The sequence below is a fragment of the Camelus dromedarius genome, chromosome 27, assembly GCF_036321535.1.
Source record: "Camelus dromedarius isolate mCamDro1 chromosome 27, mCamDro1.pat, whole genome shotgun sequence".
NCBI classification, from domain to species: Eukaryota; Metazoa; Chordata; class Mammalia; order Artiodactyla; family Camelidae; genus Camelus; species Camelus dromedarius.
The window spans coordinates 13,790,070-13,862,158 of NC_087462.1; positions in this window are offsets into that span (position 1 = coordinate 13,790,070).

A 72,089-nucleotide genomic window follows, 5' to 3' on the forward strand; every position below is an offset into this window, starting at 1 on the left:
GCTTAACTAGGTAACAATCTAAAATCTATTTCCTTGCAGCTGCAGAGTTCATGGTAACTTGTTTCTTCAAAGCCAGCAATGGAAACAATCTCTGCTTCTTAAGAGTCTCTAGCTGCGGCCTTTTTAAAAACAACAACAACAAAAAAAAACAAATCTCACCTGCTTAGTTCAGGTTCATTCATGATCATCTCCATTTTGGCTACCTTGCTATCAACTGATGCAGGAATTTAATTACACTGGCAGAATCCCTTTATCTTTACCCATATATAACGTAACATACTAGCAGGAAGAATATCTCATCACCTTTGCCATGTTCTGTGGGGTAGAAACATATCCCAGGTCTTCCTGCACTAAGGGAAGGGGTTACACAGGGGCACAGTCACCCCTGGTGTGCGACCACTGGTGGTCAGCGAAGGTCTCTGAGAACATAATGTTTGAGCTAATACTTGGAAAAGATGAGGGACAGAGGCATGTGGGTATCTGAAGGAGGGAGATTACAGACGCTAGGAACAGTCTGGGTAAAGTTCTCGAGGCTGAAGCTTCCCTGTACATTCAAAACGCCAAGAGAGCAAGGTGGCTGGCTCAGAGAGAGTGAAAGGATAGACAGGAGGGATGGACTCAAAGTGATAATGGAGGGAAAATCATGCAGGGCTTTGGTAAGGCTTTTGGCTTTCACTCTATGAGAGACAGGAATCCATCAGAGTTTCTTAGTTCAAGGGTGACAAGATCTGTCTTACATTTACATGCACCCCAATGTTCATAGCAGCGTTATTTACAACAGTCAAGATATAGAAGCAACCTAAGTGTTCATCAGCAGATGACTGGATATAGACGTCACACACACACACACACAGAGTGGAATACTACTCCACCATATAAAAAAGAATGAAATTTTGCCATTTTCAACAACGTGGATGGACTTGAAGTGTATCATGCTAAGTGAAATAAGTCAGACAGAGAAAGAGAAATATTGTATGATATCACTTACATGTGGAGTCTAAAAATTACAACAGACAAGCAAATGTAACAAAAAGAAACAGACTCCCATGTAGAGAACCAACCAGTGGTTACCAGTGAGGAGTGGGAAGTGGGAAGGGTCAACATAGGAGTAGAGGACTAAGAGGTACAAACTATTGTATATAAAACAAACTGCACGGATATATTGTACAATACGAGGAGTACAGCCAATATTTAATAACTATAAATGGAGTATAACCTTTAAAATTGTAAATCCCTATATTGTGCACCTGTAACTTATTACAAAAAACACATCTGAAACTCCATGGCTAGCAGGTGCTTAGTATCACTGAACAGATGTCTGTCTGATGCACTCAAAGTCATGTGTACACTGGAAAGCACCTATGTGCCAGTTCCCTGCTACTGTCATGCAGAAAACATTTCAGACATGCATCAAGGGGCTCTGTGCCTTTCCTTCCTGACCTCTCCCCTGCAGAATATGAAGCCGATGTTGGTGGCTACTCAGAGCCCTCTGTTCACTGGCATTTGGAAGGGTCTTAACTGACTCCCTCTATTTGGTCACCTCTGAGCAAGACTGAACCCAGCTAACCAGGGATCTCTGTGTGGCTTCTGGTGTTGCCGCCAAGTCTCACAAGCCTTCTGTTCCCTGGTGTTGATCCTGCATCCTGGATGCCCTGCTCACCAGATTCCCTCTCACAGGTTTTGGGGCCGTTACCTGCTGCCTCTCCCTGTCTACCAGCCTCCCCCCCATAGTGATGAGATCCTTACATTCACTCTCAAGCTGACTCCCACCCACTCCCCTTTCCCTGTGACAGGTGGATGACACCTCTCCCTCCAGGGGAAAAGGAAGAGAAAGGACAGGTGCACATTCCTGCTTTGCACAGGGTGGTACACAGAGCAGCCCAGTGCCCTAGGAGGCTGGGAATCAGGAAAACATGGGGTTCTAATGGCAGCTCTTTCTCTCCTCATTTAGAGGATCCTGTGCAGGTCACAATTCCTCTGAACCCTGTTTCTTCCGCCGAAAATGAGGGCAAACCCTCCCTTAAATAAGACAATCCTTTCCAAGGTTCCAGTCATGGAGGACACAAGGCAAACACTCAACAAATGTAGTTGCCTTCTGTGGGACACTGTCTATACACAGTGATCCTAGCAAAGGGCATCACTGACTATTTCGTATAGTAAAAATTTATTTGGGGGGGAGATGACACAAATCCCTCAAAATCATGCAGGAGAAAGGCCATAGTTTGCACCCAGGCCTGCTTGGCTCCAAACCACCCTCCTTCTGCTCTGCCCCACCTTCCCCCAAGACCCTTACCCTTCTCATCTTCTGTCTTTCTTTACTGTTTTGTTTTCTTCTGCCTATAATGTCCTCAGGGATGTGCCACTATTAGAAATAAAACCCCACAGTCTTAAAAACGAAGGACACATGCTACAACATAAATGAAATGAGGACGTTATGCCAAGTGAAAAAAGACAGTCACTAAAGGACAAATGCTGTGTGATTCCCCCTTACATGAGGTTCCTAGAGTAGCCAAATTCAGAGACAGATGAATGGAGAGTGCCAGGAGTTTCACAGAGGGGGCAGTGGTGAGTTAGTATTAATGGGTACAGAGTTTCAGTTTGGGAAGATGAAGAGCTCTGTAGATGGTGATGACAGTTACACGACACTGAATGCACTTAGTGACATAGAACTTTTCATTTTTAAAATGTGTAAAATGGTAAATTTTATGTAATATACATTTAATTACAATAAGGAATGAAATGAAAACAAATACAGTAAAAAAAAAAACAAACCTCTTTTACCATTTTAGGAATGTCATTCTGCTAGTAGACAATACATGGTAGGGGTCATGGGTGAAAGCAAAGGCTGTTATAACACAGGCATGTACCACAATAGCGGTGGTGGAGGTGGGGATAATTCTCAGTTTCTGATATATTTTGAAGGAGAATACAATAGTATTTCTTAAATTGTTGGATGTAGGAGATGAAAGAAAGAAAGAAATCAGAGATGATGTATCAAGATTTTTGCCTAAACCCTCTGCTGTTGCTATTTTGCTTAATAAATTCTGAGTACATCATAGTACATGCTATCAGTGTGGAATCACTTATGATGTTAACTCTGATTACCTAGCCAAGTTAGCGCCTGCCAGGTTTCTCTACTAGGAAACTACTCTCTTTCCCTCCTTTCCATACTCCGCTCTTTGGAAGCGTATTACTAAGTGCAGCTCACAATCAAGAAGTGGAGAATTAAGGTCTGCCACGATTGGGAGCCAAGGGCGGGGGTTCCTTCTCTGCAAGAGATTTGCCTCCATCCTCCGTTTATTCAGTCTGTTATTTATGTTTGTATGGGTTCAGAGAGATTTATTTCATGCTTTGTATACCTTGTACACTTTGCATATAAAGCATATTTTATGCTTTATGATCCAATACTATTGTATTGTATTTTGTTGCTCAGACTGTCCCAGCTTTAGCAATTGAGAGAGATTTCAGGTTGACTCCTGTAAGACTCTAATCATTTTGGGTTTTGAGCACTTTCTTACTTTGGGGACATTACAAGATGCTTTAGGCTTATTTTATATATTCCTTGTCTGAGCTCTAGAATCAGCTATGTCTCTAGGGAATCCTAGTTCTTTTTATTGGAGAAGGGTGTTAGAAGTGAAGATGCCTAGCACTGTGTGCTGCATGTGCTCACTGCTACATAGCACTGTTTTTAATATGAAAATATTTTAAACCAGTATACATGTCTACTTACAGTGAAATATTTTAGGTCAGTATACATATCCACTTGCAGTGGATTAATTCAATATAAATTCATATACAGTGGAATACTATGCAGTCATAAAAATAAGAAAGCACTATGTTGATATGAAATAAACTTAAGGACATATCACTACACAAAAAGAAAAGAAAGCAGTGTGTGCAAAACATGTCACGTGCATGTGGACTAGTACTTGCATAGGAATAAAGTGAAGAGGAATTAGGTATATGTTCATACACATATATTGTCTCTAGGAAAGTACACATGAAATTGCTACCGTGGTTTCCATGGAAAAGTAAATGTGGCAACTATGGGCTGAGAGGAAAGGGAGAATTTTCACTATATATAAACTTTTATACGTTTTGAATTTTAAAACCTTGTACCCATTCAAGAACATCTTGACTGTTCCGCAAACATGGAATACATTTTAGACATGACTGTGTACTCTCTATCATACCAAAATAGGTAAATAAGAGGGGACAAAATTATGGTCTACCATCAGACATCCTTCTTGGTTATTGTTATTACCTCTCCAACTCAGTTATACATCATTTTATGGTGTGGGCTGCCTTAGTTTTCTAAAGCACACCTCAGCTCCCTCCTTCCATATCACATCTTCTGTGAAAATAAGCCAACTTAACTGTCTCATCTACCACAGGCAGTAAACATTTTAAATTTTAGTTACCACTAAAAGTGTGATGATTCCTTGTAGAAAATTATGTCTTTCCGTTGGTATAAACTGCCATTTTAACTGCCCAGAAGGATCTTGTCTTGAACAGAAATAACAGAGAAAGTTATAAACACAGATTTGAGGGCACCTGAGACACGCAAACGAGTGTCAGGGAGAGCCGTATTGGATGCAGGAAGACAGATGATCCACAAGGGAAGTGCGGCTTGTAATAACGTTTGGGGATGGCAGCCAAATATCTGCTAGGAAGGATCTCAGACCCAGGAAAACTTTGCAGTGTTTTAGTTACAGAAGCAAGTAGGCCTCCAAAATATATTACAGTGAATGAGAGCCAAGAGAATAATTTTAAAAGCTGAAAGCATCCAAGCCCTCTTCCTAGAAAGCTCCTCCTCAGGTCTTCAGAATGTAAGTGCACTGTCACCTGCCTTAAGTGTTGCCAATTCCACTGACAGGTGTCTGTGTGTTTATCTCCTTGAGCTTTGATCACAATGAATTGTGATTTGTCCATATAACCATGTCCTTGTCAAATCTGAACTCATAAATGTCAGGGGTGGGGGGCGATACTAGGTCTCCTGCTATAGAAATTAGTGCTTAGCAGGTGACTCTGAACATTCTCTAAAAACATGAAGAGTGAAGAAATTTAAAAAGGAGAGAAGAAAACCCAATATGCAATTTTAAACACAAACATCAGCTTTGGGAAGAAAAATCTATGGAGTATATAGATTAATGGGTTAAAACCATATATGCTAAGGCCTATAAAAGATAAGAGACAAGAGGAAAAAGCCAAAGTATTGAAAAGGAAGGAACATTTAAGAGAACACAATGTAGAAATGTAAGTAGGAAAGAGGAAAATTAAAGAGATAATTGTGTGGGAAATGGTAAGAGGTTACTGCCAATTATTTTGCAATTCACTTCCTTATTTAAGAAAAATCAAAGAAGATAGTAAGTATAAAAATAATGGCTAACTTTGTTTAGTATCTTTATAATGTCAGAGCTCTGCCTGAAATAAAATAATTTAATTTTTACAACAACCTTTTCTGGGAGTAAATATTAATATTTTATTTGACACATGAAGGAATAGTAGTCAAGAGGAAGCAGAGCTAGTCACCCTCTCTTCCAATCTAATACCCTTCTTTTTATACTCTTCTGGGATGAAAAGAGTATTTGATATTCTAATATGGAATCAGCACTTACACAGCTTCTCTGTTCTAATTTCAAGTCATCATTACCTTTTCTGTCTATAGTTAGTAATAGTTTCTTCATGCTGAATGTATACACCTGGGCAATGAACCTACCATTTAGTTTCAGACTTTTATACCTAAATATTGCATCAAAATGCCTCAACTGGACCTTCACATTTCCTGAAATGGTTTAGGGCTGATTTCTCCATGGTTGCATTGGTATAACCAGAGTCTACGCTGAGGAACTGCCGACTTAACTATACTTGTCATTGCATCTTGCATGACCCTGGATCTGGCCTAACACAGTCTCCTCTTCCTTACATTCCATCACTTGGAATGCAGTCCTTTTACCTCCTAACCTGCCTCTCATGCCCTGTTAACTTACCCCGTCCTTTTGCTGATGGCCCTCTCTGATCTAGAATATTATTCTCTTCTTTCCCCATTTATAACTTTCCAGGAGTCTCTTACCATCCATCTATAATCCCCAAACTTGGATGTTAAATCCCACTCTCAAATCCCTTAGGGCATGACTTTGAAAATAGGGTCATCGCAGACAGGATTAGTTGAGATGAGGTCATACAAAAGTGGCCCCCTCATCTAATATGACTGATGTTCTTATGAAAAGAACTCGCACAGAGACAACATCATGGAAAGACTGGAGTCATGCTGCCACAGGCTAAGGAACTACCAGAAGCTGAAAAAGAGACCTAGAACCGCTCCTTCTCCAGCACCTCCAGAGGGAGCAAGGCCCTACCAACACCTTGACTTCAGAGTTCTGGTCTCCATAACTGTGGGACAATAAACTTCTGTTCTAAGCTATCTATGTGTGGTACTTTGTTTCAACAGCTTTAGGAAGCTAATACACCATCCATGAAGCCATATTTTTACCTCTCTCCTTCCTCACTAACCTCACTTGTTGTCCAGTGTTAGTATTACTTAACTTATTAGCAAAATCAAACCAAAAATGTAACAAGTTTTACTGAATGCCAAACACTATGTCAAGAGCTTGATATACACATTATTTCATTCTTATATAGACCTGTAAGATAGGTACTATAATTGTGCAGATTTTAGTTATAAGATAAGCCCCAGAAAGTTTAAGGAACTTGCCTATGTTCCTACCAGTGGGAAGTCAGAGTCAAATCGACTCTCTCTGATCTTACTTTCTGAAATCTATTGTCTGATTTTTTTCTAATCATGCCACATAACTTAATTATATAATGCTCTGTATTGTTCTCAGGGTATCTCCACATCTCACACCAAAGGCAGTAACAGCAAAAGCTCACTGACTGCTTCTTGTGAGCTATGTGACCTGTATTTATTCTTGCTACATGCACCTCTTACAACAACTCAGTGTCTATGTAGTCTCAATTTACAGATGAAAAAAATTTAAGCATGATATTTTAAGCAGCTAGCCTGAAGTCAGACAACTGTGGAATGCCAAGGCCAGAGTCAAACGTAGCAGTTTGACCCCAGAGTGTCAACTCCTAACTGCTACCCTGTACCAGCTCCCTGGTGGCATCTTTGAGAACAAGGGTCTTGTTTTAGTTGTTTCCTTCTGGACCTTCCATAAAGGTGGAAAGGTAGTAAGTTCTAAATAAATTTTCTCAGGAAGAACAGAAGAGAACTCCAGGGAGAATGTGACTGGAACTTCTCCCACTGTCTCTGGAAACCAGTCTGGGTTACTCACTACAAATAGGCACAGATTGCTTTTTCTCTCATTTGAGACTCTTTTCCAAAACTGGTGTAATACTCAGCATGCAATGCCATTTAATCAATATTTATGGTTGGTAGCCTCTGCAAAAGTGTTCCTTTTATCAGGAGAATCTTTTCAAACAAAAGGGAAATTATCTCCAAAATAGATTTAATAAAACCAACAAATTAATCTTTAAAGAAGTTTTTTTCTATGATACCACCTGGATAAATAAGCAGATACAGTAGATAGTTTAGAAAGAGAAGCACCTATTGCAAATTTCGACGTTTACACAACAAATGGACACTCAAAACTGTGTGGATAATTGTGAATTTCCCCTACTAAAGTACATACAAGTATTTTTAAAAATTGATCTCTGTAAGTATGCTAGCCCAAGGAGCAGGAAGTGCTGTAAATAAATATTACACAAAGAAACTGAAGGTGCATTTCTTTTATCCAACTTTTCTTCTAGAAAACTTTTTTAATTACTATAGATGTTACTCTCGTGTACTCCCTAATTTCATTTTTAAGCCAACGGGAAATATATTTCCTACTGTTGTTATGAAACCTCCAAAGTTAATTACTGAAGATAGTTGGATTATTTTTTTGCTTATCTTTATTCTACTGAGACCATACACCATTTGCATGTAGCAATGTGGGGTGAGTTCACTTCTGACACAGTCAATTATATAAGTCTATCAACAGCTATTTTATGATGGGAACAACAGAGACAGACGGCTCGGACTCTGTGATGAATGTAGATTAGAGAGAGGTCACCCTGACATACATAATTAGTTTTAGAATGTTAAATTAATAGGTAGAATGCCCCTAAGGCAACCATACATTAAGGCTGAAGCTGCAGGATCTGGAGTCCGGCTCCTGTCTGCTGTCATCAGCACTGACATGGCTCAATGCACTGCTTGTGAAAAGGCATAAGGTATTATGGCAAAACTAAATGGCTGTAAAAACAAAATTTGCATAATACTATGGTCATACTACATATATTTCCCTTCAGAAACATTTGTGCAGCTAAATTATTATGTAAATTTCTAATGGGGGTTGGTTCAAACAGATAAATCTTTGGGTGCCTTATGAGAACTAAATAGATGTTTAGACAAGGGTTCAATAAGCAATCAATGGTAATATTCAGGACAATACTAAATTTCTAGTCTGTGCTTGCTGTGGATATTAGCTTAAAACATGAAGGTGAAACAGAAGACATTTTCCCAGTTATAAATTATTTATTTGCTTTTCCACCCGTGTGTGGGTGAAAAATAATAAGATCTACAGCAGAGTTCATCTACAAAAGAGGGATGAAAGATAATACCCAAACTTTGCTTTCATTTTAATCAATGGCTGATAACAGTGAGAGTGATTATTACTGTTATTAACCTGTCTGAATGAAGAGAAGGATGATTTTTGTAGAGAACAAATAACACTTTCTAGACACTTCTAGGATAAACTTGAAGCAATCTAAAGGCATATCTGCAGTATAATTTGTGCCACACATTATACTATTTTATGTCAATAGTATTATTATTTGTTCACATTTTAGTATTTACTATGTGGCAGGCACTTAGGTAGATGATCTATTATGCTATCTACTTTTTAATATGCAGACCATACCTGAAAGGTAGATATTATTATCCACATTTTACTCATGAGGTCCATGAGATACTTATTGGTTGAGAGATCCTCATCACATAACCAAATGATAAGAGGTCAAGGACTACCTGAATCTAATGACTTTATATGATTTTTTTTCTTTATATTGTTCAGATCCCAAATGGCTGAGCTGGGACATACAAATTGAGGTTTAGATTAAACAAAAAAATTAGTAAGCATATTATTTATCTCCAGCACCAAGTTAGATATTTTTTCAATAACCTGGGAGATACTTTCTGAATCCAAAGCCCAGAGAAGTTAAATGACTTCCTTAAGGTCATATGGTCAGAGTGCAAGGATCATATTTAATTTGGAAATAAATGTTCATTTCAATTTTATCACAACCTCTGAGAATTCAGCAGATACTCACCGAGTGAAAGCTTCAGTGTTTGTAAGGTTGTCATTGAAATATCAGGTTTGTGTTTGTAGAATTCAGTTTGCTTTGGGGTACAGGTAACAGACCACCTGATAGGAGTGAGTGAGTTAAATGATCAGAGCATGTATACCACACTTGTCAAGAAGGCCAGAGACAGAATTTCCAGGTTGCTTCAGCAGCTCGGTGATGAACACAGAGCTCAGATGATTTTCATCTATCTGCTCTACCACTCACAGCATGTTGACAGTGTCCCACTCAAACACAGCAACTACACCTCAGGATGCCTTAGGCAGACACTATCAAATCTGGTGGTCATTCAATTCCTTGGTAAGATAATAAAATGTGAAACATTTTATGAAAATAAAAGTGCCCCACAGACTTCCCCTTTGATGTTCTTGGCTATGACTGGATTGCTTGAATAAGTATCTCCTAGTTTCTGGGAAAGCTAGGAAAGTGAGTAACAGGCATTCTCAACACCTTAGGGTTAAAGGCTGTGCCAACAAAAAAAAGAATGGAGACATGGTAGACAATGGTGAAGGGCCATTTGGTAAAGAACCATTAATGTCTGCTCCAGCATCGTTCTTGATACTTAATTCCACAGATACGCAATAGGCTGATCTTTCAATGAAACAGACACCTACCTAGTAAGACACTGAAGGGAAAGGCTATATGAAATCCCAGCCAAATGAAGGATGTCATTTCTAAATGTTCATTTCAAATTTATTATAACCTCTAGGAATTCACTGGTTACTCAGTAAAAGCTTCAGTATTTCTAAGGTATCCATAAAAATACCAGGTTTGTAGTGGTATAATTTAGGTTTGTTTCTGGTACAAATTACAGATCACCTAATATAGTTAGCGGTTCAATAGACTGTTCTAACCAATTATGAAAAAATTTTTTAAATCTGGTCATTATTTTCTCAGAGATAATGATAATAAAATAAAATGTCACAAGATTACCTGTACCCTGCTGTTAGATAAATGCCAAGGTAAAACCAATTATTTATTTGATAATCATTATTTTATGAAAAATAAATATTGGAAAATTATCTTCCAAAGCTGAAGACTGATTATACAGTGAATGAATACCAAAATGGAACATTTCATCTTGTACCAACTGACTGATCAGCTTTAATTCTTCTATAATATATATGTATCTCAACATTTACACTATTCTAGTATTATTTTCATTCTTTCCCGTTTACAAAGTCTTTAACTCCTAATTTGTCAAAGTCTTGCTGACCTCACAGAATCTAATGGTCGCTATCAACCATATTTTTCTTAGCAGAGATCAACTTTCCAAGGAGACATATGCAAGAGGATTTATGTCTGCATTCAGTGTACAGAAAATTAAGCAGCACTTCTGATACCCCAAGTTCTGTACCTAGCCCACTGGGTAACCTTCCACCAAGAGCTATCAGCTTTCACAAAAACATTAATGACAAGGTCTGTGTTGTTTCCATATACAGGTGTGATACGTAAAGCATCTGAAGTGTTACCATGCAGGAGATGACACTGTTACCTGATTTCCAAATATACACATGTACAAATACATAACTTTTTGGTGAAAAAGGTACAGCTGTCCCTGATTTTCTACTAAGCAAATTTCTGAACTCCCTGTTTGACAGAGTCCTCCAATGACAGATCCATGTTGGACTTCTAGATTTCAGAGTTTAGCCTAAGGACAAGATAGTACTGACCTGTAAGTTGCAGAGCATGAAGTAGTATTTTAGCAATAGTTCCAAAGGTTAGATTGATGTTGAAACTAAAGACTTAGGATCTAGGGGAGAGGCTTCAAGATGGTGGAACAGAAGGACGTGGAGCTCACCCTCTCCCATGAATACATCAAAAACACATCTACATGTGGAACCGTTCTCACAGAACACCTACTGAACGCTGGCAGGAGATCTTGCACAACTGGAACTACAAGGGAAACCTTCACAAAACCAGATAAACAACAAGCTCCCACTGTATAGCACAGGGAACTATATTCAGTATCTTATAATAGCCTATAATTAAAAAGAATATGAAAAGGAATATATATATGTATGTATGTGTAACTGAATCACTATGCTGTACATCAGAAATTAACACAACATTGTAAACTGACTATACATATATATACACACATAATTTTTTTAAAAGACAGGATCTAGAACAAGGCTAGAGAGAGAAAATACGTGTATGTGAACGCACACATACTTTGCATGTGCACACCCACATATACCAACAACGGGATATGAGTCTTAAGTTTCCAATGTACAATCAAAGGTAATACCTAGAGCCGTAGTTTAAGGTATAGCCCATACCCATTTCACGGAGTTCCAGTTACCACACATTCTAGGTGGAGCAGACAACAGTGATAACTCAGGCGTCACTGAAGAAAATAAGGTTGCCATCACCTCACAGAAAATATCTCCTTTTCTAGTAACCAATAAAGAGGGTTTGTGTCTAATTTGCTTACTAGTTTCTCACTTATTGCAGAAATGAGTTGGGAATTATCTAAGAACTCTACCAATAGAGAACAAAGTTCAGGAGCATGGTCCCATGATAATTCAGATTAAGAGATGATGTCGATGTTCTGTCCCTCTCTGTCCCTCTCTCTATCATATTTTTGGGGACCAAGAATTTACAGGAGTAATGTCATGACACACAAGGGATTTTCCAAGACAAGTGTATTCCTAGACCTGTTAGAAAATCACTGATGGGTAGAGAGAACCTCTTGCTATTGGAGACCTTTGGCAATGCCTTAATTAAGAGGATGCATTTTATAAGAAAATCATTTTAAGATTAGAGTTTGTACAAGATAGACACAATCTAGTAGCCACTGGGCTAAATTTGGCCAACAGATGCCTTATGTTTATCCAGTGCCATGTTTAATCAAGCTATAATTTGAGTGTCTCTGGTCAGGGAGCAATTGTCACAGTTCATGAAAGGTGCTACCTGCCTCTTCCCATGTTTAAATCAACAGTCTAACCGCTAAAGGCATTTGAAGACCCCCTCCTATTGTAGGTACAGCAGTGCTTCTGTTCTAGGAGTCAGGGTTCACGGTTTAATGAGTGGAGACAGAATGGATTTCATCCCTAACTTACCCACTTTCATGCAGTTTATTATCCTCAAAACCATATATAGTTTCATCTTTTCTTCCCAAACCATGAATCTTCTGCTAAAAGATTCTGTCAAACCATTTTCTACAGTTATGAAAACGATATATTTTCCTCATTTTCTCCATATAAAATTATGACACTGAATAAATCTTTTCAAACAACACAACACTCTCTATCCTCCATGAAATTCGGATATGGCCAACCCCCACCACCATGACCCCATTAAGAATCACTAATGTAGAAAAATGCATTAGGAAGATAACTCTAAATATACTGAATCCTCTTTTCTCAATTCCCACAGAAAAAAAAATTTTTTTGCCTTAATGTAGCTTTTACCATTAGGTGCCATCCTTTAATTATGATATGTTTGGAGAACATCTGACCCTGTTAATCTTGTTGACAGACCCAAAGGAGCAGACAATAACCACTCACTGCCTCTTTTGGAAAGCCTTCCCTTTCTCCATTAGAACATCATGTGTTACTATAACATTTGGCAATATCTAATAAATTTAACACCCTTTACAACATGCAGCTGTGTTTCATTTCTAACAGCAAAAGTAATTGTGAACAAGTTCAAACTACAAAGAAATTCTTATGATTACTAATAAAATCCACCTATCGTTCAATAGGAAATAACCCAATTGAGAGTTTTTTTTTAAAATATTGATCTCATTTTCTATTTGATAGTTACAAGAAACTAATGGAAAGACAGAGCTGTTTTTTTTCTCTAAAATATAGACGTTGCTAAGATTCTCATCAAACACAGTAGGTTGATGACAGGTACAAGGAAATGGCAGACATTTAAATGATCCAAATTATAATTGGTAATTAGCTCCCAAATTATTTCTGTCTTTTTCAGTTGGAAAGAAGACACTTTCTACAGTTATGTAATTACCACAAAGAAATATAAATATCCTGTTCCGACCCAATATTCATCTGGAATAGAAGTAGCTGAAAGTGTGTATTTGCTCATATACAATAGAAATACATATACATAAACAGTATTTTAACAACCTTGAAGGGAAATTTCTTTTTACAAATTATACCTTTATAAATAAGGGTCCTTAAAAATCTGAATCATAAACTGTCATTATAAACTGTTAGTTTTATCTAGAACATCTCTGTACTAGGAAAATTTCTTTTTTTCTTCATGATTTCAGCTACTCTATGTATTTTTCATTTTAGTCACGATGTTCTCCTAATCAAAATTAGTGATATAATCTAGAGAGATCTGGGGAATTAATTACATACATCTCATTTCTACTCTGCTAATCTTCTTTATGGCTTCAGTTTAGGGAAAAGAAGCCTATCATTGACTGATAAGCCAAGGAGATTCTATTTGCTTCATAGAAGGATCTACTAAAAGGCTAGCTATGATTTATAAATCTTTTTGACCTATTCTAACCATAGCAACACTTGAATGCTAACCTTGAAATGGAAAGCATGGCACTGTGTGTGGAAATCAAGTAGATGTATTACCATATTAGCTGATTTTATTTATGTATTTTGTCTATTTTAACCAGAGACAGGGAGGAAGGGAAGGAAGGATGGGGAAAGAGGTGGATGGGGGAGAGAAAGAGAGAGAGAAAGAGATTAAAGCTACAAGGAAGAGAATGTTCTCCTAGGGCAGTCTACCCAGACAATAGAAATAAAAGCAAAAACAAATGGGACCTAATTAAACTTACAAGCTTTTGTACAACAAAGGAAACCTGAAGCAAAACAAAACGACAATCTACAGAATGGGAGAATATATTTCCAAAAGATAAGATTGACAAAGGTTTAATTTCCAGAATATATAAACAGCTCATAAAACTTAACAACAACAACAAAAAAAAAACCCAATCCAAAAATGGGCACAAGATCTAAACAAGCAATTCTTCAGTGAAGACATACAAATGGCCGATAGGCACATGAAAAAATGCACAATATCATTGTCAGAGAAATGCAAATCAAAACTACAATGAGGTATTACCTCACACCAGTCAGAATGGCCTTCATCCAAAAGTCCACAAACAATAAACGCTGGACAGGGTGTGGAGAAAAGGGAACCCTCCTCACTGCTGGTGGGAATGTAGTTTGGTGCAGCCATTGTGGAAAACAGTATACATATTCCTCAAAAAGCTACAGTAGACTTACAATATGACCCAGCAATCCAGAGAGAACATTAACTCAAAAAGATACATGCACCCCAATGTTCATAGCAGTTACAATAGTTACAATAGCCAAGACATGGAAGCAACCTAACTGTCCATCGACAGATGACTGGATAAAGAAGTTGTGGTATATTTATACAATTGAATACTACTCAGCCATAAAAAAGAATAAAACAACGCAATTTGCAGCAACATGGATGGACACAGAGATCATCATTCTACGTGAAGTAAGCCAGAAAGAGAAAGAAAAATACCATATATCACTCATATGTGGAATCTAAAAAAAAAAAAAAAAAAGAAAAAAAAGGACACCATGAACTTATCTACAAAACAGAAACGGACTCTCAGACATAGTAAACAATCTTATGGTCGCTGGAGAAAGGGGGTAGGAAGGGATAAATTAGGGAGTTTGAGATTTGCAAATGTTAGCTACTATATATAAAATAAAAATTTCTTCTGTATAGCACTGGGAACCATACTGAATATCTTATAATAACTTTAAATGAAAAAGAATATGAAAATGAATATATGCCTGACTGGGACATTGTGCTATATACCAGAAATTGACACATTGTAGCTGACAATACATCAATTATAAAAAAGAAAGCTACATGGAAGAGGTGGCACAGTGCCTCAAAGTAAGCTTCATGAACATTGCACTCTTAATTGCAAACAATTTGAATGTTGGCAAATCTATCTGCTAACTTCAATAAAATGAATCTAATCTATAGAAAAGTTTAAAACACAAATTCAGGCAATGGTAACTTTTCATCTGAAGAGGAATATTTGAAAAAGGAAAAGGACGTTCCTTTTTTTTTCCCCAAGTGATCAGAAATATCCTGCTAGTCAAAGACATTGCTCCTTCTAAGCCAGATTAGAAAACTGAGAAGTCCTGTTTTATTAAATAGAAAGATAACACAGCTACATCATGGATTCTTGAGATGACAATAACAATTGACTGTAATAATTCTCTGGAAGTTTGGATAATTGGATTTAGCCATCTGGAGTCTGATTATACTGCACTGGCTATATGCATCCCTGATAAATAAGCTAACTTATTTCTTGATTATTAAATGCTGAGTGACTGGTATTTGTATCCTACTTGTGTGCTTTTTGTCCTTAACCAAAATACACGTTAAATATAATTTGTCTTGGGACTATTTACTTCAAGAAATTATACCATAAGTATTTGCAGTGTAAATGAATTACAGCTCTAGAAATAAAAAAAAAGATACCAATTTTGGAAAAACAGTCTATTTCAAGAAATCAGGACATAGGTCTTATATCTAATAAAAATGAATAACATACTCCTGTTAACTATGCTATAATGCAGTTTACTGTCTTTAAAGTGGTTCTCACATACTTCCCTTTCAAACAATTATTAGGAAAACAATGATTCAATCATTGTGAGTCCAATATGATGTAGATATATTTCATAATTTATGGTGAAAGAAGTGGTACATGCTAATGAACAGGATACTTAAAAAATGCTTTTAAAATGATAAAGTTTGTTATGTGTATTTTATCAAAATAAAAAACTATTATTTAAAAAGAAGTGGTGTGATAGATACTGAAGGTGAAATAGTTTAATAAGTTACTATAATCAGCTGTTTGTAATGCCTGATTTCTAGGAACTGTCCAACCTGTAATTTTTTTTTTTTTTTTAGTTATATGGAGGTCTGTAGAATCCCTGTATACTGAAATAAAAATGATTATTATTCAAAATTTATTTTCAAATTTCACCACCTACAGCAGGTTTTAAAGAACTGGCTTTCACACCCTTTTGTTTTTGTTGTTTCTTTCTACCCTGCCAATAGCTATTACATGGTAGCGGTAAATTGAACACAGAGATTTTAAAGCTCTGACAAGTTCATTTCATGTTTTTTTTCCTACCGTGGTAGCTTCTTAAATCGAATTTCCTACAGAATATAATAAAATTGTGGGTCTCACGTCCCCTTCTGAAATTGGGAGTAACTTTGTTACTGGCCCTGAGAAGTTTGTTCTCCATCTAGTAATGGATCAGGCTCACCACCTGAGTGTGGATGCGAACAATACCCCAACATTTAGTCTGATTTTCCTAGAGGCTAGTTCTGCTTTGCCAGAATAGAAGTGGCCCCAGAGCAGAGAATTTATGCCTCCATAATGAATACGGTTAGTCCACAATCTCATGCCAAGTGCATGTTCATATCATCTTTATGACCCTCATAATATATCACAGAGCTACAGGCTGAAAGGAAACTAATTAACCTTTAATGAGATGAGGACACTGCAGGACAGTTGGCACTACGCAAGGGCTGTAATTCCCAGGCTGAGATGTTCACCTGGGCTCCCTGCCACTGTAGATCTACAACCTATGTTTGGCACCAGCGTTCTTCATGGTGTCTACCAAGTCTGTCCACAAAAATAAAGCAAAGTAAGTCAAAATGTTACCCAAGGGAAGCCTGCCCAGCTGAGATGATACAGAGAACATGGAAATAAGTTAAATTTCTAATACAGCTGTCTTCGAAGTCTTCTCTAGTTAAAGGAAATTATATACTCTGTAAGCTCATCACAGATCATTCTGCTTTAAAGGACTTTAACCATGCAGGTATGAAATTAAAGGAACATTCTCAGACCAAACTGTGGCATTAATATGCTCACTCTCATCACAATGGAACATGACACATTTTTCAATACTGTTTGATTCATTAAATTTCAATTGAAGATAAAGGTTCAGTGAGTTGATCTATATCTAGTTTCCAGGATTCACGTAATTTCTGAAATTACAGATACACGATTGGTTGTCTGACAAATGTGCAAAAGAATAGTGCTCACAAAGTGTTTATTAATGTTCTGAAAGTTGAGAGAGAAACCTCTTTAGAATTGTCTGACCTTCATTCTTATCATATGAGTTGACAGTTATTCTAGAAAGGAAATACAGAGCCTGTAAAACATCTTTCTCTTCATATTGATCTTTCCATTGAATCCGGACAAACATTTTTATCCGGTGGCACATTAATGTGGCAAACACTTAGGCATTTATCTGGGAAAGACTAATGATGTCATCCCAGCTTCTCTACAATCACCTGTTTGATTTTCCACATGTGAAAGGGGGTGAACTCCAGTTTCTTTTCACTCAAATCAGGCTGAAGTGATAGTGAATTAATCCCCTTCCTTTTATTTACTACACTTAAATAAGACCGATTCTCAACTGTCTTTGTTTGTAAACTGCTTGCATGTTACATAGTAGCATTAAGATAAAGTCTTAAATTCTGTGGACTGTTTAATCTATAAAATAATGGTATCACCTCATTACTAGTGACTCATTTTTATAACCAATTTCTTTCTGTTTTTCTGAAGTTATTTGGAATGGAGTGAATGGAAAAGCACGACAGGACTTTTTGATTAATAGTAGAACAAAACATGCTAACAGTTTTAAACCATTTTCGTCATATCTTTAGTGCTAAGTGACTTATGTGTAGGGAGGAATTATGATCCCAGGATGAAATAATTTGTAGGTTCAATGAACTCGTAGAAGCATCCAGAATCTTTCCACCTTCCATCACATCACACACACACCTACATACTGAGAGAAAGAATAATGCTTTTTATTGTTTAACAAAAAAGTATCTACTAAAAGGGAGGGGGAAATTTACTGACTATATACTGTATCATAGTATGTATTAATTATTAGAGTTGCATGTAAATGGTTCGAAGCAATCAACTGTTTCAGCTGTTCTCCAACTTTAGACGTAAGAATCGCAGAGCTGACTGAAAGTGAAGAAATGCTAGGACCCAGCTCAAGAAACCATGATAGAGTGGACCTGGGATGAGATTCAAGAATCTGCTGTTTAAATAAGCACCCCAGGTACTTCTGATGCAGGTGTTTCACGGGTCACTGAGAACAGTAGTTTAACCCCTCATTAAAGAATGTGGGTTCTGAATGCTGAAGTGAACGTGGCAGGAGCAAGTTCTTGCAGTCTTGGAGTTAGGCTGTGTCAGAACTCTTTGTTCTGAGGCTGCCGTTAATGATAACTGCTGAGGGGCAAGGAGGAGCAATACAATTTGCATAACCCAAAAGAGGTATTACGAGAAAAAGGATGAAATTCAAACTTGGAGAAACTTCTCTGTATGCAAATGGTCTGACCTCACCAAGGATTTGTACCAGGCAAGGACAGAGAGACCCCTAAGTAAAAAATACCTATGACGAGGAAAAGGGTTTGGTAATCTGGGCATACAGCAAGAATCTCAGAATCTGTAGCTGAGAGTGGCTGATGTTGGATTCCCCTCAGGACTCACATCAGTAGTAAAATGATTACTTTTCTTGTCCTCTCACTCTGAAGCATGTCTATCCCTTCTCTCCTTTGGGCGGGGGTGAATTCTCAGGATTTCTGGATAGTTAGGGAAGTGAAATGAGGTCTAAACAGAGAAAGCTAATGTTCTCCTTGCTAATTAGGACAGATCAAGAATCAAACTATTATTAAAAAAAAATAAATTTACACCTAGTTTATGAAGTAGGTCAGACGAAGTACAAAAGATTAAAGGAAGAGAGGAATGTATACAGAACAGAATAGCCTGGGTCCTCCATAAAAATAAAGAAAGAAAGAAAGAAAGAAAGCTGGTGTGCGCTGGAGGGAGGGGCGCAGCACAGCTGGGTTGTAGCCTTTGTCTCCGAAGACCCGCACCATTGCTGGCCCATTCTCAGGAGAAGAGAGGCAGGGCTGGCCCTAGCCAACGTATCCACTGCTGCAGAGTTTGGCTCTGGCAAAGAGAGCTTCAATGTATTTTTTTTTACAAACCCCTTCCTTGAGAGTAACTTTGATGCCAGAGAACTAGAAGCCTGGATACTATTTCACTGTGTCCTCCTAAAGTTCCCAACTTTCTCTACTACCATAGCACTCAGCACATCTCCTATTAGAAAAACCAGCTGCACATTTGGGGCTTCTCTAGATTTCAATCTGTCATACCAGACAATACGTCCCCAAAGCTCTTCTGGTTTCCCTTTTCCTATTAGAGTCCTTCTGCCTCTTAACTGGGGATCTTCAGCCTCGGCATATTCCTCCAGGGGAAAAAAATTCAGTTGATAACCTCAACTCACCAAGGAAAGCTTCTCTCTCTCTAGAATTTAATTCATATAGTCTTATTTGGTTCCACAACTCTACAGTGTTTTAAGAAGTGTAATTTTTTATAATTCATCCACTTCTTTCTGTTGAAATGACTGCTTCAACCTATTACATCTTACTTGGAAATGGAAACCCCACATTAAATGTAATCCTAACTGCTATACTTAAGAGCTTGAACAATATCATCTCCAACTCACCTTTCTGCCTTTTTCTATTAGTGCTCCCCAGCTCACATGCTATGCTACAGCAAAATTGGATTTTTTAGTGTTTTTTAATAACACACCAAATTTTCTTGCCTCTGAGTTCCTGCTCTCGCTGATCTAAGCATCCTGTGCTCACTAGAATTCTGTATGTTCTCCGTCTCACTTCAAATACCACTCTTCTATACAGTCTTTTCTTAAATCTTCAATTGCAAATGATATCTCCCTGCTTTAAAACACTTTCCAGCTATATCTCCCTTAATATATAATATTTTGAATTATCTTCTCAAGTTTTATTTAAAAAAAAATCATCTTATGCCCTTTAATAGGCAGATTATAAATGCTTTACAAGTAAGATGTAGGCAAGTCCTTACAAGTAAGAACTGTGCTTTAACTCACTTTATTGGTCCTTAAATATCCTGCACATAAAAGGTTGAGGGACAACTGAACACTTAACAAGTCCTTATTCTGTCATTACTGTCTCTGCCTCGGAGATAGGCAAAGAATAGCCATTTTTGAAATAGCTTTATTAAAGTATACTTGACTTACAATAAACTGTATATACTTGATGTGTACTACTTGACAAGTTATGACATAAGAATACACCAATGAAACCATAACCACAATCAAGATAGTAAGATAATAAACTGTAATGTTTCCTCATTGCCCTCTGTAATCTCTCCCTCCCACCTCTCAACTCACAAAATCACTGATCTATTTTCTGTTGCTATAAATTAATCTGTATTTTCTTGAATTTTACGTGAACAGAATTATACAGTGAGTACTCTTGGTTTAGCTTGTTTTCCTCAGTGTGATTATTTTGACATTCATGTATGTTGCTTCCTGTTGATGGATATTTGGATTGCTTTCATACAGTGATTCTTCCAAATGAATCTATTATGAACATTCATGGACAAGTCTTTATGTGGACATATGTTTTCATTTTAGGGGGTGAATACCTGGAAGTAGAATGGCTGGATCATATGGTAAGGGTATTTCTAACTATTTAGGAAGCCATGAAACTGTTCTTCAAAGTGATTTTAGCCTTTTAAATCCCACCAACAGTTTATGAGGGTTCCAGTTTCTCCTTATCCTTACCAATACTTGGTATAGTTAATCTTTTTAAACTATCCTAATAGGTATGTAGTCATATCTCATTGTAGTTTTCTGTTTCTCTAGTGACAAAGGACAGTCTGCATTTTTTGTGGGATTATTTGCCATTTTTTAACAAAGTAGACACACACATACATGACACATACAACCATCGTTAAACCCTAATTAGTTCCCTGACCCAATATTGGCCAGATTCCTTAATTTAGGAACATGTATTTGGAATTTAGAAAGAGAAACCATCTCTTTGAGTGACTGAATATGAGAAATGATACCAAAGGCACTGTGATGAGCCTTATTTCTTCATAAGTCTTTGAAACAAAGGAAACTAATTTGCGGAGGGAGAGGACAAGATACATATTTAGAGAGAGGGAGAGATGGGAGAGAGATACAGAGAACTGTTTGGATTCCACATATCTTTCTAAATTCCATTTCCCCTCATTTCTGAACTCAACTGCTTTCTGACCTCAGGTCTTAGAAAGTACAACTTTCTTCTGGTTGACTTAACCTAGATCCATCTGTCTTCTGTAATTTGCAACTGAAGTTACTCAAGAAGTGCTTATTTAATTCATTAAACATTTGTATAGTGTTGACAGTAAGTTCTAAAGGTTGAATGATTATTTTGGAGCAATCCAAACATTTATCCTTTATTAAGGTGCTATATTTAGCAAGTATAATTCCATTGCATGTAAATATACCATACTTCATTGTTTTCATTTCTAGTTTATAATAATAATCTCCGTACATAGTGTTTTCACAGGATTAATGGCTGGTTGGGGTTAATGGCTCTCAGCTATGCCATGGGCCATCAACTCTTCTCAGTTGGTCATTAATCCCCAGGAAGTGCCTTGTACCTCAATCATTATGGTTTAATTAGGTCATTAAGAAGCTGCTGGTTAATTGCCACATTACAAGCATTAAGAGATGGGCAGGTGGCTGCAAAGACCAGAAGAATCACAGTGTTCACAAAAACAGAGAGAGAGAGAATAAGAGAGAGAGACAGAAGGCAATAATTAGAAAATGTTTCTATGTTTTTACCTAAGTTTCAAGTAAGGAGGTATTTATATGATTACAAAATATTTTTGAACAAGAAATATAATTGCATTAATAACCCCTGAGGAATATATCAAATTTCTAATTTAACAAAGCATACTTGGCTAAAAATTTCCTAAGTGTGATTTAATATTAGGACATAGAATTGGGATAGTTTCAAATATAGATTTATGTACCTTGACTTGTTTAAGCCCTTTGTTCTGCATCTCAGCCCTCTCATTCATAAATTGGGAAATCTGTACTAAAATTTGGGGTGCTTTGAGATTTTGTTAAAATTTTCATTATTGAAAAACACATTTAAGCTAAGAAAAGTTTTAGCCTTGCACAAGAATTATGAATTATTTTAGACTTTCACTGAATTGTTTATCTTGCAACCTCAAATTTAGAATATAGATTAGTTTTCACAAATAACCAACATTAAGAGTGTTTTCACTATTCATACTACATATATTAAAAAGATAATAAGATAATACTATGAACAATTTTATGTAAATTTTAGCAATTTGCATAAAATAAATTCCCTCGAAGATATAAACTACCAAAGTTCTCTTAGGAAAAAACAGGTAAGTCTATATCTATTCAAGAAATTAAATTTGTGATAAAAATTTTTCTCCAAAAGAAAACTCCACAACCAGATGGCTTTACTAAACATTTAACAAATAAATTATATTAAGTCTACACACGCTTTTCCAAAGCATGTAGACACACGCTCTTGTAATCCCCTTCTTCCGGAAGAGAACGCATATAGGAGAGTCATCAATCTGAATTTGGTAAATAAGATACTTCAATTTTGACACTAAGACTCTGAACTTGATGGGAGAATAGTTTATGGTTCCTTTCAGAATAAAAGTATTATGAAATAAAGAAAAATACCCAATATCAATATTAATTAAGAAAAACTGCATGAATTTCAGGATGCAAACTACTAACACCATACAATATATAAGGGGTGCAGGGAAGGAATACTTCATATTGTATTAATACAATCAATTTACTTTCTTATAATAGGACATTACAGGAAAATTCTATGTAGAGTGTTTTCCCATGTAGCATAAAATAAATGTAAGGCCCAAATAAGTAAATGAGCTAATAATGTTTAAGGATAGTTTATTTTTTAAATGTAGAAACTAACATATCTTAAAGTTAATTCAATTAAAACATTTATTAAAATCTGCTAGGCACTGAGACTTAATGCTGGGAAAACAAGATGTAACCCAATGAATTTTTAAAACCTAGACTGCTTTCTCTGTCCACGTTTTCTGAATGGCACAGTTCATCACATTCTTATTCATTAAACAGCACTGCTTTTTGGTTGTGTACATTATACCTGGAAACATTTTGTGCCCGTGAGACCACTACTCTACACACATCTGCAATGCAGATAATAATAATTGACAGTCTCAGGACCAGAGAGAGGGCAAATACACTGGAAGGTTTCTGTTAGTTAATGTGGCCATTAGGACAAAAGTGTATCTGAACTATAAGTTGTTTAAAACTCAAAGGAGTAAGAGTTATACATATTTTTTTTTCCTAGAGAACAGTTCAGTTTAGAACACAGATCAGCCTAGTTGGAAATCTGTTCTACAACACCAGAAATCTCTCCATAGCAGACTGTTCTCAATACTAAGATTTTCAAGACCAAAAGAAGGCTGGTATTCAAGGGCAAGGAGAGGGAGGGAGATGCCATACCCTCTGACTAACTTCCAGTCCTTAATGATGCTGATTTGGTTTTGGACGCCCCTACAGTAGAATGTACTCATTCATTCAGCCAATATATGATGACACATTATGTGAAGGGATCTGTTCTAAGTCCTAAAATCATAGTGGGGAATAAGACAGAGTAGATCCCAGCTCTAATGCTGCCTGTATCATAATAGGGAAGGAGCACAAAATAAACAAATACTTTTAAAGAGGTTTAAGCATTATTTAGTGGAATGAAATAAGAAAGTTAGATAATTTCAATTGAGTCATCAGAGAAGACCTCTTTGAGGCAGTGCCATCTGAGCTGGGATTTGAATGGATAGAAGCCTGTGAAGATCAGTGGAGAACATTCTGAAGGCAGAAGGAATGGCTGGTCCTCAAGTAGTGAAGAGGGAATGAGAAGGTGCATCTGGCTAGAAGGTAGTAGATGAGAAAGAAGCATGATGAGGTAAGATCAGGGAAAGCTTGCAAGCAGCTGAGAAGTTGGGGCTAAGTGCACTTGTAGGCCATGTCAAAATGCTGAACCACTGGAAGTAAGAGTATGAAATCTCAGGATGAGGTCAATGCACATGATACACATTTGGGAGTCATTAGCATATAGATCACATTTAGGATCATCAGATGGAATGACAATTTATAAATAGAGAACAGAAGTGGACCCACGATAGGGAAGTAGGCTATTCCTAAAATGTTCTGAAGCTCTATAAAGCAGTGGCTGCTTTTATATTTCCATTTTAGGGAGGGGAGTTCAGAGATGAGGCAGATAAGGAAGGTAGTTACTAGAGGTTACCTTTCAAAGGTAGGATCTGGTTTAGAATTTCTGAGAATAGGGTTGAATTCTGTACTCAGGACAGAGATTTGTCTTCTGTTTTTCTTAGTTCTTCCACCTTGGAAACATAATAAGTATCATTCACTTGGAAATTGCACACTACTGTCATGAGGCAGCCAACTTCCTGGCCAAGATATGAACCTGAGGACTCTTTAACCTGTAATCTCAGATTGCCTTCTCCACCTCGTGGAGGACAGTTTTTGAAGGGATGTTTGCCCTCCTCTCCCCTGATGCATAGGGCATTAGCGGCTTTTAGCAATTTACATTAAGATAATTGCACTTAATCCTTTGCAGATTTTTTTTTTTCCTGTAATTCTAGTAGATACCACAATAGAATTTTAACTTTTTGGGGGAAAGTTTATTTACATTTGTCGTCATAAACGGTTCTTCACTATCAATCTTTTTTCTCTCATTAGAAGCAAAAAAACCCAAAAAACAAAAACAAAACTTAAGGCAGACAAAGCAGAGGTCACTATTTAGGGAGCATACATGTTCTTCCTAAGTATCATAGATTTTCTTCCAATTTTGCAGCATCTTCTCTTCTAATTCCAGATAGTCCTTCTTCCTTTAACACTGGCCCTCAAGCTAATATTGACCTGGACACATCTAGACATTGCTAATTCTGTCAGCTCAGAAAAGTTGCTGGCTAAAAAGCTTCTGAAACACATCGTTACCCTGTTCTCTTCCCAAAGGAAACCAAAGCAATGAAAATCACTATCAGTCGAGGTCCAAACTAGAAGTCACTGTCAGTTTTCAGAAGAGACGGAATTTAATGGAAAGACTGTTATAGATGTGTGGAGTGGCCGAGAGGCTCAACGGGGAGTGGCTGGATAATCACACATGTTCTTCAACATTGAGGGCATCACTACCCCAGGGCTGCAGGGATAGAGGGATGGGACTGTGTGACTAAAACCTAGAAGTGGCCTGCCCAGTGGCTGCTGAGGCTGCCCAGTGCAGAGAGAGGCGGTTGGTTGCACACTCAGGTTTCCCCCTTTTCTCCATCTTTCCAATCTGCCATCAGTGTCTCCCACTGGCCATACCCAGATGGAAGCAGTTGTCAGAGGAGCCTGGAAAGCACATGCTGCAAGGATCAGCTCCCCTGCCAATGAGGAGGATAGCAGAGAAAAGGCAAGGAATGGGTCTGAGGGCAAATAGGCCTGGGGCTGCCACAGAGTGTTCTGGACTATAGTTCAAGAATGATAAAAGAGAAAGAAAGATACCGTATGAAATCGCTCATATGCGGAATCTAAAAAAAAAACCAACAACAACAAACATAAATACAAAACAGAAACAGACTCATAGACATAGAATACAAACTTGTGGTTGCCAGGGGGACGGTGGGTGGGAAGGGGCAGACTGGGATTTCAAAATGTAGAATAGATAAACAAGATTGTACTGTGTAGCACAGGGAAATATATACAGGATCTTGTGGTGGCTCACAGCGAAAGAGAATGTGACAATGAATGTATGTATGTTCATGGATAACTGAAAAATTGTGCTCTATACTGGAATTTGATACAACATTTTAAAATGACTATAACTCAATAAAGTAAGTTAAAAAAAAAAAAAGACTTGAGCTACCTCTACTTAATTAGACAGATTCCATTCAGACAAAACAGTTTTTGGGTAAAGTGCATCTTTTGGACCCGTCTTAAATAAAGCATGTGTGTTTTCCAATTACCTAAGAAAAACTTACTAATAATTTGATGGTACTTAAATCTGTACACGTCAGAGTACTGCATACGCATCCAAGTAAGATAGAGAAGGAAAAAAAAAATCACATTTTGTGCACAGAGTAGTTCTCTGTAAGGTTTTCTGGAACTCTTCAAGTCAGATTTTGGTACACATCTGTTGTCTTGGCAGAGACATACCAAGTATAGCCAGTCTGTTCTTTCCTCTAATTTTTCAATGATACATTAAAAAAAAGGATAAAACATCTAAACATCTTTGAAAGTCAACTAGTTGACTTTTAACTCCTATGGGAAGTGCGAAATTTAATTTCACAGCGGACAAAGAATCCAATCTAAAAAAACCAAGTTCACAGTCATGAAGTTCTTCACATATTAAGTTGGTCTGAGTGGATTAAAGTGATCCTGCTTATTTATTTGTAAAATGCAGTTAAACAAAACCTACTTTGGCTACCTCAGAGGATTACTGTGAGGGTAAAAGGAAAGTTAGAAAGTGCCTTGAATGTGTACAATCAGGTACAAGTGTGAGAATATTATCTATGTTAATTTCTTGTCAGCTGAGAAGTATTTAATAATCGACATTTTCCATAGCACAGTTGCTTACAAAAAGTAGGGCTTGGTAAGTAATACTACTGTTTCCCCACCATGACCCATAAAATACAATAGTTTAAAAAGAATAGCTCAGAATTTATCAGCAGAAGAAACTGAGGCTGTGAATGTCCCCAGATGTGCCAATAGCCATTATAGAGGACTGCAGTCCATGTGCTAAACAAATGAACGAGTAAGTGACCTTCTGCTCAGCTAGAAGTTTGTAGCCAAGTAACAGCTGCAATTTTAAAGAAATAGACTTTTAAGGAAAGAGCCAAACAAGATATGCTTTATCTTAATTTTCTCTGGCTCAGAAGGGAGTTTTACTCCAACACATAATGAATGAGAGTATTTCCTGGGTCAGATTGATCCCATCACTGAAGTTACAACTCAGGTTATATAGAAATTCATTTACATCCTGGGTCTTTAAACAAATTCAGTTAACTACATTTCCTTAACTACATTTCTCAAGATTTCCTAATCCTCTGTGGGTGGCAAGAATCAAAGTTTTAAACAGACAAGTTCAACTAAGAGTAAAGCTAAAATGAAGAAACAGAATCTTCATTTTATAAGATAGAAGTAGGAGATTATCAATCTTATTTTATGGGGAGACAGGATGCAGCTAAGGGACAGAAGTAAAGAATATGTCTTATATCTAAGGTCACTCTGTAGGACTTTGGTTCTCAGTGCAGGCTTTGTTTGGTAGTGAAGTGGTGATAATTTGCTAATTATTCCTGCAACAATTATTGACTGCCTACTGTGTGCTAGCCCTGTGACTCTCATCAGAGCCAATTTTGTGCCTGCTCTCAGGGACATCTGGCAGTGTTAGAGACAATTTTTGTTTTTATATTCTACTCATTACAACTCAGGGATGCTGAAGGACAGTTCCCCATCTTACCCCTCAACAAAGAACTAGCAAGAAATTGTGGTTTGACATTGATATTTGAGGTAATATCAAAGCTGAAATGTCAATAGTGCTGAGGGTTAAGACGCTCTGTGATAATCACAGTGTTCAGTGTTAGGTGCTAAGTTACAATGATGAGAAAAACTAGACATAAAAGCATCCTGCTTTCGTGATACTTACAATTCATCTGGGGGAAAAAACCTTATTCAAATAATAGTCTAATACATGTTCTTAAAATATAAATTATGATGATAGCTTTGAAGTGACAGATCACCTCATGAAAGCACACACAACAGGATTTGACCTACTCGGGAAAAGCAGTTACAGTTTTTTCCTAAAGAAATGACTGATGATAACTAAAGTATCAGCATTTTTTTAGTAATATACACTTTCCCCCCTGAATCTATAGATTCATGATTTTAATCACGTCATTCTTGTTTAACTGGCTTTTGAAATATTTTCTTTGGGTGGTAAGGTAATAAGACTGTATATAACCCAAACCTTGTTTTTTCTCTGTTATGGCCTGTAGTTCCATATCTCAAATTTAACATGTAGCAGTAGGAAAAAAGTTGAAATTATTCTTTACAGATAGGCTGCCTTATTTTTGTTTTGTTTTGTTTTCTATACAGAGGACTTGTCAAAATAAAACAAAAATTTTAATTTATGCACTGATTTACCCTAGCACTTTTCAGGATCTTGTCTTTTTGTCCTTTTATCATATAGGAGACCAGACCAAAAGATACGGTCTTCTGAAGAAGTTAATAGTTTGGCTTTTTTTTTAAACAGAAAGAAACTACCATTCCTTGAGATTATCCATTGAATTTTCTCATCTTCCACTCATTTATTAAACCCACCTATCTGTTTTTCAGCATTCTTATTTCTCTAAGTATTTCAATGCAAAATCTTAAAAATCCAGGTCATATTTAGATGTCCTTCTTTCTTTTTCTTTTTCTTTTTTTTGAAGTATACTTAGTTGCAACCTGTCAATTTCTGGTGTACAGCATGAAGTTTGAGTCATACATATGGTCATTTTCATATTCTGTTTCATTATAGGTTACTACAAGACACTGAATATAGTTTCCTGTGCTATACAGAAGAAATCTTATCTATTTTTATATATAGTAGTTAGTATTTGCAAATCTTAAACTCCCAATTTATCACTTCCCACTCTTCCCCCCCTCCGGGTAACCTTAAGACTGTTTACTATCTATGAGTCTGTTTCTGTTTTGTAGTGAGTTCATTAGTGTCCTCTTGTTTTTAGATTCCACACGAGTGATATCATATTGTATTTTTCTTTCTCTTTCTGGCTTACTTCACTTAGAATCATGATCTCCAGGTCCATACATTTGGCTACAAATGGCATTATTTTATTATTTTTTATGGCTGAGTAGTAAGTATTCCATTGTATGAATATATCACAGTTACTTTATCCAGTCACCTGTCGGTGGATATTTAGGGTGCTCTCATGTCTTGGTTGTTGTAAACAGTGCTGCCATGAACACTGCTGTATATGTATCTTTTCAAATTAGAGTTCCCTCTGGATATACACCCAGGAGTGGGATTGCTGGATTGTATGGTAAGTCTATTTCCAGTTTTTTGAGGAATCTCCATACTGTTTTCCATAATGGCTGCACCAAACTATATTCCCACCAACAATATAGGAGGGTTCCCTTTTCTCCACATCCTCTTCAGCATTTATGGTTTATGGTAGATGTCCTTCCTCTTAATTGTGGACAAATTTTTTTGTGACGCTGCCTTGACTCTTAGCTTTTATTGTACCACAATTACTTCTTCTACTCCCTAGCCATTCCTTCCCTGTCTCCCTTCCTCATGTTTTCTCTTCCTGATCTGATACATGTTCAATCTATGTACAAAGTTCAGTTGTCAACAACTTTATTCTTCAGTCTATACAGAGCATTTACCTGCCTCTGTGGTTCATACCACCTCCTTCTTGGGGTACTGGAACCACATAGGCAGTGACAGATTCTGTTTAAATATCTAAATATCTATCATGTAAATATTTAAATATTTACTATTCAAATCTAGTAATATACAAATAACCTTGGTTACTGAGGCATTTCAACTTGAACCTATTCACACATTCCTAGCTCATCATCATCAAAATCTATGTCTCCATCCTTACCACCTTCAAGATCTTTATGGTGTCTCAGCATTTCTATCAAAGTCTCAAATCCGACTTTTACAAAGAAAAAAGGAAAAGCTTTCCCCTTACTTCTCAAGGGGAGTTATCTCCATCAGTTAGATTCTCAGGTCTGTCAAGCCCACTCATTCTTATTCCCATCTCCACTTCTCCAGTGGTGGCCTCATTATTTCACATTTGACCAATGCAACACTCTCCCAGCTGGTGACCTCTGCCTATGCACATCACTACATCCTCCTCCCTGTAATTTCATGTACTGTTAACAAAGTGATCCAATATTCCACAAACACCAAACACAAAAATTTCTTCCTCAAAAGTTCTTCAGTGAATTCTCTTTGCTTACATAACAAGGTTCACATTTTTTATTCTTTGCTCTACATATGCCCTTATACAGATCTTCCCCTTGAAGCCTACTTGAAACATCCTTTGTAAAACTTCCTTGCAATATTCCTTCTGAGAGACTCCTAAAAGACTTTTCTGAATAGTTCCTTACGACCACTCCTTTCTCAGTATTTATTACATGTATATCATGTAATACAGTATTTGAGACTTCATTAAACTACCTTATATTGTTAACTGTCTTTGTTTCGTTCAGCACTTTTCTTTCAAATTATATTTTAAGATCCTACAGATGGGATGTAGGCCTTACTTCTTTAAGCTTTTTTTTTTTTTAAACATTTTCTCTTCAACATCTAACCAATGTTTCAAGTCTAGTGAACACAGAGACTATTTGGTAATTATGTATGTTACTGATATTTACAGTTTGTTACAAGAAGAAAAAACTATTGCTCACTATCATGAAATAATACTTAGAGAGGATAAAACAATACTTATATTAAAAATATTTTTCATTTCTAAGTTAATACTGAATATAAAGTATCAACAGTACACAATCTTTACTTAAGTCTTTCAGGATAATTTCAGTTTGACATTGTCTGTTAGATCTCCTTTGTTCTTCAGGGAAACAGACTTCAGGATGAAGCAGTTTTCTATATAAGTACAGGCCTATTTCATTTCCTCATAGAAAACAACTCTATAAAAATGCTTAAATAAAAAAATAAGAAGTTTTCAGTAAGTGCATATTTTTTCCTACGTACTTTCCTCTCCCATCATATTCCCAACCACAGTAGGACTAAGGTATTCATAATTTTGTCACAGCCACTTGGCCTATAATTTTGTCAACAGAACTTCCATCCATTCACCATAAAGCCCTGAATATCTAGGATTAGGAAATTAAATTTATTGATCTAAATGCAGGGATATAAACCCCTTACAAGTGCCCAAGCACTCACTGTGCAACTAGCTCTTCCATTTCCTCTCTAAGGATGTAGAGGTGTGTTCTACATCCTGAAAATAACAGACTGAATTTACATGACATGCCTACAAGTAATAGTTACAGGACAAGTGATCAGGACACAAAACCACCTGAGCTGGTTGCTCACGTGTGTTTTAAGGAAAGGAGCTGATGGCTGGTTTTCTCTTTCCTTCTAACTCTTCTCTTTGGCAGTCAATAGCATGTGGACATTATTTATTACACAGTTTCACCCATGCAGTTTTCCACTTTGATTCAAAGAAATGAAAACTGACATTGTTCTCCCTAACACTGACTGGAATAAATCAATACGATCGTGAAAATATTGCTGATTCTAGGTATTTGGAACATCAAAGTAATCCTTATTATGAGGTCTGAACTTATCATTTTTTTTAAAAAGTAAATTATTGAGAACTTATTGGAAGAAATTTAAATAGATGACGCTCAAGCACCCTTATGAAATTATAAATAAATCAACAATGATAAGGTCTGTATATCATTATCATTATATTATACATCGAGTTGAATATATGGCAAAAGAAAAATTAAGCATAGTCCAAAATGACTCTGTAATTGTGATATTTATGTCACCAGCTATGAATGTATCATTATGGTTTTTTAGATCTATCAAATACCAAAACATAGAAGGGAATTCAAATAAATAGAAAAAATTTAAAATACATATACTGGCTTATACTTTAAGAGTTTCATCATTATTTGATGGTTCAATAATAGTAAAATATGCTTTTACTTTATAACAAAGTTTTTGGTAAATCAAATCTCTATTCATTATATTTCATTACGTCTTTATCAAGAATCCCAATATACACTACAAAGCATTTACTGCTATTTAACTTAAGAGGTTAGACAGTAAGCTTCATAAAGACGCTGGTGTTTAGCAATAGCAACAATCATTGATAGCTTATACAGATATCATATCTAAATAAATTTTAGCGCATATTATGAGCTTAGTCTTTTCTTGATCTATTATTTTATTATCATTTAGGATTGCTTCATTTCTTCACTATTAATTTTTTATGCATATTTGCAGGGACCGCTGCAAAGTTAAACCTTATCTTTGCTCTGTATCTGCAAGATTACCTCATTTCTGTAAGTCTATTCCCATGAAACTATGAGCAGTTTAAGCATGGGAACTTTGTGATCTTAATCTTATTCCTAAAGCAGGACCTAGCACCTGATAGGCAATGGGTTAGTGTTTGAGGAATAATCAAATATGTATGCTAGAAATTTGAAAAAGTTGGCAACCAAGATGATGCAGTGGAAAAATTAATTTACAAAATTAAATTTGTCACTCCAGTGTGATTTTTTAAGTAAATGTTTCTCCCATTTATAACCATGAACTGCTGTTTCAAAATAAAAATGCAATAATTACTGTAGATGCATATTTTAAGGATTTTTATGAATCATCAGTGATTGTGACAAACACATGTGTTTGAGCATATTTATTAAAATATTTTGTCAGTGAAGAGTATGCACAAAGATCTAGCTACAAAGATGTTCATCATTAAATTATTTATGAAAGAAGACAATTCCAAAAATATATAAATGTCAAATAATGGAACACTGTTTTGAGAAAATAATCCTTAAATATTATGACATAAAGATATTGATAAAAGGAACACTTAATAGCATGAAAAATGAATACTTTATTAGATAAGACAGCCATGACAAGATTATATGCATGATATGACCCCTTATTTATGAAAAGAAAATTTAAATAGATATCAAATAGGATAGAAGTAAGGAAACTCAATGGTATGTGGGAGTTTTCTATGGGTAAGGAAATTGTTAACCTTTTATTGTTAACGTTTTGCTCTTTAGTATTTTCTGTAGTAATCTTATAATAAACATGTTTTACATTTTAAGTGTTACTTTTTAATTGAGAAAAATGATCATTGGTATAATGAAAAAGGTTTATTTCATATGATTATATAAATTCACCAGAAAGTGTTTTGTACACAAATTTTGTATAATTTGGGGCAAAAGTTACTTTCCAATTTTCTTGCTTTTTCTATCCTTTATCACCTTTAAACCAAACTAAATTTGAAGCTGGGTATTAGATTTTCTAACACTGAGTTCTTCTCACAAACAATGTAAAATTCAATCTGAAAATCAATTAAGCTCAGTAAAATTTCTCACTTTGGGCCCACTGTATACACAAAGACAACCAGATGAGTAAGGCTCAGCCTCCTTCTTTAAAGGCTCATAATTCAGAAGGAATGAGACAAGTTCACTTAAAAGTATGCCAGAAAAACAAGAAGAGAGTCATTGGAAAGATAGTTTTAGATGTGACAGTCAAAGGAACTTCTATAGGTTTGCCAAGAAAATTCTAAAACGCAAAGCAAATCAAGGGAATTCACAAAGCATCAGGAGCCTAATACTATAAAAGATTATATTATAATGACACCTCCAACTTATTTCTTTCAGGATAGTTATAAATAAATAAAATGAATCACATTGTTTGTTAGTTTAATGCTTTCCGCAGCTCCACTTCCCTTAAAACCACACTCGTGGCTATTAATGGATTATTCTCATCCAGTACTGTATCAATTAGAGGAACAAACTGGAAAAAGGCAGGACGTAAATCAATCCTTCAAACACAGAGGGCAAGTAGAAGAACCAATATTCATCCCTTAAAGTCTTAGCAGCAAAATAATTTCTGCCTCTAGGAAGAATATTTGAAAAAAACAAAACAAAACAGCATAGTATCTTCTGTTTGCTTTAGTTTTCATTTGTTTTTGATAAGATACTGATGTATTTGATTAGTGTAATTTTAATAACAAAAATTTTTAGACTGTAACAGTCATTTCTGAATGGTTATCCACAAAACTAACAATAATTATTCCTATAAATTAAGCTCAAGTAATTCATCAAACTTAGAATGATTTTGCTACACTACCTTCAGAATATATTATTCTTAGTAACTCCAAAATAAATGTTTAAGTGCAAGTAGCTGAGAAGACCAATTATAGCTGGAAAATATTAAATCTTTTCCTTAGAAAATTAACTACTTTTTTTTAGGATACAATGAGAGCTCATTGGTAATTTGCCATAGGTTGATGAATATTAATGACTATTTGTTTTCCCCCTACATTGTCCTATTTATCCCAATATTCACATAGAGCAAGTTCTATTTCCTAGTTGTATAAATGGACATTATCCAGTTGGACAAAGACCAGAGCTAGCTCAGTGCTGTATTCATCACCTAGAGCACTGCTGGCCTTCAGTCAATGTTAAATATTAATAACAATAAAAGCTTCCGTAAGCAAAGCCAGACGAAGCACAAGGGAATAGGAGCAATCACTCACTGCAACACCAACAACTTCACCCTGATCAGAAAAGATCATCCACAAGACCAGAAGATGGAATTCCTCATCCTGTTCAGACCCACTCCCTATGGAGTTAGCTAGACTACATTAGGACAGTTTTGTAGTGAATCAACAGTAAGGTCTAAAAATCCTCCAGGAAATGAATGGAGACCATTTAACTTTAGACCTCTCCAAGTGCTATATTGTAATGATTGCTGTTTGTTTTGCTTGCTTTCAGAAACAAAGTTAGACTCTAAGTTGGGCTATAGATGTTACCTTGGCCTCTTAAATTTGCACCATTCCCGCCATCACTCTCAGACCAGCAAAGAGATAGAGATTAAGGGTCATTATGTAAAAACTTAACAAAAAAAAAAGAAAACAGATTCCACAAAGAGCTCCATTTCCAGCCTGGCTCTTATATCATGTGTTCTAGGGTTGCCTTCTAACAACATATGGGAAAGACATCAAGTGTTCCCAAACAACCTTGGCAAAACCATAACTGTCAAATCTCTAGCAGAATATCTAGCGCTGTATTTGGCAACCACTAAATAAATGAGTAGCTTTTGCCAATTCAATGCTCTCTCTCCTTAAAACAAGACAAAAAGTCCAATAACTTTTTTACATAGTCTCAATTCATATAATAAAAAGTGTTCTTTCCTGTACCTGTCATTTTTCCATTTATTTTCTTAATGTTGTCCTTGTTATTTTCTATGGCTGTCCTTCAAGAAGATAAATGCAAAACAGAAGTCTTGCTCTAACTACTGTACTACAGCTATCCTTCACTCACAATAACTCAATGTGTCAATATCTCACATCTTAAAGGCTAAATTCATTCCACTCTTTGCTTCCTAACTTGTTACAATTCCCATGGAAGCATAAGGTGACAAAACTCTAGCTCTGAAACCCCATGGTGTGTTAATGAAAGAATGCTGCAGGGAGGTAAAAGATTGTTAAGGATCAACTGATTCAATTTTTACTAATCAACAGATATCAAGGGGTTATAGTCCTTCATGGACAACATCCATGTACACAAGAAACCTAGCACTAATGGAATGCACCAAATGTAAATGAGAAAAAAACATCTCTCCCAGCAATTGGATAGTAGTTACACAAAATACACATTTTATGGTAGTGAAGATGAATTGTTCCTAAGCATTGGATATTTCATTCAATGAGTGTTCTTATGCTTGGATGACCTTGCATACTGAATATGAAACTATATCTTGGGTATTAAAGTGACCACATTGAGGTAGCTGTCCCTAGGGCATGGCAAACTGGCATCGCTATCTAGGTCCCATCCCTTGTGTAGCCCCACATGATATTACAGGCTGTGGGCAGCTGCTGTGCAGAGACCGAGCAGGCAGCATGGAGAGGAAACGTGGACTCTCCACCATCTGGTGATCAAAGACCTTTGTGGAGCTCATTAGGTCACGAGTTTATCTGCCACCATGTGACAGGTACTTGGCCAAACACCCTTTTTCCATTTCTCATAGTCCTCTTGAGGTAGCATGTGGGGCATGTCGGTATGACCCTATAAATGCGTATTTGGCCTTTTCCAATCCATTCTCAACAGAGCAGCCAGAATCTTCTTTAGAGAACATAAATCCAATCCAGTCACACCACTGCTTTTCTACTGTACTTAGGACAGAATCCAATCTCCTTTGGTTACAAGATCCTGCCTAATTTGGTTTCTGCCCGGAATCAGTTTCTTTTCACATCACGTTCCCAATGGTTTGTTAAGTGTCAATGCCTCTCTGGCCTCCTTTCTGTTTCTTGAATAAGCCAAGATGTTCCCCACTTTTGAGAGAGTGCATTCTCTCTTCCCTATGCCTAGGAATTGTTTTCCCAGTTTTGGGTATGCCTCTTACTTCCCATTCTTCGGATCTTGACTCAAATGTCGCCTCCACAGGGAGGGCTTCCATGACCACACTCCCTGAAGCACCCTCCCGCAGTTAGTTGCTGTCATTCTGTGTGTTTTCTTATGTGCTCATAATAATCTATAATTATTTGCTTTTAACAATTTGGGGAAGGTTTTGTTTGTTGTCTTTTCAGGTGTTCTCACCAGAATGAAGCTTCATGAAGGCAACAACCATTCACCTTTTCTTTAATGTAATATCCTCAATTCATGGTCCTTAATGGCTATTCAATAAGTATTTGTTGTTAAAAAAAATACACAAACAAATAACCACCTGGCAGAACTGACTTAATGGGAATTGAGGACCAGTAATCTTTGAATATTATTCATTCCAATCATAAATTTTTAAAATACAATTTATTACAAATCCCACTTTCAATCAAGGGATGGCCTACAGAGTCAGCTTTTCCCTTTTATATTGATCTTTCCTAGAATTTATAAACCCCAGTTAAGGAAGGAAAAATGTATTATGTTGAGCACTTTTACATTAGTTGTTACACATCTCACCACCCTGTGTGGAGGCATGTTATAGATAGGGACACAGAATTCAAGTATTAAATATCTTGCTGCTTCTACAAATCATTTATCTACTACTAATTTATCACTATAAAGCTCAGATTCAAACTTAGGTGTACTTAAATCCTTGGGCTGATTTTGTACTTTATCTTAGCTGCTTTTACTGTCAAGGATAAATAACATCAGGAAGAATCTGGGGAAAGACTTAAATCAACTTAAAAACTTCTTTCTATGTGGATTTTAAAAAAGCATGTCATGACACTGATAAGTATACTCAAACAGTGAGAAATAAAACCATTTGGCATTCTATAGTATACTTAGTATCCTTAGCATAAATTTTTGAATTGTTTAATTAGCTTGTTATTACATCAAGTAAACAGAGCTAAAAATAAGTGTTTCCAGAAAAAAATAAAATATATAAGCTTGGCTTACTAAGTAATGCTCTGATGATCAGAAAGAATGAATTCGCTATTAAGGGAATATATCACAATATCAGGGGATGTTTTTATTTATTATAACCATCTATCCAATTATCAAATCTATATTGTTTCTAAGCTTTATTGGTCATAATAACGAACAATAGTATTTGTTTATAATTTAATGTCTGACGTTATTATAACTGAGAATGAGAGAATTTCCCCAAGGGAGAAACTAAAATTCTCTATCAGTAAATACTTGTTTTACTATATCACAAATGTTTACATTTTGTAATAATTTTCATTTTCAAGGTAGCCTTTCTAAATAAATCACTGTTAGAAATACGTTAAGGAAACAAACAAACCTATGAAAAGGTAGCTTCCTTTCTACATATTTTAAAACCTGTAATAAGCCAGACATAGAAAGAAAAAAAAAACTTTATGATCTCACTTATATGTGGACTCTAAAAAGGTTGAATACACAGAAGCAGAGAATAGAATAATAGTTATCAGAGGCTGGGAGGTGGGGGAAACGGAGAGATGCTGATCAAAAGATATCTATTAGCATCCTTTTATGTACTGAATCCTAGAAATTTGCTAAGAGAGTACATTTCAGGTGCTTTCATTGCATGGAATAAAAGAGTAACTATGTGAGAAGTTATAAATTAGCTTGACTACAATAATCATTTCACTATGAATATGTATACCAAATCATCATATTGTATACCTTGAATAAATACAATTTTTATTTTTTTTAAATGTGGGATGGAGCACAGAGAAAAGCAGCAAAGAAAGAGAGCCCAAAAGAAATAAAGACTCAGAGGACAAACAGAGCATCCAATATTCTGTTATTTTGCAGTTGATAGAATATCAATTCTCCATTTCTTATCAAAAGTAGTCATAGGGAACAAAGAACTTCTGCAATGGTAAACCTTCAAAAATCATCCTCCTTAAAAACAATTAGAACACTGTCAAAATTTGCCAAAGCCAACTTTCTCAGAGCTCTGGAAATTAACCAAAGACGTAAAATAATCTGAGGAGTATTTATTCAAGAAAAATGACTGAAAATGGTAACATTATTATTATTATTAAATTCCAGACACAATCAACATCATTTATGCCCACAAAATCTCAATTCCCCTCTTACATTTCAGTGTAGCCTCTGACATAGTCCTGATTTCACTGGCAGGGCCCATAATCATTCCATCTTTATGTTAAAAAAAAAAAAAAAAAGAAAAAGAAAAAACAAGAAAAATCCCATTTAGCTCAAACTATTATATGGTCGTAACACAAATTCATTTAATATGACTCTTTTGTACGGTACATTGTGATTTTAATAGAAAATTTTTCTTAAGAAAAGAGAGGCAGACAAAGCCAATCTCACAAAGTGGAATTTCAGACTGTCAAGTTAATGTGAAGTATTTGGGGGGCTATAGGGAGCTTTTAATGAGCAACTCAAATCCTAACTTGTTGGTATTCATTTCTATATAAAACAGAGCCCAGAAATGCCCACAGTCCCACCACTGACCATTGTCTGTTAGGTTAATTTCCTCTATTAATTGAATCACTAACATTCTTTCCTTCAACTAAATTGAAAACAGGAATTATACTGAATGACTTTCTTACTTTTATAATATAGGAACTTTGACCAGTTCTCAAAAGGACACTTGTTTAAATAATATACAGGTAGATTTATGTGCTATAACTTATTCACATATAATTAAACTTGTTAGTAGAGTTCTAAAATTTCCTTGAAAATTCATCTTCTAGTTTTAAATTCTATAAAATATTTTGAGAAAGTATAAAAATTGATTATCAATACACAATTTCTTTATTTTCTTTTATGTAAAGTAAATAGTGGCAGAACTATTTTGTTCTAACTACCTTAATAAAAATATTCTGAAGAAATTCCATTACCTGAAAAGATGTATCTTCCATGCTAGAGAATAACCATATTATAATGAAAACATTAGCCTTCCTGTCAGTTTTCAACTTTTTAATCTTTTAGAATTTAGATCAAATTCCCTGCTTGAATTGACAGTCCCTGCCTAATCCCTCCAAATTCTCAGAGCTTTATACATTATCATTTTAACATTTAATGGAATGTAACTACACACACCGTACAGACATAAATCCAAAATGCCTATAATTAAAGAGAATAAATGTATTTTTTAGGAATGTGCTTTCACACTCAAGACTTTACCTAAATTAGTTTAGGAATTTTCTAAAATGTAGTAAAATACTTTTTGTGATTTCCTCCATGTTTCTCTCAATTATGTAGGGTGCCTGGTAGGAGAGGTATTTGCGTGTGAAATGTTTACCTTCCTTGCAATCATTTATTCAGCTAAAGAAAAATATACTATCTGTAATAAAATAAAGCACCTAGGAGATTAAAAAAAAATTTCCTCACCGTCTTTGGTCTATCCATTTAGAAGAAGGACTTTTTAAAATTCACCTGACTCAATTAGTAGCAGTCAACCAACCTAAAATTATCTACTGATTATTAATGCATCATTTCAAGCCAAAAAGGGCTTGCTTCATCAGGAAAGCAAGGGTTTATTAGTGTGAAAGGCTCTGCTAACCAAAAAGATCAGTTTGACTGGCGTTAGAATACCTGGATTTTAATGCTAGGAAAGAGAGTAAAGTGGTCTGTGCCCCAAGGAATCAATACCTGGTCCACTTTTCAGTGGCATTTGTATATATTCAAAATGACGGTACTCATCCTTATAGGATATGATTTAGATAATTTACTAAGGTATGAATGCAATTTCAGTGCTGCAATGGAAACGACTTCCTGTAATCTAATTCTTGATTTGGTTTCTTTCGTGCTACAATACAAACTACAAATCCTCACGATGTTATTTTCTCAATTTCTATGATATTTTTCAAAAGTTTAAAGAAAAGTCAATGAGATTTTTAATTTAAGGTAGCTAAATAGAAATATTTTTATTGGTGTGTATCTTGAAGATGTTTCTCCTTTATGTATACTACTTAAATGTTTCCTGATCCTTCATAGCCAAAGTGCTGAATATTAGAGCTGAAAAAATGAGAAATAGAAAACTATATATTCTATATATACATATATATCAATTTGAGCTTTATAAGAAGTCATTCTTTAGCTATTATTGGAAGATTTTTCTTAAGTATTTCTTAATTTCTTTTCCTTCCTTGCAGACAGAATATGTATGTACACACACATACAATTATATAAATACATAACTGTATAATTGATTATATAATTACACATATAATTTACCATTAAATTTATTATTTACTAAGATAGAATATATATAATCTTAGTAAAAATATATAGATACTAGTAAAAACACTCATGCTTGTATATCCAGAAACGACAAAAACTCTAATTCAAAAAGATACATGCACCCCAGTGTTCATAGCAGCACTATTTACAATAGCCAAGACATGGAAGTAACCTAAGTGTCCATCAGCAAATGACTGGATAAAGAAAATATACATACACATACATATGCAATGGAATATTGCTCAGCCATAAAAAAGAATGAAATATTGCCATTTGCAGCAACATGGATAGACCTAGAGAATATCCTACTAAGTGAAGTAAGTCAGACAGAGGAAGACAAATATTACATAAACACTTTTATGTGGCCACTAATGCTACAAGTGAATCTATTTATAGAACAAAAACAGACTCACAGATGTAGAAAACAAACTTGTGGTTACCAAAGGGGAGAGACGGATAAATGAAGAGAACGGGATTAATAGATATACACTATATATAAAATAGATCAGAAACAAGGATTTACTTTATAACACAGGAAACAATATTTAATATCTTGTAATAACCTATAATGGAAAATAATCTGAAATATATATATAAAAGAATTACTTTGCTATATCACCTGAAACACAATCCTGTAAATCAACTATAATTCAATGAAGAAACAAACAAAAAATACTCTTGTCTGAAAGCTGACAGCAAGTTGCAATTCCAAAAAAGATTAAGGATAGAAATCAAATTAATATTCTTAAAGTATTTCTAATCACTTTTCTTCCTTGTTTCCAAACCATTCATGGATTCCATTTAGTTAAGAAACAGAAGTCCCACCAACTACTTACCCAAACATTCAAAGTTCTCCATGGTATATAGTCAACATCTATTCATAAACACTTCTCATTCTGCCCTTCTTATACAATATGTATATTTTGTTTCATCATGGTAATTTTTCTCACTCTACTCTCCCTTTTCAAAATGGTCATCCCTGGTTTTCTATATGTCTGAATTGTACCCGCCTTCCAAGGACCAGCATAAATGCCACTATGAACAGGAAGCCTGCCCTGATTTTATCTGGAGGTATTTATTTCTCATGCTTCTGAACTTCCCAAGGACTTTTTGGCTCTCTCATTACAATTATTACTTTTTATTTTTCATTGTATTCATTTCCATTACCAGCCATTACTTTCTTTAGGCACACTCAGTATCTGAGCATGACTGACCTTTGTATTTTTCACAATGCTGTGCATAGTAGGTGCTCAATATATTACTGAATGAAGCAAGGCTGTAATAGCATAAAAGTCACCATGACAGCAACAGTAATAATTGCTCACACTTAGTAATTTTCAAGTGTAGCGCACTGGTCAAATAAGCACTTTATACTCACCATGGTTAAACTAAAGTATACAAAGTATATAAATCAGTTTATTTGAATCTAAATATTCTGGGTGCGTGTTTATTTAAAATTACCATGAAATAATTATGAATGATCAACAAAAAGATAAGAAAATGTTTCTTTAATTCAAAGTGAGTATTATAACAATCTGTGCTGTTTCTATGACAGCTCAAAACTAAATTTTCTTCACTTTTTTAAATTTTGGGAAGATTTTTTAAAATGATGTATGTCTTTAAAGAAAAGATCATCAATTTCTGATGCTGTTCACAACCACAAAGCCTGAGAAGGTGAAGGGAATGCCGTTAAATGCCACTGAAGCTTAGAGAAGTGTTTTCAGATCTCATTCATTTCCTCTGTCAGTAAGGAAATACTGTGTTCAGACAACAGGAAAGGAACTAGTAATAGAAATTGCTGCAAATTCTGTTTGTGTTGATCCTTCAGGTTCAAACCTTTCATTTCATGGGCTGTAGCTGTTGAGAAGAGAGCTGGGAGAGCTGGATTATTCATTCCTATAATTAAAGAGATACCCAGTCATTGAAATGTAATGCCCTTCTCTGTCAAATAATGTAATGCCCTATTTGACAGTCACTATGATTGGATGTTAGAAATGGGCCACATAGAAGATGAATTCAGGTAATCTCCAATTTTTTTTTCTCCTTCTCTCAGAAATGTCTCAAATTGATACTAATTTGATAGTCTCAAATCCCAGAGCCCCTTGGATACTGAAAATGGAATGTAAAGAAATTCTCCTTGGTGTCAGTTAGTAACTTTCTCTTTTCTTCAGGTTACAAAAGGTGATTGACAGGAAGAGATGGCCTGCTCACTGCTACAAGAGATGAACTTGAAAACTGGATTGGCAGATATCTGCTCTGGGTTTTTCTTTCCCTAACTGAGAGACCAGTGATGATGAAGAAAAGATGGTAACAGTTCGTGGGAAAATAGATACCTTTAACAGCCACTGTCAAAGTCAGATGGCACAACAGATAAGCACCTACTAAAATAAAGCCAGAGTTCCCTGGACACATTTTCCTTCTTCCTTTTATCCATTCATTCAACACCAAATTAAAGATCAGAGGTAGAAATACAAAGACCCCTATTCGAGGTCCAGGACTAGGACTGTGCCTTTAGGACTTCTCTATAAAATATAGTATCTCCAAAACCTCACCCTATGGACACTGTAAATGAGGAATAAATACAAGTTGAGTAAAAGAGAGTAAACAACAGAAAATAAAATCTTGCTCACACACAAAAATAGTATAGCAAGTTGCCTATTTGCAGTATTTTAAGTGAACTATAGATGATCTGAAAGAAGCCACATGCACACACCTGTGCACTGTAGGTACCAGAGGTGAAGACCCCGAGTGGAACAGAGATGACCCCTAGAACAAACCTAGGTGCAGCACCTCTCAGTGCCCATTACTTTGCCCTGGTCAGATGACTCTTTGAGCACTAGGCCAGGTCTGGCCAGATCTCAGCCTGATTTTGTGTTGCCTCCCAGCCCATTTATACTTCTGCCATTATCTGGGAAAACTTGTTTGATATATGTTTCAAGGAATATATATTTAATAGCAACAGAGCTAACTTCTCAACCAGGGGAACAAAAACAGAGGAAGTGTGTAGGAATTACAAGTAACGGTAGCTAGCACCCTAGAAAGCAGTTTTACCCAAAAGGCACTACCCACTGTCCAAAGACAAGCAGGGAGGGTACAGCTCAGTGGCAGAGTGTGTGCCTAGCATGCATAAGGTCCTGGATTAAAATCCCCAGGATCTCCCTTTAAAAAAAAAACAAAACTAATTACCTCCCCCCTCAAAAAAAAAAGAATAAAATTAAACAAAAAAAGATAAACAAATCAAAGCAGAAAAATAAATATTTCACCTCACTACTAGCTTGAAATTCCAATTAATTCATTACCTGGTAGAAGCATTACAGAGGAAATCTGAGTCACTTAAGTTTTTGAATGTTAACTCCATATGTTTTGGAATCACAGTGTTTTCACTGTCATATCAGCACCCAGAAGATGTCCTGGTATATAGCTGGCTTACAATTATTTGTTAAACTAATGAGTATGCAAAAATATTCAAAATACTGGACCATCTCCCAGACACTGTTCTGAGCTCAGATGATCCAAACTAGCCCCAAAATAGAAAACACCCTGGGCACTTTCAGTTCCATATTGGCTTCTAGTACTTTTATTTCCAACTTCTTTTAGAAAACCTAAATAGGGCTTGTTTAATTAGCAACAAGTGTTGCAAATTGCTAGAAACAACTTCAGCTGAAAACCTTGCCACTATCTTATCACTCTTACGTTATATGTTCTTTTATTACAGGACCTTCTTTTAAATTCTCTGAGGAGAAAGTGTGCTTTGGGAGTCGTATTTGAGTTGCAGGTACCACCTGAATGCAATTCCCTAAGAAGTTGTGTGCTACCTGTCTTTAAAAAAAAAAAAAAACCCTGTCAAGCTTGCTAAGACAGAAAGTTCAAGTGAGGAAGAGATTCTCTAGCTTTCCCAAGATGCAATCACCCATCCCATGGGTAGGTCATTTTAGCATAGATAAGAACAAGACTATCAGAAGTGCTAAAATGATGTTCTGCCACCTACCAGTGAAACCAGCAGGTGCCCTTCACAGAGAAAATGTAGGCACTGCATTCATTCATTTACTCAATAAATATTTATTGAGCAATGAATGACCTCATGTAAGCTGTCTGCTGTGATCCTGGTTAAAGAATTGCACATCCAGGTCCCACCTTCAAGGAAGTCACAGTCTAGGGGTGGATATGCAGGGGTGATCCTTGGTCAAATTCCTCTTTATGGGACAGAAAACGCCTGCCAAAAATTGGCAGACACACAAAAAAATGACTTTGTTTTCCACCTTACCCAAAAATAAAAGTGAAAATCACAGTGTGATTATTAAGTTAGTCACAGTAATTCCTGCGTGCCCACATATTACAAAACAACGTAAGTAGACAAAGACTGCAAGAAATACAACATTCAGTACACCAAAGTTCCTATTAGAATTCCCTTTACCCAAAAGCTATTCCTTTGCTCTGTTTTAAGGCTGCTGAGTAATTGTCTTCTATTCATTACACCTGCTTCCAACGAGGTAACGCAATCAGGGCTAGATTTCACCACTGCTGGTCGTTCTGCCCCAGGGAAGGCATTGAGACAAGTGAGAATTTCTCCACCGTCTATTGAATGACTCACCTGTTAACAATCCTGTATCACCCAAACCTAAAAAATAAAACAAACAAACAAACAAAACCAAAAAACAAAAAACTGGAGGTCCAAAAACTGCTTTACTTTAAAACTCCTCACTAATAGGAGTTGAAATAAATGATATTTGGCTTAAACACTGTTTGATATCCCTTGGGAGTATACAATAAATCAATCCACAGTAGAAAAACCCTTGGGCCAGCGTCCACCTCGTCAGCACCCAGACGCGGCGCCGAGGAGAGAAGGCACTCGGGGTCAAGATGGCGGCGGCGGAGGACCCCCCCCCCCAACCCCACCCCGAACTCGCCTCCTCCCGCAAACACACTGCGTCTACAGCCACATGGGAACAAATCCCTCAGAAAAACACCCCCAAAACTGGCTCGAGAAACTCCCGAGTAACGAACAGAAGGCGCACATCAAAGCAGGTAGGAGAAGCCGGGGCACAATCTCGCCACAAACTCCGACCCCAGCTCCGGGTGACCCGGCCACGAAGGAGCTCAAAACCCAGAGCTTCTCCCCGAGGAACCAAAGGTTCCAGCCCCACCTCAGCCCCCCCCCCCCCGACTTTTAGGACCGGCGTTTGAGAGAAAAGCCCCCGAAACATCTCGTTTTGAAAACCAAACCAACAGGGCTGGCGTCCCTCAGACCCCACAGGCCACCCCGGGCAGCTGAGAAAAGAGCGAGCTCGCGGCTGGGACTTACCTGCTCCGGGGCCCAGCGAGGGGGCGGCTGAGGGAGAGGCACCGGGCTCGGTGAGGGAGAGGCTGCTGTTCGCTTCTGCGGGGGCGTCAGCCTGAGGCGCAGGCGTCTAATTTAAAGAGGCCTGACGGGCGCCCTCTGTAGTCTGGGCGCCACCTTCGCCTCCCGGGCTTTGCTCTCGCTGCGGGCGCCATCTTTTTTTAAATACCTGTGGGCTGTTTTTCTTTCTCACCTCTTTCTTTCCCCTCTCCCTTCTCCCCGCCCTCTCTATCTTTTTTTTCCTTTTTTTTCCCGCCTTTCCCGGTGGGTGCCATGTCTACGTTCTCCCTCTGCCATGCTGCAGAGCATTAATGTCTCTCAGAGGGGAATTTTTACACGAACTGGTGCCCTGGCTTTCATTTCGCGTGTCCCAGTCTTTGCAGCTGCCACCAGTGGGACGCCTCCTGATTCCCCGGCTGTGGGGCTGGGGGTGCGCGTGGCGGGGTGGGGGTGGGGGGGCTTGCGTTCCTGAGTGGGGGGAGGGCAACAATCCGAAAGAGAGCGCTTCAAAGGCTACCGTGCCCGGGGCAGTGCGCACGCAGATGACAGAAGCCCACCCTCAGTCTTCCTGTGAAAGATGCCTGTCTGCTTTTCCAGAAGCTTAAGCCTAAGTCATAAAAAAAAAAAAAAAAATTAAAGGCCTCACAGAGATCAGATTGGTGTTTGTCAGAGTTGGGGGGGGAGGGCAGGGTGGGTGAATGAGTGAAGGGGGGTCAAAAGGTACAAATTTCCAATTATAAAATACTTAAGTCTGGTATGTAATTTACAGCATGGTGACTAGAGTTAATAATGCTGAACTGCATATTTGAGTTACTAAGAGAGTAAATCTTAAAAGTTCTCATCACAAGAAAATAAAATTTTACAACGATGTATAGTGACAAATGGTGGCTAGACTTACTGTAGTGATCATTTCACAATATATTACAACTATCGAGTCATTATGTTGTACACCTGAAACTAATGTAATGTTATATACCAATTATATCTCAATTAAAAAAAAAAACTATAATGAGGCCTAACTCAAGAAAGAGGGTCATCTGATTTCACTAATTTCTCGAAAACATCAGGTAGGCAAAAAAACAAAAACAAAAACAGAAGTGCTACGATTGATAATATTTCCTGTCCTATGAAAGGAGCCTCAAATTCCATCTTCTCACGGAAGTCTTCCTAGAGAAAGTCATTGCTGGAATGAACTTTTTACGCGCAATAGGAGTTAGCCAAGAGAAGGACAGAAAAAAAAAAAAAGAAAGTGATTCAGTCGGCCAAATAGCACATGCCGAGGAATAATAAACAGCTAAAATTTAATTATTTGAGAGGGAAGAGAGATGTGTCCCACTATGGGCACTAAGAGAAGTTGAATCTAGCCAAAGTACATATAAAATGTTAAGGTGAGATATGTGTGGGAATAGGATGGCCATGAAACGTGCATGAAGTTAGACAAAGAATGGAGAGATAAGAAGTTCAATGTGAAAGTAGATAGGAAGCAAGTTGGGCAATGCCATGGGCAATGTCATGAAGGATCTTATACAACTTTGATATGAAATTTGAACTAGACCCATAGGATGGTGACCCATGAATAATCTTAAACCGCTCCTCAAATCTATGATTCAGAGAGGTCATTGTGACTCCAGTATGGAGAAACGGGTAGAGAATCTAACAAGGCTGAAGATAGCAAAGAACTAGGTGGTTCTAAAACTTACTGAAGATAGGCATGAAAAGAAGCTGATAGTTTTGAAAATACTTAGATGATATAGAATATGTTAAGGTGAGGAAAAGGGTTGAATACACTGTATTTCAAGTGGAATGTTACTGAAGTTTAATAGTCCTCCTGTTAGAAAGTGTCTAAGTCTAAAAGAAAGTATATTCCTTTTTTTTTTTTAGAAAATATATTGTTATAGGATCTTATATAAACTTGGCTGCACTCATTTCCCAACAAGCAAGCTTTTTTGTAGGATAAAACAAAACCCAAAAAAACTTAGCCTTATAATTAAATCATACGGTACAAAAAAGGAGAAAAAAATTAAACATAACCCAAATAGAATACATTACTTGTTTATTGTTTTACATGTTCTCTGCTGTCCATACATTTGTTCTTTTTGTGTAATTTAATAGGATTTATTGAGATACAATTTAACTACAATAAAATATACCGATTTTTTATTGTATAATTAAATGAGGTTTGACAGATGTATACGCTCAAGTAAACACAACCAAAATAAAAATATAGAACATATCCATTACCTCAAAATATCCTCTTTCTTTAATGTCAGTCGCACCACCACTCTCAGGTCCAGACAGCTGTTGATCTACTTTATGCCACTGTAAATTACTTTTGACTGTTAAGGGATTCCCCGTAAATAGAAGCAAACAGTATGGACTGTTTGTATCTGACTTTTTTCACTCAGCGCAATGTTTTTGAGATTCATCCATGTTGCAGAGTACGTCGGTAATCTGTTTCTTTCTTGTATTACTGAGAAGTAATCTATTGTATAAATGCACCATAGATTATCTACTATCCTGTTGTATATGGTACTTGTTTTTAGTTTTTGACATTATGAATAAAGCTGCTTGTATATTCATGTACAAGATTTTTAGTAGGTATATAGTTTTGCTCTAGAATCTTCATGAGTATCTGGGTACATACGCTATTTGGGAATAAAGACAAGTATACTCTACTTCCTTTCAAATTTGTATACGCATTTTTTAAATTGCCTCATTGCACATGCTAAGAACTCCAGTAAAATGCTGAATAGAAGTGGTGAGAATAGATCTTACCTTTTTTTGTCAGTCTCAGAGGGAAAGCATTGTTACTGATTTTTAAATATTAAGCCAGCCTTACATTCCTGGGATGAATCTCAGTTGGATATGATGCATTATTGTCTTTATAGTGCTGGATTCAATATGTTAATATTTTCGTAAGGATCCTTTGTATTTATGCTCATGAGGGATATTTATCTAGTTTTCTTTTCTGATAATTCTTTATCTGGTTTTGGTAACATGATTCTGGCCTCATAATGACCATTTTTGAATGAATATTGGACATTCTGAATGTTACACTATGTGTCTGAATTTTGTTGTCTTACTTTTAAAGAGAGTTGAGGTTTGGTTTATCAGCAGCAAAGTAACATGAAGATCAGCTTTGTCCTATTGACATATTTTTCCTCTTTCCTTCCTCCCTCCCTCCTTTCCTCTCCTCTCTCCCCTTCTCCTCATCTCCCTCCCCGCCCTCCCCTCCCTCCCTTTCTTTTCACACACTCTTATGAAAGTTCTAGAGTAGCTATTACTCTAGAGCTTTTTTTTTTTAAAACTACTATTGAGTCATCTCTCTGGGATTACTATCAGTGCCCCAGTTTTTCAGTAAGGTTTTTGACCAGCTCTGACTAGTTGGAAATTTAGTATCTCCTGGCTCAGAGGAAGCTCTAGAAGTTGTTCATATTTCAGCTTTCCAGTAGTTCTTTGCTCAGCCTTAAGGAGATTCACCCTACACATACACAGTTTAGGCATCAGCAACAGATTCAAGAGAATCCTACACTGAGCTCTTTTTCTGTGTAGCTCCCCACTCTCCAATACTCTGCCTCACTAATGTCTGTCTCTTCTCCCCTGAATTCAAAACACTATCTTCTCATCCAGGGGGGTCACTGTCCTCTAACTTGGGTTATCATCACTGAGCCACCATCTGGAAAGGTTTTTTAAGCAGAAATCTATGACAATTGTAGGATTCATCTTTTCGATTTTGTTTCTTTTAGATACCAATCACTTGTTGGCTAATGTCTGAAAGAAGTTTTTCGTAAGTTTTCCAGTTTTCTTGTGTTTACAGTATAAGAGGCACATCTAGTATTAATTACTTCAACATGGAGATAAGCAGAATTTCACAAATATACTTGCATTGCATAAAATATTATATTAGATATAAGAATGCTTAGATGTCATACATTTACAATTCACTTTCAGTACATTTTCACAGTGTAACTCTTACTTTTAATGACTCCATTTCTTAGAAAATATTTTATTTTTCTGAAAATTTTATTCATAAGAAAATGTGATACATTACAGATGAGCTGAGTTTAAATTTATACAATGAGTTTTAACAAAATATTTTTCTGTAACTCCAGTCAGCCATTGAGCAAGTTTACTAATGAATTCTCTACATCAGAAAAACCTACTTAGGAAAGGGAGTTCTGATTAGCAGCTGAGATCTGGCAGAAGGTATGTGGGAAGAAGGGAACTGACAAAACAGGTAGGCTGGCAAGAGTAACCAGTAGTGGGAAATTTCACAAAGCATCAATAAAAACCCATTTGAAATACTCATTTTTTTTAAAGCATGATGGATAAAAGGATATTATTTTCTTTGTGAATTTTATAACCAGGTAAAATTTCCTTCAATATAATTAAGCAAACAAACATTCTTGAACACACAACAAATCAGGTAATGTAGTTTCCATGTCCCCTTCCGTGATCTGAGTGATGATGAGAGTTGAACTAGTTTAATAATAGAATTAGGGTAGTATAAATGCTAGATTAACAGAAAAGCATGTTAAGTGTCCTATGCTCTAAAAACTGTAGAAATGATAAAACAACCCAAAAAAAGAAGAATGGAAGGGGGAAAAGTAGAGAAGGAATGGTAAGTTATTTGATTGCCTAATCTTTATCAGCTGCATGTTGAATTAATTATATTAAGGCTGATAAATCAAGAAATGTGATAAGTCTATTTAAAAGTAAATATAAGGAGAGAAAAATGATTGATATCAAGTGATGAAACAGAGATAGAAGAAGGGAAAGGTAAAGGAAACACTCCAAATTTTATCATTGAATTTATAGTGGAATAGAAATTGTTGAGAGAAATAGAAGGCTAAGTGTCTTATGTCAAGTTATGGTTACAAAGACAAAACAAGAGAAAATTATAACTTATTAAATGTCAGATGGGCTATGAACAAAAATATTACAGGAAAAGCGGATATATGGGAGACCTTAAAATATATTAAAATTAAAAAATTAGAAGAAATGACATATGATAGAAGAGTACACAACCTTCCTATCATAAACTGTAGTGGGTTTTATCCAGTTGTTATGGAGGAAAATGATTTTCATACTGAAGCAGAAAGCAAACCCAAACACTACTTTCTGTATAATAGATACATCCAAAAAGTGTTAATTCACAAGGTGAAAACGGAATAATAGACAATGTTTTCAAGTCAAATGCAATCAAAAAGGAAGCAGGAATAATGACTTTAATATCAGAAACGTTGAAATTAAAGCCAACATTAATTAATAAAAATAACACTACTTTATAATGCTAAAATTTGTAATCCATATTAAAGATGTTACAATTATGGGTATCTACTCTCTAAGATAGAATCAACATTCCACAAAACAGATTATCATAGAAGATACATAGGAAATTAGGCAAAAACCAATAACAATACCCGAGGACTATAATGCTGAATATATCTTGAAAATTTCCAGCAAGATATTTAGAAAATATTTTTAATTTTTAAGAAACAAAAAAGAGATTTCCCCTGAAGAGGTTCTTGATCTAGGATGCCCTACCTAATTTTGTCTTAACCTTCCCGTACTTCCACATCTCATCTTGATTCTCACTTATTTCTTATTTTAATAGTTAGCACATGTCCTCCCTTTATTATGTTCCAGACATATGTATTCATTTACTGTGCTGTCTCATTGGGTCATCACAAAGGCCTATGATAGGTGATATACACATACAGAGAAATATGATCAGCTTAAAAAAAAAGTAAATACTGCTGTTTATGACATCCTGGAGAACATTATACTAAGTGAAACCAGACACAGGAGGACAAATATCACATGATATGGCTTATAAGGGGGATCTAAAATACTCAAACTTACAGACACAAAGAGCAGAATGGTGGTAGTCAAAGCGTACAAATTTCAATTCTGCAAGATAAGTAAGTCCTAGAGATCTACTGTACAATGTGTACAGCATAGTACCTGTAGTTAATAATACTGTACTATATATTTTTAAATGTGCTAAGAGAGTAGATCTTGTATTAAATGTTCTTATCACACACTCACTAAAAAATAATAATAAATACAGTGGGAGAAAATGTCTGGAGACGTTGGAGATGTTTAAGGCCTAGATAGTGGTAATGATTTCATGGTTGTATACTTACCTCCAAACTCATCAAGTTATGTGTGATAAATATATACAGCTTTTTGTAAGTCAGTCATACCTCAATAAAGTGGCTTTACAAAATCACAGATAAAATGAGGAGACAAATGAGACTCATAAAACGTTATTTGCTCAAAGTCACCTTGATTATAAGTGGTAGAGCCAGGAATTAAAGGCAGCCTTTCTAACCCTGTTTATCTCTTAATCTATTCCTATGTAAGTGGAACTATCCCTTTTCTGAAACTTCATAGCTTCATAGATTAATAATTAGAATTTAAAATATTAAGTATATGTTTTTATCTATTTGATCACAGTGTTTGCATGTTTAACTTTTCTCTTTTTCTCCATCCCAGCAATTCTTCCTTTGGAGAAAGAACTGTATCTCACATTTCCTTTGTGCTTATCACTGTAGGTGAAATAATACTATCTACTCTCTCAGAGACTGAAAAAGTACATACTGTTTAAATGATTTGGGGAAATATGAGGTTTCTGTGGGAAGTCTTGCTTTTCATGTAACATTTCTGGAGAAAGTCACAGCATAGGCATGAAATCAAAAGACAAAATGTACAAATTAAGCATCAAAGTTTTCTTTCCACTTGCTCTTCATTTCCAACCAACCTTCCTTCCTTCCTTGCTTCTTCTTGGTCCCCATTGCCCAAGCTCATCACCCCTGACTCACACACAATGTATTGGACAAACGCCCGTATTTATTTGTATGTTATCCTGTAAATGAATTTTTGTTTTGTTTTGCATACACAGCATATGCTATACATCTTCTGTTTCTTGTTAATTTTTTTCAGCACCATGTTTCTAACGTATATCTTTGTAGCTGTGTGGGTATCGTTTCGTGTTTTTTTTTCCCCTAGTACTATACAGTGTCTGTTTATAGCCTCACTTTTTCTTAGCTACTCTCCTAAGCTAGACACCTAGCTTTTCTCCAACTCCTTATAACCACAAACATTACTATGAATAAGAACCTCATCCTTAGTAACAATGCAGACGCATGGGAGAACGTCTTTGGGACATGAGAGTGGGATTTATGGGTTATATGGCATGTATAAGAATACTTAATTTGACAGAATCAGTGCCATATTGCGCTCCAGAATGATGTCACATTACACTCCCACTAATACAGGAGAGCTATTATACCAACATGTCCAACTTTCCACTTTTTGATAACAAAAAGAATATAAAGTAACATCACTTTGTTCTTTTTCTCCCTCTGAAAGATATTTTCTTTTTTTAGAAAACAAGATAGTTGACATCATGTTTTTAGCAGGGAATACAGGGTAGACTTTGCAGAACTTAGAAATCCAGAGGAAAAGCATTCTGTTGTGTTCTGATTGCTTCATCAGAAAGAGGCTGTTTTAGAGCTAATAAGGGGGTCAGACATGGAAATGTGACTATACCAACAATTTATTCCCTGTACTGCTACCTTTCAAAAGAATAGAGAATATTTAGCTTACTCCTTCTAATTACACAGGAGAATGAATCACAGTCTTTAAGTGTAATAAAAAGAACAGTTTGTCAAAGAAGGAAGCTACTCCCTGACAGTCTTAAATAAAATAAGACAGAAAATTCAGCTTGGTTTAGGATTTACAAGAAAATTATCCATAAATTCTACTAATTAAAAATATGTATTAACAACTATAAAATTAACTGTCGAAAGGGAGGTAAGCATATATCATTAAATTTGAAGGGTTTTTGCTTTTCAAATCTGCCCAAATATTATTCATTAACAGCAGTTCTGAAAAATATCCTCTTTGAAAAGTAACAATAGTGCTGCTAAACTAGTAATCCATTTTTTCCATATTCCTTCCTCCAACTGATTGATATAATTAAGTTCTAAGTTGTCAGTGTAATTCATAGGTAAATATATCAAATTATTTCATCATTAATATATGCCCAATTTTTAAATGGGTAGAATTGATTATTGACCAGAAAAACTGTCACTTCTGAATGTCAGTATTTTGTAATTTATTTTTTCTTCACTGATGATAATACAGGTATATATATGATATATAAACATATCTCACAGTCTCACTTATTTCTGCATCTCTAGTGCTTATAACATTGTTTGGTATAGAATTTATGCTTAATAAATATTTACTAAAAGAATATATTTTAATATGTATTTCTGGTATCAAAAGTGTAATGGATTTAGACTTAGGTTTTATGGGTTTCAGTTCTGAATCATTCATTTATGATAGCACTGAGGCAAATATGTACTCAAATTCTGTGTGATCAACCTACCTCTGCTGGGCAATGAGATTATTTCGAAGCTGATCTGTTTCCATAAGAGAAGTGGTCTGACTCCTTTAGTAAGGCATCTTTTAAAAGAAAAAGCTATTCAACAGAAAGGCAGCACCATGAAAGAGCTCCAAGCATGGGTATCTCATGACTCCTTTTGAAAGGAATAATCCTAAGAAACAGGATAGAGGTAAGGCACATGAAGGCTTCAGACAGTAGGTAATAAGTGGCTTTGGGAACCTAACAAATGGATCTGAAGCAGGCTCAGAAATGAGAAGAAAGTAATTGCATTTACCTAGCTACGAATGTAGTCTAAGAGACTTAAAATGGGACACTGCAGTTAAGAAGAGGTTGAGATCTGAAATCAGATAGGGTTAAAATTACCCTGTCTATGTCATCTTGAGCAATCTTTTAACAGTGTCCTCATCTGCAAACTGGAAATAATAATATTATCAATCACTGTGAGTTATTGTGAAGATTGTTAAGTAGATGCATGTAAATTTCATGACTTTCTAATAAAATATTAACTGTTATCATTGCAATATTGTAGCTGCCTTTTAAGATATCAGCATTAACCTGTTTATTCTGATTTCTATTTATTTTAACAACTACTCTCAAACATTATAATGCAGTGAAATGTGCAAGAAGCTGCCCAGGAACTGTATACTTACGATTGTCTGTCCTCCCATTTCTTAAAAAGCGTAAGACAGGGATAAGCCACCTTAAAAGGTCCCTTGGAGCAGCTGTTCCAAGGACATGGACTACCTTACAATACTTGTACAACTTGTATCATATTGTATAAACAAAGATTGTATTCTCTGAGTCATTCTGTCTTCTGAGAACTACAGTAATAGCAAGTTCAAAGCAATATTTTATGGGGAATCAATGAGATCTTTACAAGGAAAAAAATTATATATGTGTATAAATATATATATATATATATATCTTTCTTTCTTATTATTGTTCTCCATGAATTATTTTCAAGCTGTTAATACATACAATGTCCAAGAGGGAATTATTTACCTGATTCTAAAGTCTATTTATGCATTTTTCAGGAGCTAGCAAATACCACATTATATTTTTCCCTTTTCTTTACCAAGTGCTGTCTGACACATCTCCTATTTAAAAATCAAAAGCTCACCCAAGAAACTGCATCATTCCCTTGGGCATGAGTATCTGTAACAAATATACCAGTACTGGGATTGCAGAGAGAATTAAGGATGCATTAGCTATTTAGCATTCCATGAATGACAAGCATATTCATGCCTCAGAGGTAGACCCGAACAGAAAATGTAGCACACAGACTTTAGTCTCAACTACTTCGGTAATTTGACATTGATAATGATGATAGGTGTTTCTGAAAAATAGGGCCCCTTCTGTGATATGATATTTATCTGACTTATAAGCCCCTTGAAACAATGCTATATATATTACAACCTTTCTGGAGCAGTACTTAACAGCATGTATGAAAAGGCAAACATCTGGATGATCTCTGACCTGGATGACCATTTCTAGAGTTTATCTGAAAGAGTAAGATAGAGGTGACTAAGGATGTTCCTTAGAATACATTTACAACCCTAACAACAACAAGATCAACAAGTATAAACAGTATAATTCTTTGAATGAAAACTGATTAAAATAACTATAGTAACCCATGCTAGAAATACTATGTAAGCAATGAAAAACATTTCCTGAAATAGATGTATGTGAATATACTGACAATACATTCAGACACATGTGAGTTTTTATGTGTTTTGTGTATATGTATACGTATATACATATATATCAGTACTAATTCACAAAGATGTTTACAACATATATGTAATGCAAATCATCCAGTTTTTCACCTTTCTGTAGTGGTATTTTCTTCTAAAAACCATTTACAGTATTTCCACTTTCCATATAGCACACTGTGGAAAATCTAAAATCCCACCATTTGTCTTTACAGAGGCCATCTTTCCCTACTCAAGTATTTTGAAAAGCAGGAAGTTGGTCTGAACTTTGCTTCTGAATCTGTTTGTATTGCAGCTTTAAAAAATTTTTTTTTGATTTTTGAATAGTGAATATATTCATGAGTTTAAAGTGTCAAAAACTACACAAACATATGCAGAAAAACCTCTTTTTTTCGTCCTTTTACTTTCAACTTACCTTCACCGTTGAATTTGAAGTGAATTTCTTGTAGACAGCATTTTGATAGATCATGTTTTTCTATACACACTATCACTCTCTATCTTTTAATTGGCATATTTAGATCATTTACGTTTAACATAATTATTGATATGTTATTGCTCAAGGCTGCCATTTTATTATTTGTTTTCTGCTTGTTTTCTCTGTTTCTCTTATCTTACTGTACTGTATATTATTTGTTTATTTTTTAGGATTCATTGTGATTTATCTATAGCATTTTATATAATTTTCTTAGAGCATTCTCTAGGTATTACATTATAACTTATCACAACCTACCAGTATTGACATTTTACAACTTTGAGTCAAGTATAGAAATATTACTTCATTTAAGTTCTTTCGTCTGCCCGACTTTTAAATTATAATTTTCTTAAGCATTTCCGCTGCATATTTTGAATACCACATCAGATGTTATAATTTTTGCTTCAACCACAAATTTGATTTATCAAACTCATAAATTGATTAATTTCTTATATATACCCTTTTTCACCCATGCCAATCTTCTTTCCTTTCTTATGCACTAAGACTAAGACCTGTTTTGTTATTATTTCCTCCTGTTTAGGGAACTTCCTTTAACCATTTTGAGGGTAGGTTTGCTGGCAACAAACTATTTTTGTTTTCCTTTATCTGAGAATGTCTTAATTTCTCCTTTATACCTGAAGGGTACTTTTTAGAGGATATAGAATTTGCTATTGACAGCTCTTTTCTTTCACTATTTGAAAATGTGTTCCTTCCTGGGCATCCCCCACTTCTAATCTACAGACTCCTCTCCTTTTCACAAGAGTTGCCTTTAAATGATTCCAAATTATCTTTATGCAAAGCAATGTGTCTAATGTTTAAAGTTCTCCCTTTGGTGTCAGGTCCAGGGAGCCTTGCCTTTAACAAAAATGCTCAATGGGACTCTTTCCTAAAAAAGACATCCACCCCAGAACATAACATTTAAGAAAGTGGAAGCCTGACAACCAATTTTATAGCATTTATTTTTTCTGTTTTATATGTAATGAATTTTTATATAGTTAAAACTGTTACAATAAAATCACATTTAAATTAATTTAAATGCATTCATGTATAAACTAGTATATGGAAAAAAAAAATCTCAAACATAGCTCTCAATTCTTGTGATATACTAGAATAATCTGGAGTGCTTTAAAAAGATCCAGATGCTGGGCTTCTAACTCCATAAATTCTGATTCAGATTGCTTTAGTGTTTCTCAAGCTTTGTGTTCTCCCATTCACAAAGGTCAGAAATCTCAGGTCGCTTTGGATTCCTCTTACACCTTCATTTTCTTTTAACTAGTTCCTGTATATGTTTTTCTGGGATTCTTTTCAATATCTACTTTTCCTTTCTGTATTGCCTATCACTATGCTAATTCAGCCTCTCATTAACGTTTGCTAGAATTACCATAATAACAGCCTCCTAAATATTCTCTCTAATTTTTCTCATGCCATTTGGTCTATAACTAAAATTAGTTATAGTTATTATTTACTGAAGATTTCTAATATGTCAGGTATAGTGCTAGATATATGTCGTTTACATCAACAGTGCCCTTTAAATATACATTTTATTTTCTTTCCCAGGTGAATACTGGAACACTGAGAGATGAAGAACCATGTCTAAAAGTGGCAGAACTGTGAGTAAAATCCAAATCTGTTTGATTTTCAAATGTCTTCCACTAAAACATTCCCTCTCTCTATTTCATTCTCATTCTGTATGAGATGCTCCTTTGTGTTAATAGATGCTTCCTTAAGCTTTTCTAGTCTAATGCATGCTCCCTGAAGGCAGGAATTTTATGTGCTTTCACACAAAAATTGCCCTGTAAATTTTACTGATTGTATTTAGTAAAATGTAAATAATAGAATACTTCACAAGATAAAGTTTATTTGAAATTTGCAGCATTAATTTTCTATCTTCTCTGAGATTGTATTTTTCTTTTAAGTGAGACATGATCTTTCATCTTCATATTATTAATTTGCGTAGAATACCCATTATTTAACTATGGCATAGAGATAAATGTCTGCTCCTTCATGATAAAATCTTCAAGCTTCCAAATTAGTAAATGAAATATTATGAATGAGATTATTTAGCTGCCAAAATTAACCCTTCAAAATTAAAATTATCTTTTATGGAGATTAAATATCATTGATGCAGGCTAAGGCATGTATTATTTGTACAAGCATAAAAAAATCACTTTAAGAAGTAGAAATACAATTTTGCCAATTATATTATCCTAATTATGTATAAAATATACACAGCAAAAAAGACTGGAAGTTACATGGCAATGAAGTATTAAGTATTTGTAGAATGATGGGTGATTTTTGTCTATACCTTCTGCCTTTCTGTGTTTTGAATATTTTAAATGATAAATATATATAACACTTTAACGAAAAATAGAAAGTTTATTTTTAAAAGATTAGTATGTTAAAAGAATTACGTATTTCCCCGAAAATCAAAGTAAACATCTTAGGAAAACCAAAAGAAACTTGTGATTTCACTTTTTAAGGTTCACTACCAAACAACCAAATAATGATGAGGATGAGAGCCAAGTAAGTTTTATCATTGATTAAAGTAAATTAGGATTTTGGCCAAAATGCAGAAAGTTTCAAAACATCATAAATATTGAAACAAGAGAATGATAAAAAAAAAAATGACAAGAGATAGGGCCCAAGAAATATCCTTAGCATATTATCTGAACAGAAAGTTACTAAAACAATCAATCATAGCCCAAGGCCCTTCTGGGCTACTATATTTTTGGAGGAAGCTACAGCAGCACAAAAAGCCACAGATAAATGTCACTAATTTTGCTCTGTGAGGCAGAGAAGGACTATCTGAATCATAATAATAAATAAAACTATTTCAATATAGGTCACCTTATTAGAAAATATATTATTGACTAATAAGTTTAACCATTTTTGTAGAAATAACGATCTAGTTTTATCATTACAAGATAAACATTATTAGTATAGAATAGATTAAAATGCTGAAAAGAGATTTTAAAGACCAGCTCATTAACAATTCCCTGATAATCTAGCAATAAAAAAAAATGGAGCATACCAATTATAGAATTTTCATCAAGTAATTTTACAAATATTTACTGAGACCCTACTGTAGGTAGGGAAAGTACCAATTCCAGACAGAGGGCAGAGTATCTGCAAACAGCTTAAAGCAGAAATCTTCATGCATATGAAATACTGAAAGAGAACCAATATAATGGAGCACAGTGTGAATGAGAAAGGCAAGTTCAGTGAGGTAGGACCACGTAAACAACATTCAGTAGAAAGAAGTTACAGGACATAATGCACGATTTAAATGGTGCATTGTGATAAACCATGCATTTGGGTTTGGGAGAAGGTATACTAGATAACTTGTTCAAGTCAGATAGAGGGCCGCCTTTTAAACTCAGCTCTGCTTACTACATGCCGCATTATTATCTTGCCGCACCACTCTACCAAGACGTTGCTCTATCTGCTGGAAAGGGGATGCCATGTTTGTTGCAGTCTGTAGAGAAGACTAGCCTGTCACCTAATACACATTCTTCATATATATGATGATGCCCTTTCTGATGTGTTTTCTTCCATCACCAAAGTCATGTCCCAGGCCTGAGAAGCAGGATCACAGATCTCTTGCTTCAGCCTCACAGACTCAGCCATTGTCTCCCAAAGCACTGACAGCTTTTCACGGTTTCTGGATGTACAGTGTTTGAGACCTGACCATGACCAGGAACCCTGTCACTCTTCTTTCAGCATTTTCCAGCATGAACCCCCCCTACCTTTCTAAAAAGTCTTCTTTTTTTATTTTTCTCTATTACGTTAAAAAAAAAAAAAAATTCTGCCCCATCTCCAAAAACCAACTCTGTATACCAAGGGCATGAGGCAACATTTTGTAATCCATTGAGCAATTGCTGATTGCTCTGCATTTGTATATCTAAGAAGGCTAGTTAATGACTCTTCACAAGATTTTGAAAGCATGATAATTTAAAATTTTAATTTTAAAAATGAAGAAAACATTTTTATATAACTTCTTGGCTTTTGGCTAAGATCAAGTGAAGAAAACATTGTTATAATAAAGAAGGTTAAGAACTTTCCTTATATTACACACATACATGTAAAATACCATACTTGAAAACTTTATATGATATTAAAATTATAGAGAAATATAGTGATAAAGCATAGAAATTAACCCAAATAATGGAAAAAGAACTGCTTGGGTCAAATGGGCCATGATTATGCTAAATTATTTTTAACTTACTATTATATTTTAAACACCATAGGAAGCCCAAGTAAAAGGACTAACTAACAGTGACTAAATATGAGATTAACAAGTATAATTTAAGAAAAGACATTGGTAGCGTCCTGTTCTCATGGAAGAAATTTTTTAAAACAACCTATTGTGGTAAGATAAAGTATATGTGTATGAAGCACTACAGCTATTTGTAAAATGCAGGGTTCCTATTAGGTTTTGAGGGTACTGGATATTTATTGTGGTCAGTTAAAATCTAGCAAGACTAATGAATCTTAAATTGTATCATAAAGTATTAAAAGAAAACTAAAGATCAAAAGAACTGTTAAAATGTTTAGTGAATGAGAAGAAAAAACAGATATATTATGTTTTATCATTATTGAAAACCACACGGTTTGGCATTTTAACGATCACTTAATTACTAAGTATAATTGGGGGAAGTGGTGGTTGGTACATGTTATGGACAACCTCCAATAAGCTTTAGAATCAGGATCACATCCCAAGATCCAATTGCTTTCACATAAAAACAAAACAAATAAAACAAACAAACAAAAATACGCCTTCTTTGTTAAGAATTCAAACTTGATATATTTTTACTGGTTTGGAATGGAAACCCACCACACTAATAAGTAGGAAAAAATATGATGCGTATATTCATTTATGATGTATTTCATCTATTTTATAAAGATAGTCAAAGGTATTTCTGTTTGCTGCTTTTTCCTCTTTAATAAGCCATTTTAAACAATTGTCTAATACTGCTTCTCATTCAACTTAAAAATGAAAATTGATACATAGTGAAATTTAGGTGATATTTCTGCTTGAGTTGATTGAAAAATTACCATGCTAGAGAAATAGTTTAGTATCACTCTGCTTGTGATAAATGTTACCATACAACAAAAATCTTGGAATTTCCATATTATCCTTACTGTTTTGGGTTCAACACCTATGCAAATGTAAATATTTTAATTACAGGCAATAGAATTTAGAAGCTAAATTGAACATCTGTGGCTTTCCTTGGGAGAAACTTGGTAATGGGAGAGAGACAAACTTTGATTTTATAAATATCTTTGACCGTCTTCACAAAAGAGTAATCTCCAAAGAATATAAAGCAAGCATAGGTGTTATGTTATTAACATTATATAGAAATAATATGAACTTCTGGATGAGCATATCACACCCACAGACATACACACATTCATACAGACATACCATCTTTGGAATAATGTTCCTCCTTACTTGTTTGTGTTTTGGACAAAATTTCATTGTTTACATTTTGTCCTTGTCTTTTACATCATACTCTTATTGCAGCTATTTCTGCATTAGTGTCACCAAAAGTAAATTGCAACTAAGTAATATTTCTTTAAAACATTTTTAAAAATAAGGTGCAAACTGTCACTGTTTTCAGATTATGGATTTTATTCAGGGGATGGAAAATAAAACTGAGGGAAAAACACTTTTTTTAATACTTTTTTTTTAATTGAAGTATGGTCAGTTATGGTGTGTCAGTTTCTGGTACACAGCATAATGTCCCAGTCATGCATATATATACATATATTCATCTTCATATTCTTTTTCATTAAAGATTATTACAAGATATTGAATATAGTTCCCTGTGGTATACAGAAGAAATTTGTTTTTTATCTTTTTTTTTATATGGTGGTTAACCTTTGCAAATCTCAAACTCCCAAATTTATCCCATGGACCTGGAGATTGTCATTCTAAGTGAAGTAAGCCAGAAAGAAGGAAAATACTATATGATACCATTCCTATATGGAATCTAAAAAAAAAAAAAATCATATCTTTAAAAAGAGAATTTATAGTACAACACAAAGAGCCTTTAACTAGGGCAGAAACATCTGATTAGAAGTCTGCCATTAGAAAGCGAACTTGAAAATAAATTCCAAAGAAAGTGACTAACACTAGAGAAAAACCAAGATGTGCTGGTGGAGAAGAGACACTGAACTCTAAGTAAACTCAGTCCTCCTTTCTTATTTATCTTTACCTTATGCTTTAAAAAATGTATGTAAAGAGACTCTAAATACATTTTCCTTTAAGTATTCATTCAGTATCTATTAAATATCAAAAAAATTTGAGGCAAGGGAGTAGTGGGGTTATAGAATAAAAAGGAATGAATGCCTTTAAGAAGCAGACAGTCCTGTAGGAAAGATAAAACACTAAACACATGTAACTTGGTACGTATTAAAGCCACATAGAAGATAATAGATTGTTAAGTGCCAAAACAAATGCAAAAAAGTTATTATTAAAGTAGATTAGAGGAGAGAGTGGTATTGAGTCCAAGCTTGTACTGATCACCGCATGACAGGCCAATAAATGGAGAGGCGAAGTGTTGGGGCAAGGAATATTGACTTTATTTGAAATGCCAGCAGATGGAGAAGATGGTGGACTAGTGTTAAAGAACAATCTTACCCAAGTCAGAATTTAGGTTCCTTTTATACTGAAAAGGGGAGGGGATGTAGGTGATAGTTGCAAACTTCTTGGTGTTGGAAACCTTTGTTCTTACAGGGGTCCACTTAGGTCAGGTCGTGATGTTCCTGTAAACCTCCAGGGAGACAAATGTGATTCTCTGCTCTGCAACTTTTTATCTCTATATGAATGAAAACGTGTTATACCCTTAAAGGTCAGAGCCTTGAGAATGGGCTCTCCTGTGTATTTCAGGCTACAGGCAACATTCTTTTACAAAAGGTGCAGAACCAGCATAACTAAGCTCAGGAAGCAGAGCACAGGGTTAGAGCTAAAGAAATAGATCTAATATGGAGTCAGATTTGTTTTTCCCTACGACAAGAGCAATAAACAAAAATTAGAAGACTTAACAGTATTGGAACAAGACCTTGTAAAATGTGGTTAAGAGTTAGGTTTATGACTAGCAGAGGCTTTTCTGGGTAGGGCCCAGCATAAGCAATGGCATGGAGGCAGGAACTGTGTTGAGGGAACAATATATATTTCACTAATATTAATAGATGAGTTGTATTAGGGAGTGAAAAAGATAATAAGTAGGGGGGAAAGAAGTACCTAGCATTTATTGAGTATTATTATACACCAGACACTACAAATGCTCACAATAACATCATGTGGTAGGTACTATTATCTCCATCTTATAGAAAGAAAACAAAAGCTGAAGAGATAAATTTGGAATAAATTAAAGAGACTTTCATGAAAGTAAATACTATATGCTATGTGCAAAGTAGAAGAGACAATATGCCAAAAGAAATACAGACAGCTGAGGGAGAATATAAATTGGGACAATGCACATTTTGTGAATTAAATTTCATTTTTCATAGACCACTGACTTTTTAAAACTAATCTATAAAGTGAATTAAAGAATGCCAGTCTAAGAAAATTCTTAGCTTCAGTGAATAAATTCACAGTATTAGCACTGAACAGTGAGAAAGCAAAATTGCTTCTCTTTGAGGTAATGGCAGATCTCATTTGATACAATTTTTAAAAAAATTTCATCCACCATGAAGATGCAAAACTCTGCCATAAAGATTCTACTGTCTGTCAGTAGCTAAGTAGGTATTATACCCATAAAAAGTCACCTAATTTTCCTCAGAAATTAAATAGGCAAAGTACAGAAGACAGAAGAACAGCTGGGCATACCTTATAGAAGATAATAGTCTTGGTCCCTCTTTTCTTCTTTGCTCCATAATTGTACAGAGGTCTTGCATTCTTCAGTCCTTTCTCTCTCTTTCTTCCTTCCTTCTCTTCCTCCTTTGCTGCTTCCCTCCTTCCTTTCTTCCTCCCTTCTTCCCTCCCTTTTCTTCCTTCCTTCTTTTTTTCCCCTATTTTATTTCTTCTTTTTTCTTAATGATTTGGAGGCTGGTAAATAATACTCTAAGAAGTACAATGAAGAGAAAAATTATATAGTTATAAAAATAAGAGTGTAAAACCTGGTAAAGGTCTGAAGCAGTTGAAGCTGAAGTTATAAATGAAGAACGTATAATTAACATAATGTTTAAGATATATATACATTATGTATGTATCTATTTTACATATACATATATAAACATAAAGTTTTAATTTTTAAAATGGATTAATGAACCTATACAAATATCAGGAACAGGGTAGTTTAGCTAAATTTGTTCTCATGTTTGTTAACTGTGGCAAAGAAAACAGAAAAGATGTTTCTAAAATTGAAGTAAGTGATACAATATTCATAATTTTAGGGCATTGCTTCTGAAATTTGACAAGTTTAACTGATAATTATAGCTGTGCTGAAGGGATTCATGATATTACACAAGGTGAAAGAAGTTCACAATCTTTGCCCAGTACATAGATGTTAGAAAAAGTAGTAGTAATTTCAATCTTAAATAAAAATATTTCATCTAGATTGTCAAGTTCTTTATACGAGTTCTGTACATGGCAATTGTCAGCAGCATCTTTTGGTAACTTTTAAAATATTTGTAACCTAAAGATAAAAGGTTTTCTGTCTAGGTTATACTCTGTCAAACTGCTAACTGTTAGCATAAAATATATGTTGCCAGTTTTCAAAAATGTCTTCAATAAATCAAGAAATATAGGGGAAAAGGAATCAATATTTAGAACATAGAATACAAATCTCTGACTTATCAGAATATCTTCAAAATCATATTTATAATATGTGGTTACTTGAGGAATTTTTATTTTAAATATAAGGTGGTATTAAGTTAAAAAATATTAAACTACAAATTTTGTGGATTTAAAATGTAATAAGGCACTTATACTTCTGTCAAGATGAATAACAGGGACCAAATTTACTCTACTACCTGAATCAATACAAAAGTGCAAAAATATTAAAATAGCAGCTTCCGAGACTGGGCATCAGACACTCAAGGGTTGTGGGAAACAATTAGATCAACCCTGTTTATCCCAGCTTACATCCTTGAGAGTTGCCAGATCATGGTGCAGGGAGGGCAAACCAAACAAAGCCTCATAGACTCCCTGCACTGAGAAGATGAAGGTAAGAATCCAGAGAGACCAAAATAGCTAAAGTTTATAGGACAGAGGACCAAATGAAGAGTTGCACAGGAAGTGAACCCTGGAGATCAGTAGAGAATTTCCCCCAAGTATTCAGGTGAGTAAATAAGGGGGGAAACTACCCAAGGCTGGAGAAAGAACCATTAGGAAGGATTAGTAAGAACAAAGCCTTGTGCTCATCTAGGGCTGAGAACAGTGGCTGTTCCTACCAGCCAGATTGGAGAACACTGTAATTCAGGGAGTACTGGGTAGAGTACACAGAAGGATCTAGAACACTAGTAGGAAGTAATTAGACCAAACATTACTCTGGTATAGCTTAACATATCTTACAAGTAAGAATGAAAAGGATCAAACTACTTCTAAGTAATTTAATTGCATTGTAGAACTTAGCTCAAAAGTATATTTAGGAATATAAAAATATCCAGTACCCAACAAAGCAAAATACACAATTTCTTGTGATATTCTTTGTGAGCAAAGTTTACCAGCCATAAAAAGAGTCTCAATAAATTTAAAAGGATTCAAGTCATATAATGTGTGTTCTCTAACCACATGGAATAAGTCAGAAATTAATAATGATAAAACCAAAAAGATCTCTGGAAAAATCCCTAAACATTTTGAAACTAAGTAACATATATAACCCATGTATCAAAGAATTCAAAAGGGGAATTAGAACATAATTTGAATTGGGTGAAAAAAATACCTTTTAAACTTTGTAAAATGTCACCAAAGTAGTTATCAGAAATCAATTTATAGGAAAAATTGCCTATATTAGAAAAGAAGAAAAATCTCAAATAAATGACTTTTATTTCTATATTAAGAAGCTAGAAAAAGGACAAATGAAACCCAAAAAGGAAATAATAATAAGTTAGAGATAGAAAAACAATATAGAAAAATCAATGAAACAAAAAGCTTTCCTTTGAGATCGAAGAAAATAAGGAAGTTTCTCAAAAATGAGAGGTTTCTAGTCAGAGTGGTCAGGATTAAAGAGAGAAGATATAAATGACCAGTCTCATGAATGAGAAACGTGACAACACGACAGATTCTGCAAATATTAAATGGATAATAAGCAAATGTTATGAATAATTTGATGCCTATAAATTGACAACTTGGATGAAACGGACATATTTCTCAAAAGATACAACTATAAAAGCCCACTCAAGAAGAAGCCTGAAAATAAATGTTACGGGGATGTAATGTACAGCATAGCAGCTATAGTTGGTGAAAATGAAGTTCATATCTGAACGTTGCTAGGAGAGTAGATGTTAAAATTTCTCTTACAGGAATAAAATTTTCTATATATTGTGATGAATATTAACTAGACTTATTGTGGTGGTCACTTAGCAATATATACAAATATCAAGTCATTATGTTGTATACCTGAAACTAATATAATTTTATGTGTCAATTATGCCCCCATTAAGAAAAAAGAATAAATCTAAATAGATTTATGTTTATTAAAGGAATTGGATTTGTGTATAAAAATCTTCCTACAAGGAAGACTCTAGGCCTGCTGGTTTCACAGGTGAATTCTACCAAACTTAAGAAAGAAGTAATACTCTTTTTACATAAACTTTTCTAGAGGGTTGAAGAGGAGGAAATACTTCCCTAGTGTTTTCCCAAGGTCTCAATTACCTTACACAAAAGAAAACTATAAACTAATATCCCTAATGTAGACAGATGCAAAGATTTTTAAACAGAATTTTTAGCCAATCAAATCCAATAATACACAAAGCAAAGTACATCATGATCAAGTAGGGTTATCATAGGGATACAAGGTTCACATTTGAAAATCAGTCAATGCCATTCATTAAATTAGCAAATTAAAAAAGAAAACCCTCATGATCATCTCAATTCATGCAAAAAAGAAAAAAAGAAAGGGAAAAAAAAATCCACTATGCATACCTCCTAAAACTGCACAACAAATAATGAATACAAAGGAACTTCCTCAACCTGATAAAAAGGATCTATATAAAACCTACAGTTAACATCATACTTAATATTAGGTGGAAGACTGTTACCTCTCTAAGATCAGAAACAAGACAGTGATTTGTGGAATGTACTAGAGGTTCTAAGCCAGAGCAATCAAACAAACAAAAAAAAGAAACAGAAGAACTTCAGCTTGGAAAAGAAGTAATAATACTGTGTTTATGTACAGGTGACATTATCATTTGTGAACAATATTCTAAGGAGTCTACAAAAAAGCTACTAACACTAAGAAATGAGTTTGTCAAGATTGCAGGCTACACATCAATACACAAAAAGCAAAAGTGTTTCTATATAGTAGCAATTGGAAGCTGAAATATAACAACCAATACCCTGTAAGCTAACATCAAAAATATGAAATATTCAAGGTTACATAGGACAAGATGTGAAAGACTTATCCAATGAAAACTATAAAATATTGGGAAGATAAAGAAGACAAATGAAGAGAGAGATCATTGTTCATAAATTGAAAGACTCAATATTGTTAATTTGTCATTGTTCCCCAAAAGAATCTGTAGATTCAATGAAATCTCAGTAAAAATTGCAACAGGCTTTTGGTAGAAATTGACATGCCGGTTCTAAAATTTACATGGAAATGCAAAAAAAATATAGAGTAGCCAATTGATGTTGGAAAGGATGAGAAAAGTTGGAGGAATAAGCTAACACTACTTGGCTTATTGCAAGCTATAGTAATTGAGACAGTGTAGCCCTGGCATAAAGAGAGGTAAATAATAATGGAACAGAAGAGTCCAGAATGAACCCAAATATATATCGGAAAACTGATCTTTTATAAAGGACAAAGGCAGTTCAGTGGGGAAAGGACAGTAATTTCACCAAATGTTGCTAGAATAATTGGATATTCATACACATACAATAAAATTGACCTCGATCCATACTTCATGCCATATGTGAAAATTAAATCAAAATAAATCATAGACCTAAATGTAAGTCCTAAAATTATAAAACATATAAAATAAAAGATAGGTGAAGATCCACGTGACCTAGGCAAAGATAGTTTAAATATGATGCAAGATGCACTATTGATAAAAATATAAGTTAATTGGATTATTTCAGATTCAAAAGACATTCATAGGAAAATAAAAAGACAAACCGCAGACTGACAGAAAATATTTACAAAGCATATATCTGGTAAAGACTTGCACTGGGAATATATTACAAACTCCCAAAACTCAATAATAAAATAATTCAAATTTTAAAAAATGGGAAAATTGTTTGAGCAAATACTAAACCAAAAATGATATATGAATGACAAACACATGAAAAAGTGTTCAACATCACTAGTCGTTAAAGAACTGCAAATTAAAACCATAATGACATACTACTACATACCTTTAGAACAGCTAAAATTAAAAATACTGAATATACCAAGCATCGGGCACTATGTGGAAGCAGTGGGACTTTCCTACACTTTTGATGTGAATGTACAATGGTGCAGCTATTTTGGAAACAGTTCAGCAATTTCTTATGAAGTTGAACATGTACCTATTCTATGATCCATCCATCTAATCCCAGGGATTTATCAAGAGAAAAGAAAGCATAGTCCATATCACGACTTGGATGTCAGCAGTATTTTTATTTGTAATAGCCAAAAACTAGACACAACCCAAGTGTCCATCAATAGATAATTGGATAAACAAAAAGATATATCTATATGATGGAATATTACTTAGTAATAAAAAGGAACAAACTATTGACTCTCTCATCAACATGTCTCATTATCAAATTAATTATGCTGCGTGATAGAAGCCAGACACCCCCCCCCAAAAAAACACTAAATATTATGTGATTTCATTTATAAAGAACTTGCAAAAATGCATACTCATATATAGTGACAGAAAGCAGACCAGTCATTGCCTGGGGATGCAAGAAAGTTTGGAGCCAGAGGGAGGCATTACAGAGTGACAGAGGAAATTTGGGAGTTGGGGGGAATGCATATGGTTATTATCTAGATTGTGATCATGGTTTCATTGATCAAAACTTAATTGTACTCATTAAATAGGTATAGTTTAAATAGGTATCAGTTACACTCAATAAATGTATTCAGAGATATATTTTGAAGGAATGGAACAGGATCTATACTTAAGATATTACTTTGAAATTACTTTATTATTAAATTCCTTTAAATTCCTTTAATTTTTCCACATGTGTTACTGAATGTCTACTGTATGTCAGGAATTCTGCTATGGAAGATTTTCACATTGTTTTCTTTTTTTTTTTTTTCTTCATGTAGGACTTCCTTTTAAACGCTTAGTACAGAAAAATCATTCCAATTAATTTAGCTATCTGATTAATTGTAAGAATGCCAATTTAAGAAATTTAGATTAAATGGCACAATTAAAATAGTGGCTTTGTGAGGATCAGCTTTATTCTTCTACTTGGTCGATATCCTCAGTGATCCCCTTCCTGATAAACCACTATACAAATTTTGAAAAATTGTAGTTAGATGACAGTGTAGCCAGTTAAGACAACATTTGTGAAATGCCATAGGCAACTAGAGTGAAAAGAATCAAACCATATCACTTGACCTCTGGCTTAATGGAAAACATTAAACATAGGTGACTTGGGGATTAGTGTCATTAAGCACATCCTTAATATTTAAAAGTATTTTCAGAAGAGCACATTATATTTGGAAACTTACTGTCCAACCTAATCACTCTTAACAATGAAATGACACAACAGCAAAATAAACAGGAAGTAGTCTAAACTGATCTCTGTGGTTTCAGAAAATTTTATCAGTTTAACATTGATCTTTATCTTCATGGGTCATCAAGAAAGCCATTCAGAGACCTTTACATACTGATAAAATCACTTATGAAACACATTCAGGTTATCCTGATATTGAAAGTAAGGTGACTCACAGTAATTACAGCTGATAAATTTGTCATCAGTAACTTGGATAACTTTAGAGTAAAATATTAATCAGAACATTTATTAATATTCAGGGGAAAAAGTGATGTGTTTGGCAGCAACATGGTTCCACTGAAACTAGTCAATACAAACTAACTTTATTTTTTCCTAAATTGTCTACCTGATTTAGAGTGATTAAGAGAATACAGAGAGAACATCTGGATTTTAGTGAAGTTGTTGTCAATGTTTTCCACCCATCCATGAATATAAAATAGAGGAGTAAGGCTTTAGTCAAAGAAGGTCGTAGTACATTGAAGAAACAGGACCAATGTGATCCAATCAGAAATCATCTTTATCTCTCTTTTATCCCTCTATCCCTTAAACTTACTCAGAAAGGGGCAGACATATATTTGTCTCTTGGTATCCACAGGGGATTGATTCCAGAACAGAAACTTCCCTTTTGGAGGGTACCAAAATCTAGGGATGCTCAAGTTCCTTATAAAAATGGTGTGGTATTTGTGTATAACCTATGCGCATCCTCTCATATACCTTAAATCATCTCTAGATTACTCATACACCTAATACAATGTAAATCCTACGTAAATAGTTGCCCAAAAGCAGCAAAGTTAAGTTTTGCTTTTTGGAACTTTCTGGAAAATTTTTTCAAATATTTTCCATCTGTGGTTGGTTGAATCCTTGGATTCAGAACCTGCAGATACGGAGGGTCAACTGTACTTCCACTTCCCTAGATGAAAACTTGGGCAGCTCCTTGACTTTTCTTAGCAGCCATTTTAAGCTGCAAATGCAGTCTCAATTCAGAAATTAAATATAAATTCATATAATAGTAAAACTTCTCTATTTGATTCAAAGTAGTTGAAATACTCTTCCCTCACACCCCAACAGGACATTATAGGTGGGAAGCTGAGGAAAGAGACATGGTCCTTCTCTCTTCCACCTCATCTTGCTTACTGCAGTTTTTTGACACCTTAAAAGTCAAAGAAGTGAGAAGAATGATGTATCAGAGGGTAGGAAAATTCTTACTTGTCTAGTATATCTGAAGATGGGTTTCACATTCTTCAGATCTCACAAGTGTTGATAGATGAGTCTTTCATGAATGGTTTTGTGGGTTTTCCATAAGCCCAAGATGTAAACTTAACCGGCGTTTCCTAGGTAATGTGTGTTTCTCTGAGCAAATCCCTACTCAGTTTCTGGTTTCCTGGTTTGCTTTAGGTAGTGCACTCTATCCAGGCTCTCACCATTACCTTTCAGGTATCCTTCTTGAAAATGTTTTTAAATGGCTCCACTCCTGGCACCAATCCTGCCTGTCTCAGCTGTTGATTTCATCTCATCTCCCGCTTGTTCTCATTCATTCATTCCCTCTCTTTCTCTCTCCCTCTCTCTCTCTCTCTTCCTCCCTCCCTC